Source organism: Hibiscus syriacus, unplaced genomic scaffold (genome assembly GCF_006381635.1).
Source record: "Hibiscus syriacus cultivar Baekdansim isolate YM2019G1 unplaced genomic scaffold, ASM638163v2 tig00110480_pilon, whole genome shotgun sequence".
NCBI classification, from domain to species: Eukaryota; Viridiplantae; Streptophyta; class Magnoliopsida; order Malvales; family Malvaceae; genus Hibiscus; species Hibiscus syriacus.
Window position 1 is genome coordinate 402,948 of NW_024062756.1, and position 72,089 is coordinate 475,036.

General features: G+C 34.9%; 4 protein-coding genes, 1 long non-coding RNA gene and 2 pseudogenes across 10 annotated transcripts; 2 read left to right on the forward strand and 5 right to left on the reverse strand.

Moving 5' to 3' along the window:
• Nucleotides 1-10,748: 10,748 nt before the first annotated feature.
• LOC120128454 (auxin-induced protein 22B-like) lies at nt 10,749-31,767 on the reverse strand. Its single transcript, XM_039146142.1, has 4 exons — nt 31,751-31,767; nt 11,621-11,811; nt 11,233-11,535; nt 10,749-11,145 (listed from the first exon to the last, which is right to left on the reverse strand). Exons 2-4 carry the CDS (start codon nt 11,788-11,790, stop codon nt 11,070-11,072), a joined length of 549 nt encoding a protein of 182 aa, XP_039002073.1. The 5' UTR covers nt 11,791-11,811; nt 31,751-31,767; the 3' UTR covers nt 10,749-11,069.
• On the forward strand, nt 30,439-31,766 carry LOC120128453 (auxin-responsive protein IAA14-like). Of its 4 annotated transcripts, none has more exons than XM_039146141.1 (5): nt 30,439-30,737; nt 30,768-30,815; nt 30,893-31,104; nt 31,191-31,329; nt 31,503-31,644. In XM_039146141.1, the coding sequence occupies exons 1-5, from the start codon at nt 30,541-30,543 to the stop codon at nt 31,600-31,602; spliced, it is 696 nt and encodes a 231-aa protein (XP_039002072.1). In that variant the 5' UTR covers nt 30,439-30,540; the 3' UTR covers nt 31,603-31,644. The 4 variants fall into 4 exon arrangements, with proteins under 4 accessions (XP_039002072.1, XP_039002071.1, XP_039002070.1 ...); XM_039146140.1 differs by having other exon boundaries at nt 30,439-30,732; nt 30,763-30,815; XM_039146139.1 differs by having other exon boundaries at nt 30,439-30,815; nt 31,194-31,329.
• A 1,372-nt stretch (nt 31,768-33,139) lies between the features above and the next one.
• Nucleotides 33,140-34,920, reverse strand: LOC120128455 (sec-independent protein translocase protein TatB-like). Of its 2 annotated transcripts, none has more exons than XM_039146144.1 (6): nt 34,787-34,920; nt 34,510-34,631; nt 34,145-34,283; nt 33,995-34,047; nt 33,704-33,900; nt 33,140-33,281 (listed from the first exon to the last, which is right to left on the reverse strand). In XM_039146144.1, exons 1-5 carry the CDS (start codon nt 34,845-34,847, stop codon nt 33,775-33,777), a joined length of 501 nt encoding a protein of 166 aa, XP_039002075.1. In that variant the 5' UTR covers nt 34,848-34,920; the 3' UTR covers nt 33,140-33,281; nt 33,704-33,774. The 2 variants fall into 2 exon arrangements, with proteins under 2 accessions (XP_039002075.1, XP_039002074.1); XM_039146143.1 differs by having other exon boundaries at nt 33,995-34,053.
• Nucleotides 34,921-37,807: 2,887 nt separating this feature from the next.
• On the forward strand, nt 37,808-38,545 carry LOC120128429. The gene is made up of 5 exons (XR_005516630.1): nt 37,808-37,841; nt 37,938-37,986; nt 38,115-38,177; nt 38,252-38,319; nt 38,425-38,545. It is a non-coding gene; the product is annotated as an uncharacterized LOC120128429 (long non-coding RNA).
• Nucleotides 38,546-38,692: 147 nt separating this feature from the next.
• Nucleotides 38,693-40,733, reverse strand: LOC120128402 (annotated as a pseudogene).
• Nucleotides 40,734-67,000: 26,267 nt separating this feature from the next.
• On the reverse strand, nt 67,001-70,183 carry LOC120128464 (cellulose synthase-like protein G2). Of its 2 annotated transcripts, none has more exons than XM_039146154.1 (8): nt 69,506-70,183; nt 69,329-69,433; nt 68,925-69,056; nt 68,610-68,822; nt 68,420-68,519; nt 68,151-68,332; nt 67,666-68,025; nt 67,001-67,585 (listed from the first exon to the last, which is right to left on the reverse strand). In XM_039146154.1, the coding sequence occupies exons 1-8, from the start codon at nt 70,118-70,120 to the stop codon at nt 67,028-67,030; spliced, it is 2,265 nt and encodes a 754-aa protein (XP_039002085.1). In that variant the 5' UTR covers nt 70,121-70,183; the 3' UTR covers nt 67,001-67,027. The 2 variants fall into 2 exon arrangements, with proteins under 2 accessions (XP_039002085.1, XP_039002086.1); XM_039146155.1 differs by having other exon boundaries at nt 68,151-68,329; nt 69,506-70,181.
• A 1,033-nt stretch (nt 70,184-71,216) lies between these two features.
• LOC120128432 overlaps nt 71,217-72,089 on the reverse strand; it is a 12,587-nt pseudogene continuing 11,714 nt past the window's right edge.

Consider the following 72,089-nt stretch of genomic DNA (forward strand, 5'->3'; position numbering starts at 1 on the left):
TTTTTGAAGCTAAATGAGCTAGGGTATTTATAGTTGAAACTTAAGGACTTAATCTTGTAAATACCCTAAAGCCTAGGGATTAATTGTGATTATCCCATTATCATTTTTCAACAAACATCTACCAAACTTTGAAAAAACTATTTTTCAAAGAAACATTTACCAAACTTTGAAAACCATTTTTTCAAAGTTGGTTACCAAACTTGAAAACCATTTTAATAATTTCAACAATCTCCCACTTGAAGACTGATTTTAATCTGTCTTCACACCTCGATCAATGCAACAGTTTTTCTAGTCTTGTTACTCTAGCATGCCAACTGAAGTTGAACACAACTTCAGTTTGTCTATAGTCACTGTCTTTGTCAACATGTCTGCCGGATTTTGAGCTCCACTGATCTTTTCAAGTTTCAAAATCCCATCTTCCAGAAGAGACCGGATAAAATGATATCGCAATTGTATGTGCTTTGTCCTGGAATGAAACGACGGATTCTTTGCTAGATGTATAGCACTTTGACTGTCACAATACAAGACATTGTTTTCTTGTTTCTTGCATAACTCTTCCAAGAAACTTTGGAGCCAAACCATCTCCTTGCTGGCTTCCGTAACAGCGACATATTCTACTTCAGTTGTGGAGAGAGCAACTATCTTCTGTAGTTGAGAAACCCAACTCATTGCGGTTCCTCCTAGAGTATAGACATACCCTGTAGTGCTCCTTCTGATGTCAACATTTCCGGCTAAGTCAGCATCTACATAGCCTGTCAGTATCGTATCTCCACCTTTGAAACAAAGTGCTTTGTTTGTGGTACCCCGCAGATATCTGAGGATCCATTTGACTGCTTCCCAGTGTACCTTGCCCGGATTATTCATGTACCTGCTAACAGCTTCCACTGCTTGAGCAATATCTGGTCTGGTACAAACCATGGCATACATCAGACTTCCAATCGTTGAGGCGTACGACACCTTCACCATGTGTGCACGTTCTTCCTCCGTCTTTGGTGACTGTTCTTTGGAGAGTCTGAAATGAACACCTAAAGGTGTACTTATTGGTTTAGCATCTTGCATGTAGAACCTGAAGAGTAATTTGTTGATGTACTCAGCCTGTGATAATATCAAAGTCCCTGACTTTGTGTCTCTCTTGATCCTCATCCCAAGAATCTGCTTTGCAACGCCCAGATCCTTCATAGCAAACTGCTTTGACAATTTTTGCTTCAAGTTTATAATCTCTTGAATGTCTGAGCCTGCAACGATCATGTCATCAACGTACAATAATAAAATAATGAAGCTATTATCGAACCTCTTGATGTAGCAACAATGATCTGCTTGGCATCTGATAAAACCACTGCTACTCATGAAACTATCGAACTTCTTGTACCACTGTTTAGGAGCTTGTTTTAAACCATACAAGCTCTTCTTCAACCTGCATACCAGGTTTTTCTTGTCTGCCTCTATGAAGCCTTCTGGCTGCCTCATATAGATTTCTTCCTCCAAATCACCATGAAGGAAAGCTGTCTTTACATCTAACTGCTCAAGATGTAAATTCTCTGCAGCTACAATTTTCAACACCAGTCTGATTGTAGACAGTTTCACGACTGGAGAGAAAATTTCATTGTAATCAATACCTTTTTTTGTTGAAAACCTTTGACAACCAATCTTGCTTTATAGCGTTTGCTCTCATCGTGATCTTCTTTGATCCTGTAAATCCACTTGTTATGGAGCGCTTTCTTGCCTGGTGGTAATTCAGCTAATTCCCACGTCTGATTTGACAAAAGCGAGTCCATCTCATCTTTCATGGAAGACTCCCACTTGACTGAATCCTCCACTTGCATTGCTTCATCATAGCACTCTGGTTCACCATTGTCAGTCAGCAACAAGTAGTGCAAAGAAGGAGAATACCATTGGGTTGGTTTAGGAATTCTGGAGGAGCGTCTTAGTTCCGGTGTGCCTGGTTCTTCTTGAACTGCTTCAGGACTGATCTGAACATCATTTCCAGAAATCTCCTCAAACTCAGCAAATTCCTTTGTTTCAGCTTTGGTATTGGAGCTGCTTGATTCTACAGTTGACCTGTCTTTGTACATCACATTCTCATTGAAAATGACATCTCTGCTTCTAATGATCTTCCGATTTTCATAGTCCCAAAACCGGTAACCAAACTCATCACCGCCATAACCAACAAAGGCACATTTGTTGGACTTAGCATCAAGTTTACTTCTTTCAGCAGAGTCTATGTGTACATAAGAAATACAACCAAACACTCTTAAGTGTGAAAGGTTTATTTCTTTCTTGCTCCAAACTTCCTCTGGTATTCTGTCATCCAAAGGAACTGAGGGCCCACGGTTGATCAGGTAAGTTGCAGTGTTAATAGCTTCATCCCATAGAAATTTGGGCAATCCGGCATGTATCCTCATGCTTCTGGCACGTTCATTCAGAGTTCTGTTCATGCGCTCTGCTACGCCATTCTACTGCGGTGTCATGGGAAATGTTGTCTCCATCTTGATCCCATTGTTTGCGCAAAAATCTCTGAATCTCCTATTTCTATACTCTCCTCCATTATCAGACCTCAACCGCTTGACTTTCATACTATTCTCATTTTCCACCATGGCCTTCCATTTTCTGAATGTATCAAATACTTCTGATTTTTTCTTCAGAAAATAAACCCACACTTTCCTTGTAGAATCATCGATGAAGGTGACATAATATAATGAGCCTGCAAGAGATAGAACTGGAGATGGTCCCCATACATCAGTATGAACTAACTCTAACTTTTCAGCCTTAGGTGTCTTACCAATCTTTGCAAAGCTGACTTTCTTTTGTTTACCAAAGATGCAATCCTCGCATAGTCCGACATCTACATTCTTTAGATCCGGCAGCTTCCCCTTTGACAAAAGTGTCTTTATCCCTTTCTCGCTCATATGGCCAAGCCTTTGGTGCCATAGGCTTGATTTTCCATCAGCATCTGCTACTGCAATGATATTCTCTAAATTTGAGGTTACATAGAGAGTACCAGTCTTCTTACCACGAGCAATGACGAGTGCTCCGTTAGTAATCTTCCATTCACAACCTGAAAAGGTTATAATGTATCCTTCTCCATCAAGCTGTCCTACAGAAATCAAATTTCTTTTGAGACCAGGAATATGTCTCACTCCTATCAGCTTCCAGGTGGTCTGGTTTGGCAGCTTTAGTCGGATGTCTACTTTTCCGACGATCTTCAAGGTTTCATCATCAGCAAGATGAACATTCCCAAAATCACCACTGACATAGTTCTCCATGATTTCTTGGCATGGCGTGGAGTAGAAAGATGCCCCTGAATCCAAAATCCATGATTCAATCGGATTGTTGACGCTTAAAATCATGGCATCACATGTCTCCTCCGTCATGTTGGCAGATTCCTGTGCGCCGGTATTTTTCTTCGGTGCTCGACAATCTCTTTTGAAGTGGTCCTTCTTACCGCAATTATAACAGGTAAAATATTTATTTCATGTTCTTGATTTTCCCCTTCTGGATTTCGATCTGCCACGATTTGAATTTCTTTCTGAAGTTCTCCCTCTGGACTCCGTGTGCAAGGCTGAGGAGGTTGATGCTTCACCCGATTCTCTCCGTCGAATTTCTTCGCTCAGTACCATATCCCAAACATCGTCGAATTTTAATTTGTTGTTTCCCGACGAACTACTGACTGCTGTAACAGTAGCATTCCAACTGTCTGGTAAAGATGATAAGAGAATTAAAGCTCGAACTTCATCATCAAATTCAATTTCCACTGAACTCAACTGGGTTGTGATTGTATTGAGTTCATTTAGGTGTTGTGTCACCGATGCCCCTTCCGTCATCCGCAAATTGAATAATCGCCTCATCAAATGAACTTTGTTTGAGGCCGATGGCTTCTCATACATACTGGAGAGAGCCGTCATAAGACCCGCCGTAGTCTTTTCCTTTGCTATGTTGAAAGTAACATTGCGAGATAACGTCAGTCGAATAACTCCGAGGGCTTGTCTGTCGAGAAGAGCCCAGTCTTCATTCTTCATGCCCTCTGATTGTTTTCCTGAGAGCGGTTGATATAGATTTTTCTGGTATAGAAAATCTTCAATTTGCATCTTCCAAAATCCAAAGTTTGCACCATCGAACTTTTCAATTTTCACCTTCCCTTCGTCTGCAGCCATCTCTCCCACTCGAATCTGGCTTCATTTGGATCGTTTCTGACAATTTTTGCGAACCGCCGTGTATTAGAACACCTCCGTCGGCGAGTATCGCCGACCAGATTTCACTATTCACAAAATTCACTATTCATGTGAATAGTAACCCAAATAGTAACCTCGCAAAAAATTGACAAAATTCACAACCCAAAAGCTCTGATACCAGTTGTTGGGAAATAAACCAAGTACAAGTAATTTCCCTATAACCAGATTAGTGAGAATGCAAAATAAAAGCGGAAAAATAATACCCGAAATTGATAACGGAGTTCAGCCAATTGTGCTTACGTCTCCGGACTGCTGCAGATCTTTTACTAAGAGAGAAAATTTACAAGTGTTTACAAAACACTCACTAATCACAAGAAAACTCTCTAGTATTGGGAGAAAGAAATGATTTTTGGGATCGTTTTGAAGCTAAATGAGCTAGGGTATTTATAGTTGAAACTTAAGGACTTAATCTTGTAAATACCCTAAAGCCTAGGGATTAATTATGATTATCCCATTATCATTTTTCAACAAACATCTACCAAACTTTGAAAAACTATTTTTCAAATAAACATTTACCAAACTTTGAAAACCATTTTCAAAGAAACATTTACCAAACTTTGAAAACCATTTTTTCAAAGTTGGTTACCAAACTTGAAAACCATTTTAATAATTTCAACATGAAGAAGATTTTAACAAAACTCCCTGTCCTGGTTTTTTCTTAACATACCTTATTACTCTTAAGGCTGCCTCCATGTGTGATCTCTTAGGTTGCTGCATAAATTGACTAAGAAGATTTACTGCATATGTAATGTCAGGTCTTGTATATGTCAAGTAAATCAACTTTCCAATAAGCCTTTGGTAAACTAACTTTTCAACCTGATTGTGCTCATCTTCATTAGTCTGCTGCACAACTCTATCATAATCTACAGTAGTCAACTTTAAATTCTGCTCTAGAGGAGTATCAGCAGACTTTGCTTTCTCCAAACCAGTTTCCTTGATTAATTGGAGTGCAAACTTCCTTTGATTCAAAAGTATACCTTCTTTTGACCTCAATACCTCGATTCCCAAAAAATACTTTAGCTCCCCCAAATCTTTCATCTTAAAATGGCTATTCAACATTTGTTTTAATTCAACAATCAACGCATTACTATCACCTATAATAACCAAGTCATCAACATATACCAACAACAAAGCCATTTTACCTTGCTGCTTCTTGATGAACAATGAGTAGTCATATTTGCTTTGAACATAACCAATCAAAACCAATGCTTCTGTTAATTTCAGATTCCACTGCCTGGAGGCTTGCTTAAGACCATATAATGATTTTTGCAGTCTACATACAACCTTCTCCCCCTGACTACAAAAAACCTTCTGGAAGCTGCATATAGACTTCCTCAGAGAGATCTCCTTGCAAAAAAGCATTGAATACATCCATTTGCAACAGTGGCCATTGGAAGATAAAAGCAATAGCTAAAATGGTTCGAATGGTAACCATTTTGACCACAGGAGAAAAAGTATCAACAAAGTCAATTCCCTCATGTTGATTATAACCTTTAGCAACCAAGCGAGCTTTATATCTCTCAACCTCACCTGATGCTTTGTACTTAACTCTATAAACCCACTTACATCCAATAGGAACTTTTCCTGGTGGTAATGGAACAAGAGACCAAGTTCTATTAGACTCCAATGCATGGATTTCCTCTTTCATTGCTTGAACCCAAAGTGGATTTTGAATAGCCTCAGAATAAGATTGAGGCTCGGAAATTTGAGAGATGGAAGACAAGAATACTTGAGTATGAATTGGTAAGTGAGAATAAGAAAGTTCACTGAAATTGGAGGAAGAAGACTGACAAGTGCAAACAAAATTGTTTAACCAAGTAGGAGGTTTTGAAACTCTAGAGGATTTTCTAGAAGGGACAGGTGCACTTATTGAAGCATAAGAGTGATCTGGAATTTGAGAAGAGTGTTCTTCACCAACAGTACCCAACTCAGTAGGATTACTATGAAGGGAGCCAGAATGTGGAGAACTTGGAGTATTTAGAATCAAGAAATCATCATCAGAAACAAATGTATTAGATGGGAACAAAACATGATCAGAACTATAAAAGGAAGAAGAAGATGGATGAAAAGGAAAATGAGTTTCATGAAACTTAACATCTATGCTAATGAATAATTTTTTAGAATCAAGGTTAAACAGTAAGTAACCCTTTTGGGTTGGAGAGTATCCCAAAAAAACAGAAGCAAAAGCTCTAGCATCAAACTTATCATGAGGAGTAAGATTTGTGGCAAAACAGAGGCACCCAAATACCCTAAAATGGTCATAAGAATGAGGTTTATTGTATAGTAATTCAAAAGGAGTTTTCCAAGATAAGACTGAAGATGGCAACCTATTGATAATATAACAGGCAGCTAACACACATTCTCCCCAAAACTTAAAAGGGACTCGTGACTGAAACCGAAGAGCCCGAGCAACTTCTAAAAGATGCCTATGTTTACGTTCTGCAACCTCATTCTGTTGAGGAGTACGTATACAAGAACTCTGATGAATAATTCCCAAGGATTCAAACAAGGGAGAACATTCAGAATTAAAGAATTCACGACCATTATCACTACAAACAACTTTAACCGAAACAGAAAATTGGTTCTGAGCCATTAAGAGAAAGGTTCGAAGACAAGAAATAGAATCATTCTTAAGCTTCAATAAGTACACCCAAGACATCCTAGTGTAGTCATCTACAATAGCCAAGAAAAAACGTTGACCAGCATGAGTAGAAATTCGATAAGGCCCCCACAAATCAATGTGAATTAATGTGAAGGGAGTAGTGGTCCTAGAATTGCTAATTGGAAATGGAAGCCTATACTGTCGAGCTAAAGGACAGATAGAACAGTTTTGAACAGATTCTTGATGCAAATTTGCATTATGAAACATAGGTAATTTTTTTAATTGAGAAGCTGGAACATGTCCTAAACGAGCATGCCAAAGAGTTGTTTTATTTGCATCAACAGATTTACAAGTGTTTAAAAGAATTTCAGAACTAACTAAAGGTTTACATGCATCAGCAGAAACAGAAAAAATAGAATTGGGAGGGAACCTGAGCATGTAAAGACCTCTAAATTCTTTACCAATCACTCTCATCATGCCATTGTAAAGATCCTACAATATGCAAAGATCAGGATAGAAAAGAACAACACATTTCAACTCATGGGCTAACTTTGAAACAGAAATTAGATTGTGAGTAAAGTTAGGCACATGAAGTACATTAGACAGTTGAAGACCATTAGGAAATCTAACAGAACCTATATGTGTGATAACAAGAGATTTTCCATTAGGCAATTGAACATATCTAATTGTGGATGTACAGGGCACATGATCAATCATGCAATTAAAGTCTGATAAAATATGGTCAGTTGCTCCATAATCCAGAATCCATTCAATTGAATCATAAGCAAAAGAACAGAAAGTACCTGCCAAATTCACAGAGGAATTTGAACTAGAACTCGGAGCTGAAGCCTGATTCAGAAGCCCCAAAAGGTGGTGATACTGTTCAATAGTGAAGACTGGTGGTGCTGGATTAATCACCTCACGATCAGAGTGAGCCACCATGGCAGCTTGAGAACCCTTCTTCTTGTTGAACTTGAAGTCATGTGGAAAGCTAATAAGGCGATAGCAATTCTCATTTTTATGGCCCTTCACCTTGTAGTGATCACAGGTTCCATTGAACCTTCGACGGTTGCCAGGAGCATTGGAGTTTCCAGAAGCATTGGAATACAATGCTGTAGTTTCCAGGAGAGGAACGACGCCAGATAGCTGAAGGCGATGGGCTTCTTCTTGACTTATCATCGAGTAGGCACTGTTGACTGAAGGTAAGGGCTGCATCAACAACAGTTGGCTTCGAATAGCAGTATATGAATCGTTCAACCCCATCAAGAATTGGAATAACTTCTGTTGAGCAACATGCCTTAAATTTGACTGAGCACTTGCACAGGCACAGTTCGAAGACGGTACGAGTGCATCATACTCGTCCCATAGAAGCTTCAGTCGCGAGAAATACGTAGAAATGGACAGCTCACCTTGGACCATCGTTGCAATCTCACGATGAAGGAAAAAGATTCGTGAACCGTCGACCTTGTCAAATCGTTCCTTGAGATCAGCCCAGACGAACGCGGCGCTTGAAGCGAAGACGATTCCAGCAGACAACTCCTTGCTCACAGAATTAAGGATCCATGAAAGCACAAGAGCGTTGCATCTATCCCATTGTGCTTGTAAAGGAGGCTGAAAATCGTCGCAGCAACAAATTCCATCGACGAATCCTAATTTGTTTTTGGCGAGGAGAGCGATTCGCATCGATCGACTCCAGATTATGTAGTTATCTGGCCCAGACAGTTGATGTGAGATCAAGATCGTGCCCGGAGTGTCCGAAGGGTGAAGATACAGTGGATGATTGAAATCAACAAGCGTTGATTCTGTCATTGGAACCGTCGTTGAAGGCATCCTGAAAGCGACGAGGCTGTGGAAATGTGAAGGCGGCGATGTTGTAAAACAAGATGGAAAGGAAAAAATGAGCCCAAGTAGAAAACAGGCCCAGCAGAAACGGACTAGCCTGATACCATGTTAAACTTGTAATTTGAGAGAAAATGAAAAAATATCTTATTTTTCCATACATCTATAAGTTTACAATCAGTGCATATATACACAACTATTCAATCTAACCATTTAACTAATTCAAAACCGTTTCTAACTAATCAATAACAGAAAAAACAGATTACAAACTCAACAATTATTTTGTTTAAAAGAAACATATATAGGCTAAGAACATTTTTTTTACAAAGTCCCCAAATATTTCCTTATTACTCGATAAATATTTGTCCAAGATCATGGCTTTGTCCTAATTAATTGAATTGATCTGTGCCGCATAGTTGGTTTTAGTGAGAGAGTTTCTCAACGGAGATTTTATGTATACACTAAATCTCAAACTTAAGACTCACGTAAACGATTTCAAATTACTTATCATTTGAATTAACCTCGGTTGATAAAAACATTATTAGTTAAATTGTTTCGGTAACCACTAACCAGTCACCACTGGAAAATCTAATAATACATACATACTCTTGAGAGAAAAAACATCAAATGGGATTTACTTCTTCCATTTCTAGATTTTGTTATTGAACCCTAGCCGTTTTATTATTTTCATATGTCGCCGATATAAGATAATTTTTTTTACATATTCTTTTGAGACATAAAGGCATTATTAAATTCAAAGCTTACACATGAAGATGTTCACTGTCTTAAAGAGAGGGAGATTTTTAAGCGTTGGAAACCACAAAAAGATTCCGAGTATAAATTATTGCAGTGCTGCTTTCTTTTTGCATGTTCATTTAGGTGGAATTCTCACTGCTTTCGATACAGCTTTTCGAGTCTATTCTCTGGGTGGAGGGAAAGATTTAGAATTTTATTTTGCATTTAGGGGCATGATTAACATATACTGATTGTTTGTGGATGAAATTAAAATGTTCAAAAGTTTAGAGATCAATTTAGAATGAAAATCATAGTTTGAGGATGAAATTAAAATATTCAAAAGTGGATAACAATTTAGAAGGAGATCCATAATTTTGAATTAAATGAGAATATTCAAAAAACTTAGGGACCAATTTAGAACGGGATCATATTTTAGAGATGTAGGGTACAATTAACCCCAAAATAAATAAGAATTTGACCGTCATCAAAAAGTCCTTGTTTAAAGTTCAGCTACTTGCCCTGCAAATAAAGCTGAAATGTTGAGTGAATTTAGTGCAAGTGACTTCTTCTTTTCATATGGGAAAGGATTTAATTTATAACTAAACCCTTTTCTTGATGATTGAATTCTGTAGTTTAATCGATACTCCTTCACAAGTCAAAAGTATACTGTACACACATGCTTTCTTTCTTTTGTAAATGCTTGAATCTCACGCAACTTAAAAATTTTAATAATCCTTTTTTTAACCGGGATGAGTATCTAATAGAGTCCAATTAAAAATTTTAAGTTCGTTGAGTTGATAAATGTTATTTTTTATTTAAATTTTTTAAATTAGATTTATGAAATTTGAATAGAGTTATAATAGTGGTAGAGAAATATGTGGTTTAAATTTGGTTAAAAATTAACTTAGAATAAAGGGAAAATTGAAGAAACGAAAAAAAATATAAAATTGATAGATAAATTAAAAAGAGATGAAATTTATTATTAAAAGAGAGGAATTAAAGTTACAAAGCTATGCACATTGATTTAGGAATATATAGTTAAATTTTGATTAAGATTAATATAGAATGAAATAAAAATTAAAAGAAAAAAACCAGAGATTAAATTTTGAAATAATAAAATTATTTAGTAAGACCACAATAGGTTATTTTAGTTTTGATTTTATTGTCCTAATTTTGTAAATCGGTAATAGAGTAAAACTCAAAATCCGAACTTGAAATTTGAAAGAGAAAAAATAATCGAACCTAGTTAAGATCATGTTCTAGCTGTCTCTTGTTATGCAATAAGGAATATGAGAAGAAATGAAAGAGATGATGAAGATCAAAAGCACAATCAAATTCATTTCTGCAGATTCAACGATTACAACCCATACAAGTTTAATCATACAGAGAAAAACATGTGATCTACAAATACAACTTTGTTTCTTTGCGTATTATATTCCATAACCAAAACTTGGGGACATCCACATCCATTTCTGTTTTTTCCTTGCAAAAAATCTCACTCGATTGATTACCTTAATCCCTTCAAAAACATACCCAGTTCACTGAATCTCTTAGATGAACTATATCTATTGAGCAGACTGATCCGACAACCCAAGCTGATGATCAAACATTTCCCTCTCCGTTAGAGCAATAAAATCTTCTGTTTTGTTGTTCATCTGACAGATTCATACACCACAGCCTAATCCTCTAGCTTCTGAACCTTTCATGATTCTTAGTCTCTTACACGATGTTATAAACATTCTGCAAAACCCAGAAAAACCTCGTAAGTTACATGACACGTCCAAAAGAAATATAAACACACATATATATTTATGTAAAGAGACTTACCCCCATGGAACATCTCCGACAAGCATCCAATCACCATCTTTATCTTCATAAGTAGGCGCGTAATCAGATCCTTTGTAGCCTTCTCTTTCGGAGTATTCGCCTATGTTGAACTTGAACATGTTCTCAACCGCCTTCAACAGCTCCGGGTAACCGGAGTAAACTTTGAGGTCAATCTTTCTCAGATACGGCGCTCCATCCATGCTTAGTTTGATATAAATCCCGCCGCCGTCGGACTCGGTTTTCTTCGGCTGATAGTTGTTCTTTCTGTAAGACCGGATCGGCGGCCACCCAACAATCTGTGCTCTGTACACATGTTGTAAGAATCAATTAGTTCTCAATCTAAACATCAAATCAAATAAGAAACAACATCATGGCAAAGGATACTTACTTTGGAGGAGGAGCTGTTTCGTTTTGATCATCGGATTCGTCATTCGGTCGTTTGTTGTTTCCGACTCTGGAAGAAACTGCTTGTTGTTCCTCGTGTGTTCCTGGCAACCCTAATCTTAACTCGGTTGCTTTGAGGTTTAGATCGTTCTCGTAAGCCACTCTGCCTTCCATTCTTCTTCTTCAGAGATAATTGCCAGGTTTCTGAGATTGAAATAAATGGTGAAAGGGAAGTGTTTTTATAGGGTATGTAGTGAAAAAGGAGGGTTTTTTTTTTAATGAATGGATTAAGGAGAAAGACAAGGGAAGTTGTCGGTAGCAGAAGCAGCAAGATTGAGGCAAGGTGGACCTGAGAATGGTGGACAAAGCTGGGACAATCTCAGCCGCCCATATGGAAGATTTTTCAGCCTTCACTGTCCATGGTCAACGTGCCCACTGTCATTTTTGCATTTATAACCACGGCTAAATCATCTGAAAAACCTTTATCGAAAACAATGTAGCTCATTCAGTAAATTTTTTTTTTGTTGATAATTCTGATTTTATTACTTAAATCAATGTTTAGTTATAGCCAATCCACCAATCTATAATGAAAGAATGAAACACTCTATAAAATGATTGGTTAGACAATACCTCAAGTATTATAAAACATTAAATTAGTACTATCAAGTATATTAATGTTAGTTCCCTTAAGACGGATTCCAACAGCGTCTTTAACATCTTTGAGCAAGCAATCGATCGTTCTACTCCGTCCTTAGAATATTCTTTTATTTCTTTCCTGCCACGGAGAATAGATAAAAGCAGTTCAAGAAAATTTCAAAATGGTGGTAATTAGAGACTTCCCTTTTCATAATGAACATGCCTTTGAAACCAATTCTTCCCATGAGAAGGAATTGGTATTCATCCCATTAAGTTTCAAAATTCAATACCATAGTTCCACTGCCAGAACATTACGAAAAGAGATGGTCCCTCGTCTCGTTTGAGTTACTACAATTAACACAAAGATTGTCAGTGTCAATTCTCATTCGAAGAAGTCGGTCTCTAGTAGGCAATTTGTTCAATAAAGCCATCCAAGCTATCAAGCTAAACTTGGGAATATGTAATGGAAACCAAATAAGTTTGTGTCATGGAACATTCTGCCTTTTGAATCGATTTAAATCCCAAATTTTCTTAACATTCGATGAACCGACAGAAATAATTGGAAGGGCTGCAGCCCTTAATTTTAATATTCAGTACAACTTAGAATAAACTACAAATTTAATATTTCAACTATTACTTTTGTTTTATTTTTGTCAATTAATTATTTTTTAATTTATACCTAACTTTTAATTTTAATTTTATTTTAGTCACATACCATTAAAAAATTAAATATGATGTTGATGTGTCATCATAAAATAATAATGTTATCATTGAAAAAAAAATTATCACGTCAACATTATTAATTTTTTAACGGTTGGTGATCAAAATAAAATCAAAACGTAACGTTAGGTATGCTTTTGAATAAGAATAATAGAGTGACCAAAACATAATAAAGTAATAGTTAAAGTACTAAATATAAAATTTATCCTAAAATTTCATTTTCACTATTGTTGAAGTAATAGTTGAAGTACTCGTCCGTATAAAAATAGTATACAAGAGTTTTAGTTTAATAGAATCTATCCCTCTTTAAAAAAGTTAATTTCATCGTATGTTCAAAATATGATTTTTATTTTAAATTAGTTCATCTAAATTATGAGTCTCATTTTAATTTAAATTTCATCTCGAAACTATGACTTTCATTCTAAATTGGTCCCTAAACTTTTTGAATATTCCAATTTCATCCCAATTTATACATATATACTAATCACATCTCTTGTTAATAGAATCGTTATGTCAAGTTATATTATTATATGTTTGAAAAAACAATATTTAGGTTAAATTATGGTTGAAACTAATGATATATTTGGATGAATTTAGCGATGAAATTGGAATATTCAAAAGTTTGAAGACTAATTTAGAAAGAGGTCATAGTTTAGGGATGAAATTAGAATGCTCAAAAGTATAATGACATAATTAAAATGAGATTCATAATTTAGGGATTAATTTAGAAAGGCGGTCATAGTATGGAGATACAATTAACTCTAATACTTCGTGTTAATCTTTTAATTATATGATTTTATATAATACTTTTCTGTGAACGACATTTTATAAATATTTATAATAAATCTATAAAAACTTTCTATAAAATTTAGAAAAGTAGAAGTGTAGAATGATCAAATTTGAAGCTAAGGGCGCCATTCAAAATGATGGAAAAAAGTTTAAGGATACTAGGATTCGTTAAAGATTGTTTAAATAATTATTTTACTTAATTTTTAAAAGTTATAAAACGGTTGTTATAAAACACTAATTAGTATGTTATAATAAAACATGAATCAAGCAATCTCATAGTTAAAAGGATGCTTTTTATTCTTAGAAGTCTCTAATTCGAACACCATACCTATAAATGTGTTTGAACTTTCATTGTCAAATGATTATTTTAGGTACTAAACTTTTAATAGAATAGTCATTAATTTTATTAAAATGCTATAAAATAGACATTAAATTTTATCAAAATGTTAAAAAATAACCATTAAATTTTATCAAATTATTACAAAATGATCATTAAAACTCTTTGAATTATCATAAAATGATCATTAAATTTATTAAACTTTTATAATTTTTATAACATCATAGTGACTTTTGTAATATTTTGATCAATTTAATGATTATTTTATAATTTTTGTAATTTTAGTGACGAAAATGATCATTTTGTATAGTTTAGTGACCTCTAGAGTATTTAATCCTATAATGAATTATAAAAGTTCGATAAATTTAATGACTATTTTATAATATTTTGATAAAATTTAATGATCATCTTATAGCAGTTTGATAAATTTAATAATTTTTATAACAATTCCAAAAAAAATATCATCTTATTATTTAATTCAGATTTCTAAAAACTTTTCTCTTTCACCATTCAATTTTTTCTTTTTTACTTGGTCGGTAGTGGTACTAGTCTTGGTTTAATTGTCGACCGTTGATATTTTTTTTTCTTATATTGTATCTTTGCATTTTATAACTATAACTTTATGGTATGATTTATTCTGCCTTTTATGGCACGCTTTCAGTATTTTTTTATCAGTCATTTGGTTCTTTTCGTTTAATTTTCTCATGATTGGATTTGAAGTTGCCTCGACTGATTAAGAAGACGCTTATTTGGGTACGATTTGTGTTATGAGATAGTTTTTTTCATGACGTTCAACTCTAATTTGCGATTGTTTGTGGTCTTTCAATAGTTTGATTCATGTTATGATTTGTTTGTCAATGTAGTTAGATCTATTCGTATCTATCTTTTGTTCGACTTTTTTGGATGAGTTTTTAACATTTTCCTTGCATGATCATTATATGATCTCAAGTAGCTAGTTTCGTGTGCCAATGATTTAAGAATTCGTCTAAATCATGTATTTTGTTTAAGTTTATGATTATAAACTTTCATTATAGTTCTAAGCATTTCACCTCTTTTTAAATAAAATTTACTACTTCTATTTGTATAAAAATGAAATTTAGTGACTAAAATATTTATTTGAATATTGTTCAGTGATCTGTGATATATTTTATCCAAACAATATAAAGGGTACAGTTCACCCTAACCCGTGCGCATTAAAAGGCTGTTTGCTCATTATTGTTCTTGTTCTCCCATTGCCATACACATCCCATCCGACTTTCCATATTCATGATCGATATTAATAACATTATATCGTGATATGTTCGTAGCCATAATAAACACGACACAATCAAAAAACACCATGATTGAAAGTAACAAGAGTTAAAATCTCAGTAAAAGTGTTAGTTGAATTGTGATGCTTGAGAACCATTCAACTTTCAGAGACAGTGATGCATATCAAATATTAGGCCAAAGTTATAAATTTTTATAATTTTGCACGGCACTGAAACATGATTTTATAAATCGATGTATAGTTTTATGTTTAAAGATATGAACTTTTAAGGAATTATATTTAAAATATGTAATATATAAAGCTAAATCATTAATAAAAATATAAAAACATCTAAATTATATATAAATTTAACTTTCTTAAAAAGGTATTATCGTACTTAACACTCTTCGATTTATTCTTACATAATTATGTTAAGGAAATGAAGAAGGGTGCGTGTCTGGTTGTAAGATTGTAAACGTGCATAGACGGTGATCGGAATTTATTGTAGAAAGTATTGAAATCAATGTTTGTGGACATCCATTATATACGTGTACAGATGGTGACTGGAATTTTTGCACAAAGTATTGGGATCCATCTTTGTGGATATAAATGCACGTTTCATTTATAAGATTATTCGTTACTATCTAATTTTTTTAATTTAAATTAGAAAAAAAATGTTGAAAAAATAGATAAATGAATACTGTAAAAAAATTAAAGTGAGGTACATGTTATAATAATCCGTAAATTTATCGATAATTGCTGATGATTTTACTTTATTTTCTTTTGATCAGTTTTGAGATCAAAATGTAAGAAACTTAAAATATAGGAATTAAAATAAAAAAAATTAAATTATTATTTTTAGATGAAACAATGAGTTTAAATTATACAAATTCAATTTGGTTGTAAAGAAGGTTTGGAATTAATATATTAAATTTGGGCACACAGCCAAAATCAAACAAAAGAACAACAACATATGATGCAAAACGTGTGCAATTATACAATAGCTTCTTTAATCAAACACGGAACACTTTGATTACATAGGTATCTATTCTTGTTGTCACATACACAACACTTTGCCCCCACCCCCAATTTACAGCTTATCAACTTTTGTTCTAGCCCGTCGGTGCTGCGTTGCCCTGTGCACATTCCTCCTTAATACTTATGTTGTTGTTGTTTTTTTTTTTTTTTGGATAAGTAGAATTTTATTATCCAAGAAGGAAGTACAACAACAAAAGTATCATATGGGAGTATAAACGCTATTTACAACAACAAAAAATGTTAATCTATACCCCAGTAATTACAAAGGTTAATATTAGCTCTATCAATTCTATTAAGATTATTGTCACTAAGTTTGATTCGGACAAAGTCTTTAATAACCCTTAGAACTTGATCAGTCGATCTCGACTCTCCTCTGAAAATTATTCTGTTCCTTTCTCCCAAACTGAATAGATAAAAGTAGTCCATGCTAATTGATGGTTACACGATAATTGATTGATTGATGGTAAGATTCTTTATTTCTATAAGGATAAAAAGGAGAAAATGAGTGAATAATGATTATATATCTCTCTTGGTCTTGATCGAAAAATTTCATAATGACTCTTAGTATGATGTCAGAAGTAGAGTCATAGATGATATTAAAAAATCGTAACTTTTTGAAAGATGTCAAGCATTCGAAGTCTTATTTTCGAAGATATTTTTTCGATGCTTCTATTGTGGAGGAGCACTTTTGAAGTTTCTATTGTAGAAGAATTGATCTTGCAAAAAAGATTTAAAAGAAATATAATATTCATAATTATTAATCTTTTAGTATTCATAATTTTTGTAGAATAAATGAGTATGTAAATTTTAACGATGCGTCATTATCTCACACTTGACCCTTATTAAGAAACTCCATTTTTGTTCTAAAATTGGTGTTTTCACTTTATAGCTGAAAACAAAGGAAACAAAAGGCAGACATTTTTTAATTAAATATGTACCGACATTGGACAAGCTGGTTCGGTTTTAAAGCTAATTTGGAGCAAGAAAAGCGAGTTTCCGAGCTGTAGAATTGAGAAATACGAGTTGGCTGAGAACCAGTGGTCCCCAAACAAGGCCAAGATGCCTAACTGAATGAACCCTTACGCCCTTGTGAAGTGTTGAAAGTATTAAAATGGTTTTCAAGTTTGGTAACCAACTTTGAAAAAATGGTTTTCAAAGTTTGGTAAATGTTTCTTTGAAAAATAGTTTTTCAAAGTTTATGGTAGATGTTTGTTGAAAAATGATAATGGGATAATCACAATTAATCCCTAGGTTTTAGGATATTTACAAGATTAAGTCCTTAAGTTTCAACTATAAATACCCTAGCTCATTTAGCTTCTAAACAATCCCAAAAATCATTTCTTTCTCCCAATACTAGAGAGTTTTCTTGTGAGTAGTGAGTGTTTTGTAAACACCTGTAAATTTTCTCTCTTAGTAAAAGATCTACAGCAGTCCGGAGACGTAAGCACAATTGGCTGAACTCCGTTATCAATTTCGGGTATTATTTTTCCGCTTTTATTTCGTATTCTCACTAATCTGACTATAGGGAAATTACTTGTACTTGGTTTATTTCCCAACAATTGGTATTAGAGCTTTTAGCTTATGAATTTTGTCAATTTTTTGCGAGGTTACTATTCGGGTTACTATTCACGTAAATAGTGAATTTCGTGAATAGTGAAATTCGGTCGGCGATACGAGTTTGTCGACGGAGGTGTTCTAATACACGGCGGTTCGCAAAAATTGTCAAAAACGATCCAAACGAAGCCAGATTCGAGTGGGAGCGATGGCTGCAGACGAATGGAAGGTGAAAATTGAAAAGTTCGATGGTGCGGACTTTGGATTTTGGAAGATGCAAATTGAAGATTTTCTATACCAGAAAAATCTATATCAACCTTTCTCAGGAAAACAACCAGAGGGCATGAAGACTGGGCTCTTCTCGACAGACAAGCCCTCGGAGTTATCCGACTGACGTTATCCCGCAATGTTGCTTTCAACATAGCAAAGGAAAAGACCACGACGGGTCTTATGACGGCTCTCTCCAGTATGTATGAGAAGCCATCGGCCTCAAACAAAGTTCATTTGATGAGGCGATTATTCAATTTGCGGATGACGGAAGGGGCATCGGTGACATAACACCTAAATGAACTCAACACAATCACAACCCAGTTGAGTTCAGTGGAAATTGAATTTGATGATGAAGTTCGAGCTTTAATTCTCTTATCATCTTTACCAGACAGTTGGAATGCTACTGTTACAACAGTCAACAGTTCGTCGGGAAACAGCAAATTAAAATTCGACGATGTTCGGGATCTGGTACTGAGCGAAGAAATTCGACGGAGAGAATCGGGTGAAGCATCAACCTCCTCAGCCTTGCACACGGAGTCCAGAGGGAGAACTTCAGAAAGAAATTCAAATCGTGGCAGATCGAAATCTAGAAGGGGAAAATCAAGAACATGAAATAAAGATTTTACCTGTTATAATTGCGGCAAGAAGGGCCACTTCAAAAGAGATTGTCGAGCACCGAAGAAAAATATCGGCGCACAAGAATCTGCCAACATGACGGAGGAGACAGGTGATGCCATGATTTTAAGCGTCAACAGTCCGATTGAATCATGGATTTTGGATTCAGGGGCATCTTTCCACTCCACGCCATGCCAAGAAATCATGGAGAACTATGTCAGTGGTGATTTTGGGAAGGTTCATCTTGTTGATGATGAAACCTTGAAGATCGTCGGAAAATGAGACATCCGACTAAAGCTGCCAAACCAGACCACCTGGAAGCTGATAGGAGTGAGACATATTCCTGGTCTCAAAAGAAATTTGATTTATGTAGGACAGCTTGATGGAGAAGGATACAGTACAACCTTTTCAGGTTGTGAATGGAAGATTACCAAAGGAGCACTCGTCATTGCTTGTGGTAAGAAGACCGGTACTCTCTATGTAACCTCAAATTTAGAGAATATCATTGCAGTAGCAGATGCTGATGGAAAATCAAACCTATGGCACCAAAGGCTTGGCAATATGAGCGAGAAAGGGATGAAGACACTTTTGTCAAAGGGGAAGCTGTCGGATCTAAAGAATATAGATGTCGGACTATGCGAGGATTGCATCTTTGGCAAACAAAAAAAAGTCAGCTTTGCAAAGATTGGTAAGACACCTAAGGCTGAAAAGTTAGAGTTAGTTCATACTGATGTATAGGGATCATCTCCAGTTCCATCTCTTGCAGGCTCATTATATTATGTCACCTTCATCGATGATTCTACAAGGAATGTGTGGGTTTATTTTCTGGAAAAAAAATCAGAAGTCTTTGATACCTTCAGAAAATGGAAGGCCATGGTGGAAAATGAGACTGGTATGAAAGTCAAGCGGTTGAGGTCTGACAATGGAGGAGAGTACAGAAATAGGAGATTCATAGATTTTTGCGCAAACAATGGGATCAAGATGGAGACAACAGTTCCCATGACACCGCAGCAGAATGGCGTAGCAAAACGTATGAACAGAACTCTGAATGAACGTGCCAGAAGCATGAGGATACATGTTGGATTGCCCAAATTTCTATGGGCTGAAGCTATCAACACTGCAGCTTACTTGATCAACCGTGGGCCCTCAGTTCCTTTGGATGGCAGAATACCAGAGGAAGTTTGGAGCAAGAAAGAAATAAACCTTTCACACTTAAGAGTGTTTGGTTGTATTTCTTATGTACACATAGACTCTGCTGAAAGAAGTAAACTTGATGCTAAGTCCAACAAATGTGCCTTTGTTGGTTACGGCGGTGATGAGTTTGGTTACCGGTTTTGGGATTATGAAAATCGGAAGATCATTAGAAGCAGAGATGTCATTTTCAATGAGAATGTGATGTACAAAGACAGGTCAACTGTAGAATCAAGCAGCTCCAATACCAAAGCTGAAACAAAGGAATTTGCTGAGTTTGAGGAGATTTCTGGAAATGATGTTCAGATCAGTCCTGAAGTAGTTCAAGAAGAACCAGGCACACCGGAACTAAGACGCTCCTCCATAATTCCTAAACCAACCCAACGGTATTCTCCTTCTTTGCACTACTTGTTGCTGACTGACAATGGTGAACCAGAGTGCTATGATGAAGCAATGCAAGTGGAGGATTCAGTCAAGTAGGAGTCTTCCATGAAAGATGATATGGACTCGCTTTTGTCAAATCAGACGTGGGAATTAGCTGAATTACCACCAGGCAAAAAAGCGCTTCACAACAAGTGGATTTACAGGATCAAAGAAGAGCACGATGGGAGCAAACGCTACAAAGCGAGATTGGTTGTCAAAGGTTTTCAGCAAAAAGAAGGTATTGACTACAATGAAATTTTCTCTCCAGTCGTGAAACTGTCTACAATCAGACTGGTGTTGAAAATTGTAGCTGCAGAGAATTTACATCTTGAGCAGTTAGATGTAAAGACAGCTTTCCTTCATGGTGATTTGGAGGAAGAAATCTATATGAGGCAGCCAGAAGGCTTCATAGAGGCAGACAAGAAAAACCTCGTATGCAGGTTGAAAAAGAGCTTGTATGGTTTAAAACAAGCTCCTAGACAGTGGTACAAGAAGTTCGATAGTTTCATGAGTAGCAATGGTTTTACCAGATGCCAAGCAGATCATTGTTGCTATATCAAGAGGTTCGACAATAGCTTCATTATTTTATTGTTGTACGTTGATGACATGCTCGTTGCAGGCTCAAACATGCAAGAGATTATAAACTTGAAGTAAAAATTGTCAAAGCAGTTTGCTATGAAAGATCTGGGCGCTGCAAAGCAGATTCTTGGGATGAGGATCAAGAGAGACACAAAGTCAGGACTTTGATATTATCACAGGCTGAGTACATCAACAAAGTACTCTCCAGGTTCAACATGCAAGATGCTAAACCAGTAAGTACACCTTTAGGTGTTCATTTCAGACTCTCCAAAGAACAGTCACCAAAGACGGAGGAAGAACGTGCACACATGGTGAAGGTGTCGTACGCCTCAGCGATTAGAAGTCTGATGTATGTCATGGTTTGTACCAGACCAGATATTGCTCAAGCAGTGGGAGCTGTTAGCAGGTACATGAATAATCCGGGCAAGGTACACTGGGAAGCAGTCAAATGGATCCTCAAATATCTGTGGGGTACCACAAACAAAGCACTTTGTTTAAAAGGTGGAGATACGATACTGACAGGCTATGTAGATGCTGACTTAGCCGGAAATGTTAATATCAGAAGGAGCACTACAGGGTATGTCTATACTCTAGGAGGAACCGCAGTGAGTTGGGTTTCTCAACTACAGAAGATAGTTGCTCTCTCCACAACTGAAGCAGAATATGTCGCTGTTACGGAAGCTAGCAAGGAGATGGTTTGGCTCCAAAGTTTCTTGGAAGAGTTAGGCAAGAAACAAGAAAACAATGTCTTGTATTGCGACAGTCAAAGTGCTATACATATAGCAAAGAATCCGTCTTTTCATTCCAGGACAAAGCACATACAATTGCGATATCATTTTATCCGGTCTCTTCTGGAAGAAGAGATTTTGAAACTTGAAAAGATCAGTGGAGCTCAAAATCCGGCAGATATGTTGACAAAGACGGTGACTACAGACAAACTGAAGTTGTGTTCAACTTTAGTTGGCATGCTAGAGTAACAAGACTAGAAAAGCAGTTGCATTGATCGAGGTGTGAAGACAGATTAAAATCAGTCTTCAAGTGGGAGATTGTTGAAAGTATTAAAATGGTTTTCAAGTTTGGTAACCAACTTTGAAAAAATGGTTTTCAAAGTTTGGTAAATGTTTATTTGAAAATGGTTTTCAAAGTTTGGTAAATGTTTCTTTGAAAAATAGTTTTTCAAAGTTATGGTAGATGTTTGTTGAAAAATGATAATGGGATAATCACAATTAATCCTTAGGTTTTAGGGTATTTACAAGATTAAGTCCTTAAGTTTCAACTATAAATACCCTAGCTCATTTAGCTTCTAAACAATCCCAAAAATCATTTTTTCTCCCAATACTAGAGAGTTTTCTTGTGAGTAGTGAGTGTTTTGTAAACACCTGTAAATTTTCTCTCTTAGTAAAAGATCTGCAGCAGTCCGGAGACGTAAGCACAATTGGCTGAACTCCGTTATCAATTTCGGGTATTATTTTTCCGCTTTTATTTTGCATTCTCACTAATCTGGTTATAGAAATTACTTGTACTTGGTTTATTTCCCAACATGAAGGGCACTGAAGGGGTACACATGATTAGGGTGGAGGTGCTGGTACCAAATGGCAACTTCCATTTGCGTTCAAATGCGTGGGGAATCGCTTTGCTGGCATTCAAGCCAATCAAGGGTCCACCAATGCTATGATATCTTTCAATTATACATAAGATTTGGTACATTCGCCATAACTTTTTTAACCTTATAAACGGAGTTAAAAATAGTAAATTATGTCAAAAATATAAAATTTTCGAAAGTACTGTATTTTCGACATCCTTCCGATTTATTTCTGTTTATATTAATTAAAGTTTATGTATAAATTTGATATGTATCCCTATATATATATTGTTCATTATAATCTAGGACTGAAGAGCACTTGTGCACGCATGGAGATTGAGTTTTCATAAGGTACATTTGAAAAATGATGATATTAATTAAGGTTGTAAAATGCTAAAATCTTCGTTAATATAATTTTTGGGGGACCAATGATGATCTAAAAATTAAAAAGGAATTTAAAATCTTAATATTTTATTCCAAAAAAAATTTGAGTGTACAACTTTTTTATTTTTTCTATTTTCATTACTAAATTAAACTAAATTTAATTTTTTCTCAAAATAATGAGTGTGTAATTGCTCCCTTAGGGAGTCACATACATCCCCCGTGATGGGAACTGTTGCTTGCTAAATTGCTTTTAATTTGGTTTCTGTTTTAATGAAAATAATTGAAGTCATTTACTAATTACCCTTTAATTTAATAGAATGAGATATTAAAATTATTAAATTAGATTAGAAATTTAAAATTTAATATTATAAATGAAATAAATTATATTAATAAGATCGTTATTATAATAAATCTTCATAGTATTTAATTTAAAGTAATCAATAACTCCAATTAATACCTATAAACAGATCCATCCTACACTTGAAGTTTGAGCCTTTAGAAATTGAACCAAAAGAAGCAATAGTTGGGTCAAATTCATTGGCGGTACAAGTGGACCCGATTGGTCGGATATTCAAACCACAGTGAAGACGAGAACCAGCCAGGAAATTTGACTTTCCAATGGTGACTGAACTGACAAAATAATAGCATGCTGCAGCAAGGAACCAGGAAGAAGATCATCATCGGAATGTAAACGTGTGGTGATCTGATGTAGCTCGATTGGTCAAGTGGGGTTGTCATTTTCACAGTGTCCCCGCACAAGATAGGGCTACAACCCTACAACCGTAGGATAGGGGTCCCCTATTCTGATTCAGGGATCGATTCTTTGTTTGGGCTGACCGTCAACTTCGGGTCTTCGACTGAACATTTTATTGAGAAATAATTGGGCTATTAAAACTTAGTGGCCAATGGACCTTATAAAAGCCTTATAATTAGTATAGTTCAAATCGAATTGGATTTTTGACCTATCTAAGTATTATACTCTTTTACTCGTTAGTCGATTTGATTTGAATTTCAATTCTGTAGTGGAAACTCAATGGTAATAGGTGTCAAAACTACTCCCATGCGGGAATATTTATCAACCCTGCAGAGTGGCAGCCAGCCAGGAGCTAGCTAGCTGAAACACCACGGCATTTATCAGTGACAGAAACAAATTCAAAGTGACTATGAGCCGATAAGATCTGTAAACTACCAATAAACATGTATAAATTAATGTAGACAGTGACTGCAATTTTTAAAGGGAAGGAGCAACGTCGAGTGGTGAAACCAGCACAGCATGCAGATGAGGCTCGAGAGTGTCTAAATGCAGATGGACCCCTCGATTATGGCTTTCCAACGATCGAACACCACTGGTGTAAAGCAACGACGATCCCTTCTGCTGCCTGCGCACGTCTTTAAGAGAGATTGGTTGTATTTCTTGCTTTATTTCAAAGATTCATGCCGTTTTCATGGGTTCCATCCATTGAAAGGCACGCCCCCTGATCAATAATGGATTTTTTTTAATAGTATGTGGTGATTACAATATAGTATATGTTCAGAATCTTTCATAGTTATTAACCGTACATATTGTAAATGTAGTTGTTCGAACTCAAAACTTTAAGAAAAAATAGCATTTCGTTTAATCATTAAGACTACTCAATGGATTCAACAATAATGAATGTTTTTATTTTTATTATTAAATAGATAACTTTTGATCAACAACTTGGATTTGAATTGCATTCACGTACACGTTATCGCAGTTAGAAATGCAAACTTTAACCTTGTATTAATACTGTTATTTAAGTCGAAAAAGTTGATTAAGTTTGATATGAGGTTAAAATCCATCATTGCGTATTTGTTTAGATATTCAATTTAATTCATATTTGTTTTTAATCACTTTAATTTTTAATATTGTATTTCTTTTTTTTTTGTTAAAATGATCTTTTCGGAGATAAAATCGTTAGTTGAGAATAATCTTTATGCTCTTAAATTAAACTTTATTCCACATTTTATTGATTTAAATAATTCTTAACCCTTTATTAATTGTAAATTTAAACAAGTATTTTTAACCCATAATTTTGAGATTTTTGCTGCGTATAATATTTTATTAATAATATGATGATCTAAGTTATGAGTATCGTTGAAAACCTTTCTAATCCTATATAAAATAAAAGGGTACAATACACTCAGATAAAAACTACAATAATCGAAACAACTTACACCTGGAGAAAAGTTTACTCTAATAAACAAACATACAAATGAAGCAGAATAAAGGATAAATCACATTACGCCTCCTCTAACCAAACAGACTACCTCAAAGCTGAGACCAAGCTAGTCAAAAACTAAATTATTTTACTTTACCTTCTCCACTAAATTCATTTTTTTCTAGCTAACTAGGGCCTTGGATTATCATCCAATAAAATAATAATAAATAGAAACTGGGACCCCTTCAACTATAATTGATCTAATGAAATAAAATATTAGATTATTTAAATAAGATCATAATTAAATTTTTTTTATTGTCCTCTAGTTTTTTCAGGGTTTTGTCATGATTAATTCACACTAACTCGTGTTGTATATTTAATTTTGATGAGTGAATCTCCCAACGGAAATCTTCTGCATACACAAGGCATCGGTCAATATTCAAATTTAACGTTGTATATGGAATGTTTTTTTAATAGTCCGCGATTGATTATAATGTAGTATATGCTCAAAAATTTTCTTGATCATTAACGATACATATCCTGCAAACGCAACTGTTTAAATCCAAAATCTTTAAAGAGAATGACATTATATTTTATCACTGAAATCGTTTGATAGACTTTTTTGTAAATGGAATAAATTAAATTAAAAAATCATTTGGTAATAAATTTATGTAGTGCTAATATATATTAATCTATTAATAAATTAAATATAAATAATTATATTAAATTTTTTAACGTAATCTCCTTAAAAGAAAAAGAAAAGCTTGATGATCCCTTGTGTCACCCACTAAACTGATATGATATCCTCTTTGGTTTCAATGAAATAATAAAAAGTACTTAGAGCGGCGCGATAGTATATATTATGTCTTCTGTAATTTTACTCCCTGATTATGATCCCTTAATTTGAGTCAATGACATGCATATTAGGACATAAAATCATTGAGCAAATGCTACTAAAGAAGGGAAATAGATATAGTGTAATAACTTTTTTATATTAAGCCTTTCAATTATAAATCGTTGTATTTTATTATAAAATTATTGATTTACTTTTATGATTTTAATATAGTTTATTTTAACCTATATACTTCTTAAATGGGTAAACTACACCCATGACCACTTAATTATGGATAATTTTAATTTGACCATTGATTTTTCAATTTTATCAATCAGATCACTTAAGTATTTAAATGATGTCAATCAAACTATCTATCATTAACATTTCACGGAGGAGTTAACAAGATAGTTAAAAAATTGATATAATTATACATGTGATCCTCATTACTTACACAGTCGATCAACTTGGTCTTAATTTTAATTTAACTCAATAAATTTGGTCAACATTTGATTGAATGATTAAATTTATTGAATTACATTAAAATTAGGACCAATTTGGTAGAATGTGTAAGCAATGAGGATTAAATGTATAATTATATCAATTCTGTTAACTATCATGTCAGCTCCTTCGTCAAATGTTAACGACAAATGGCTTCATTGACATCATTTAAATACTTAAATGATATTTTTAATAAAATTAAAAAATCAATGGTCATATTAGAATCTCTCATATTTAAGTGATCATGAATGTAGTTTATCCTTTTAGGTTTTGAGATTTTAATCGTAATTTAAAATTTTTAGAGATAATATGACTAAATTACAAAAACTTAAAATGATCAAATTAAAGATTAAGAATTAAATCAACAACTTTCACATAATATAAAGATCAACATTATTATGTGACTTAAACTTTACGACTATTGTTTAGTGATGATCGAAATTTCAAATTTTAAAAAGTGTATAAACTAAAAACGACTAAACAAAATTACAATGACTAAATCCCAACTCACACATTGTATCGAGACTAATAGAAGAATTTGAATTTTTAAAACTGATAACACCTTTATTTATTATAGTAAATTGCACATTTAGTACTTTAACTATCATTTTTATTCAGTTTTGGTCACCAAATTATTATTTTTTAAATCATACCTAACGTTATGTTTTGATTTCATTTTGGTCACCCGCTGTTAAAAAATTAACAGAACTAGTGACGTGGCATTTTAAAAAAAATAATGATGCATGACATTACCTTATGGTGACACGTCAGCATCACAATTAATTTTTTAACTGTAGGAGACTAAATTAAAACCAAAACGTAACGTTACATATAATTTTTAAATAAAAAATAGTTGGGTGACCAAAACAAAATAAAAGTGATAGTTGAAGTACTAAACGTGTAGCTTACCCTATTTATTATAATTGATTGGGATAATATTTGTATAATGTACTTTTAATCATAGCTTAATTATCAAATTGAATGTGGATTTAATCATGGATTAGTGCAAAACCGTGTTAGGCGAGAAATAATGAATAGAAATGGCAGGCTGGTGAGGATATATTCAAAGGAAAGAGTGGCTTAGGGCAGCCCCCTACCATGGCAAGTAGTGTCTCACCCTCCACCAACATTTGGAATAATATTATTGTGGGGGAGATTCTTCTATATTGCATTTTGTAGGACCAAAAATTAATATACTTATCAACATGCTTCGGTTGGTAGGAGGTGTAGGAAAGATAGGGAAGAAAAAAATAATGAAAATTGCGTTATTTATTAATGATCGAGGTTTTACAATCTTACAATCTAAATCTTAATTCAATCGATATCTTTAAAGATTATAAGGTTAAATGGGTTTAAACATGATTATTTCTCGTACTTTTTGTTGATGACGTTAAATAAATGATGATATGATGCTCTAAAATAGATCACATCATCATCTAAAAAAGTAATGAAAATAAGCTCCAACCTTTATTTTTCCTGATTTAACTACATTTTAAGACCATGTTAATTTCAAAGTTAAACAATTGAGCCCCTTTTATAATCTCATCCTAATTCTGTTCTGATTATTGAGGAAATCTATTTATTGATTATATGATAGATGACATATCCAATAACTTTTTCTCAAATAAATCAAAGTATTCCCCCTCGACACATTTAAACATAATTAAAATATGATTAGTACAATGTACTTAATAAAATAAATATATCATTTCTATATTTAAAATTTTGGTGCACTTAATAATTGTATGTGAAGATGATATGACAGAGGTAGGTTAGAAAGAAACTATGGAAATGGGGTTTGGGAGGATATTGACAAGGCAAGGGCACAACTAGGGTTAGGGTTGTTTCCATCTCCAAGGGATGTGACATGTCTCTAAGTCACCACCATTGCCTTCAAGAATGAGTGATGTTGACACTAAATTGATAGGCCAATTTGGTTACACAATATCGTGCATTTGCCACCCTTTTCTCTTGTTTGGATTTAAAGTTAGAGTCAAATTTGAATAACTAAAAAATTAAAATAATAGTATTTTGATCTTTAGTTAGTTAATTTGTTTGTTTTATAATTTAGTCATTGATTTTATTATTTTTTCAATTTTCCTCTCCACTTAAGTTTATCTTTTTGACAAAATTTGAACACATGTTTATCAATCACGTTAGAATATCTATTTAGCTTCGATTCTTATTTTGGACAACAAATCTCATGTATTTATAATTTAGTCTCTCAACTTTGTATCTTATTTAATTTGATCATCCGGTTGTAAAACTTTGTTTATTCTTTATTCTCATCAATTCATTGACTCATTTATACTCCAATTAATATTTTCCCTAAAAATTACTTCTTTAAAATATCATTAAATATATATAATTTTAGAAGGTATTTAATTTATTAAATGACATTATAAATCTTACACATTTTAAAAAGAAAATGATATATATATATATATATATATATATATATGTATAAAAGTATATGGCTAGAGAGAGTATTTTAAATTAGAATCAATCAATATTATAATATTATAAATAATTGTATTTAAATTTAAACAAAAACTGAAAAAAAATATTCGATTAAATCAAACTCAAATATTATAAACTTGATTCTACTAATAAATATCTAATAGAAAATAAATAATAAAATGATATTTATAAACTCGACTAATATAACTACTTTTACTTGATCAAACATTGACATCTGGATAAAATAATTTTGTCAAAAATAACTAAAAAAACTGTATTTTGCTTTTATTAAAAAAAACAAGTTTTTGCACCTATATGTCATTAATTGTCATCCTGTAGGAGGGCAAGTGGCCAAGCGTCAAATCAAGAAAGTTGTCTTTTAGCTGTAACTGATCCAAAATTTGATTTTTCTTTGGCCTTTCTCGGTTGTTTTGATGAGTAATTCATGATAGTAGTATTTAATAAAAGAATAAACATATGCTTAGTATCTCAATTATTATTTTTGTTTCATTTTGGTCACTTTAACTTTTTTGTATTTTAAAATCATACCTTATGTTACGTTTTAGTTTCATTTTGGTCACTCACCATTAAAAAAGTTAGATATGATTTTGAAAAATACCATGTCATGAGTTATGTTAATTTTTTAATGGCGAGTGACCAAAATGAAATTAAAATGTAACGTTAGATATGATTTTACAAAAAATAATAATTAGATGACCATAATAAAATAAAAATGATAGTTAGGGTACTAAACATGTAGCTTACCCTTAATAAAATTGAGTGTCTCATTGCATGGGATGAATTATTGATTCATGTGGGATTCTACATATATGGAAGGTTCTCTCATAATTTATACAATATATCATAATTAATTAAATTGGGTCTTTCATAATTATATGCTTTTCCCAGCAAACTTCAGAGAAAAAGAAGAAGAAAAAATCTTCTTAAATGCACGTGATTAGTTAAACTTTTGTGACTTCTCATTATACCTACAAGATGATAGTGTTCAATTTGAAAAGAGTTATCAAAATAATTAGTGGGTACATGACCGTTCTTTCATAGATTAAGTCTACTATTAAGTTTATTTAAACGTAATTAATCATAAATAATTATATAATCGTTTGATAGAGTGTTTGAATTCTTAATTTAAGAGATCTGAAATCAAATCTTAATAACATAAAAAATCGAAAAATTAAAATAAATTATGATCGAACTGATATTTAAAATATATACGAAGAGAATCCACAAGATGAAACCCTAGAACTCAAAGATTATGTCTATGTTGCATAACAAAGCAACCTAATACGTGGCTATAATCTTGATCCAATGATTGAAAAAAAAAGGGGGTAAGTAATTAATTCCACAAGGAATGTACTACTTTGGTTAAGGATCTAACGTCCCACCTCCCTCCACGTGTTGAAAAACCATGGATGATGATGATGATGTGACATACACATGCATCCATACAAACTTCTCCCCCACAGCCTTTTATATCATTGAGGGTTTCTCTTTTTTCTTACCTCTCTCTCTATTTCTTTAACAAACATACGAATAAGCTGAAGATAGTCACAAAAAATCGCCAACATGCAAGGAACCGAGCGTGGTTTGAACTACAAAGAGACCGAGCTGTGTCTAGGGTTGCCCGGTGGTGGTGGAGGAGGAGGATCCGCCGCAGCTTGTGGTGGTGAAAATGAAGTGGAAAGTTCTCAAAAGACCACAGGGAAAAGAGGGTTCTCCGAGACTGTTGATTTGAAGCTTAATCTTCAATCCAAGGAAGCTGGCATGGATCTGAACCACAACCTAGGGAATGGTTCAGAAGAAACTTCATGCACCAAAGATCCTGCAAAACCACCAGCCAAGTATGTCCAAAAAATAAAAACTACCCACACTTTCTTACATTATCATGTGTTGTTTATATCGTGGTTGGATTTTCTAGGGCACAAGTATTGGGTTGGCCACCAGTTCGATCTTATCGGAAGAACATTATGGCTAACCAGAAGAACAACAGCGAGGAATGTGAGAAAGCTGCCCTTGTCAAGGTTAGCATGGATGGTGCACCATATTTGCGTAAGGTGGATCTGAAGTTGTACAACAGCTACCAAAATTTATGTGATGCCTTGGCCAAGATGTTCAGTTCCTTCACTATGGGTAACTTTACATACATTTGATAACGATAACTATATTTTTCACGTCATGTGTCATTATCTGATTCATTGACGAATTATTTTTTTTAGAAGCGAATTATGGATCTCAAAGTATGATAGACTTTATGCACGATAGCAAGTTGATGGATCTTCTCAACAGTTCTGATTATGTGCCAACCTATGAAGATAAGGATGGCGACTGGATGCTCGTGGGCGATGTCCCATGGGAGTATGTTTTTATACATATACTATATATATATCAGACATAAAAGTACTGTTCCTAGTTATGTGCCTCCATGTTCATGCATGTACTCCTCCTAGCAGTTCACCTCAACTTGGGCCCAATATGTATGTGTACCTATGTTAAGTTGTTGATTAAGGTTTAAACTTTTTTTTTTGCAGGATGTTTGTTGATTCGTGCAAGCGTTTGCGTATAATGAAGGGATCGGAAGCAATCGGGCTTGGTATTGGATCGATGGAGAAATGCAAGAGCAGAGCCTAAAGCAGTAAAGATCCTGGAATTAGAGTAACTGGTCTAGATGGTGTATGTGTATTTTATTTGATATTTTTCATATATGTTTTGGTAATATATAGATATGCAAATATATTTGGGACATTTGTGTAATGAACAAGAAGAAGTAATGAACTTGAACTCCATTGTCTGCCTTTTGTTTACTGCTAATGGAGGGAGAATTTGTTTAATAATTGATCACATGTTTTCTGTCATTGTTTGCTGTCTCTGTGTTTTATTCTTCCCCTTAGTTTTAATGCTAATAGTGTTTTTTTATACACTCTTTCAGTTAATCATAATCTTTTCAACCATATTATAAAGATATTATATACATTGAAATCCATTAATTGATCTAGTGGTAAAAATGTTCATATCATCTCACCTTATGTGAGATTGAATCTCGACATTTACGTGTAATACCTCTTTACTTAATAAAAAAGATATTAAATACACTTAAATTATAATTTTTGAATTGTTATAACAGTAATAGTTTGAACTGAACTGATATTTCAGATAAATTTATTAGAATTATTTTTGAATTTCTTTTATGTATATAATATTTGTGTTGGAATTTATTAAAATTTTAGGAGCCCATGAGAGATTGGGGAACATTGCCATGTGCATGTTGATGGGGCATTTCATTCATTGCCATTAATGCTTTTTTTTATCAAGTATGAGCAGTTTTGGGATAATGAAAAATATAAAATATTTCTTTAATTTAATATTTATATTATCTAGATTTCTCTTTACTTGAAAATCAATGAATATTGAAGGTTTAAATATGCTTAATCTTGTATTCTTTTATATAATGTATCCATCATAATACCAATTAAATTAAATTTGATGATTAAAATATAAAATAAAACTTGTCGAGTGAAGATAAGATTATATAATGAATAGAAGTTTAATGCTATCGCACTTGATAAACAATTTAATTTTTTTAAATTATAAATCTTTAATTAAAATAACCATTGTAATTAGAATTAATTATTACACACGTTGAATTATACACTTAGTTTAACTTTAATGAGAGTAACAACATCATTATAAGTACTAAATTATATAATTAATTTAATTTCAATAAAATAATTACTAAATCAATTATTATAAATGTTGAATTGAACGAAATAGTATTTATTTATTTTTTATTATTTGAGATGGGTTTTGTATAGCCACCTACCAGTCTATTTAGTTGTTAATGGACCGACTTATTGGATCTGGTGATTCATTATTTTATATATAATTTGTGCAAACTGGTCACGTTATAGATGTACAACCGAATCATTGTGGAGGCACCCAAAATCTCTCTTCAATATACTTCTCATTATTTAATTACTTTTAAGAAAAGGGATCTATAGTACGGACAGAACTAAGATTTTATTTCGAAAATACGATTTTTTAGAAAAATATATTAAAAAATTAAAGTGTACATAATTATAAAACTACAAAAGATATAGAATTAGACCATCAATAGAGAATACAAATCGACATGGATGACCATACTGCAAATCGGCATAGATAACCATACTGCTGAGATGAAAGCCAAGACTAGCAATAACTTCTTATTTACTGTATTTGATTTTGAGGCGGAGAAAAGAACTCTTTGGCATTTCGCGCCACCTCGGCCTCCACCACTGCTTCCAACACAAGGTCTGATCCTTTTGCGCTTTCTGCCGACACGATTAACGGACACACTCGTAACATGTACTTAACAAGCATTGGCAATAAGTACTAAAATATTATGTTTCAGACGATTGTGCATGCATATCAACAGTCAGCTGGTGCATATGCTTAATATGCATCAGCAACAAGTTCTAGATTATCATGTTCAAAATGATATTGTATGCATATCAACAGGAAGTTAACAACACGGTTTCGGAACTCTCGACTTTCATCGACATATACACATTCATATACGAAAATGGCCAATAGAGACAATTTACAAGAGTATATAAAATCAGAAATTCTTCAAAGGAGAACATGGCCTATAGAGACCTCAAAACAATATCTAGTAATCCTCAACTTGACGGTGCAGACAAACATAAAAGAAGCAAAAGAACATCTAATAAATGATTCTAAGAAATCTTACGACCTTTTCGTTCTGGAAGAAGTTTAGCACTTTCAGCTGAAACCGGAAAAACAGTGAAATCACCGAATTCGTAATTAAGATTTTCTTCTTTTACACACATCCCACTGAACCAGTTTTAACAGCTTCAGATTCAGAAACCTTGCATAAGCAGTTGCCTGACTATGCAAATCAGTCGAAACCGAGGGCTTTAAATTATAATCCTGAGAAGGATGCAAGTGAAAGAATAATGAACAAATGAAAACATACAAACTCAACAAAAAATAGGGTATAAATAATAGTGATTAGATGCTAAACCTTCTTCAACATATCGGCTGAATTCCTCTCTTCTTCACATTTCTCAGGTGGAATTGTAACTAGAAATGGTCATGGGAGGAAGTTAAGAAAGGCAAAGTAGAACAAGGTAGCAATGCGATCGGATGCATATGATTAAACTAAGACTAATATCATTACTATCAGAAGCAGGCTCTGGAGGATTTTCCATCAGTCTTCTGGTCATAGGACCAGGATTAACAAGAGATAAACTGCGGATTTCATGCCGAATTGCATCCAGCTGTGCCATTGTATCTTGAAGCTCTTTGTAAACCTAAAGACACCAGATTATCATAAGGTGAAAGAAAAAACCTCCCTAAATTCGTCATCATCACAACGATCTCCACGGTCTAAGCGTGTTATAAACAAATCATTCTCTATATGATCTATGTAACAAACTAGATAGTATACAAAATTTTACTTTCAATGGACAATAAAGCACTCCCAAAATTCTTGGCAGGAAGAACAACAGGAACATAACATCTAATTCGTTAATGTACCTGACGAGCTTGAGATTGTTGCATAACATTATCGAAATGGCCACGAGCTAATTGAACATATCCGATTGATCGACCTGCTAACCTTCCAGCTGCTCTAGCAATTCTAGGCAGATCCTTTGGTCCTATAAACGATAATACGGTAAACCCATTTCAGTTTTTGACTTTTAATTTTTCCTTTAAACAAAATGGCAGTATTCCTACAAATCCCATAATCCCAATAACCTAAAAAGAACAAGCAATATAAAAGTAAGCATATTTAGAGGGGAAGAAGGAATACCAACAAGAGCAGCGGTGGCTCCGACCAAAAGAAAGAGCTCTCCGTATGAAATACCAAACATTTCGAGTCACCTCCAAGCAAAATGCATTTCTTTCATTTGGCGCGCGCTGTATTCACAACCGAAGAGCGAAAAGAAAAGAAAAAAAAACAAAAGCACGAAAGGCTAGCTGCAGCAGCCAGCTGGTGATCAAAGTGCCTCGAAACTGATAGTTCTGAACTGGTTTAAGCTTTGAAGTTGCAAGATTTGGTCTCTAATGGGCTGGGTTGTGATTCAAGCATCCATTAGAAACTGCAGCCTGTGTGTTTGTTCAATTGTCCAAATGGAAATTTCTTCTCTACAGGCCATTGGACCAATTAGTGGAGTTCAATTAAAGTTATATTGTCAAGGAATAAAGTTATATAATTAGGTTTGCGCATTGGATTTGAACTCGATGGCTTCCAACCAAATTATATAATTAGAAATTTTGAGAGGGGGACCAAGAATATATTATACTTTTTTGTAGGATGAAAATATAATTTTATCATCGATTTGACCTAAAATTGTATATGTTTCAAAGGGATTTCATTGAGATTTTAACATTTAAAAGGGGGATAGAATGCAATTTCGTCATTTTTAAACTTTAAAATATAAAAGGATTAAAATTGTATCTTTACCATTTAGGGGACCCAAGGCCATCGCCAGCCCCTTCAGCCATATCCAAAACCACCCTAAATTGCATTGAAACTCATGGTCATAATAACGAGTGAACTCTGGGAACATGAACAAGAGAGTGATCGAGTTCTTGAGTCATAGTATTAAATTGTGGTTGCAACGCAACATAACGACAACATCATAATAATTTTCAAGGTCACTATGACTGTAAATAGTATCCGCAACTTAGTAACATGCCAACAGTAACACCAAAGTCGACAAAAACCAGGAGGATTTTAAGCACAAGATGGATGAGAGAACCGGAAGAGAAAAAAATGCTACACTGCCTTGTATTCCATGCTCCCTCCTGGCGCCAACGTTGGTATAGTTTATAATTTTGGCGTTGTTAAAGCACATCATGCTGATAATGTCGTTGAAGAACCTACAATCTTGAGCAAAAGTCCATTTTTCAACAGCATTTGAAATGGACAATACCTAACTTTGTATGTGTATATATTCCAATTCAGTTTATCGACTCTTCTTAACAGATGATAGCTGCCGATGTCGAAAAGTCTACAACTACAACATTGCAAGAATCTCGAATATCGGATTCGACACTGACATCTTCAACTACAATAAAAACTTAGAACTATCATCCAAAGGTACCTCAAAGTCTCATTTATCTAAAATACAAACCAAAAGGTTAAACAAATTTGATTTCCAAACAAAAGTTAACCTCAAATATGTCTTCACACTAACCCCCAGATTGAGCATCCAAGCTTGCAGGAAAGGACTTCACTTCAGAGGAATGAACCTCGAAGAGAGAGTAGCACCAATACCAGGTCTACCGTGCTTAACCGGCTTGTATGAAATGGAGAACTCTGCAAGGTAATGGCTAATCATTTCAGGCTTGATTTCAACCTGATTGAATGTCTTTCCGTTGTAGACACCAATGATGCTACCGATCATTTCGGGCACAATGATCATATTGCGGAGGTGGGTTCTCACCAGGTGGAGCCTCCCTTTTCTGGTTTAAGACGTAAGATGAGTATAATAGTTAAGCTTAAACAGAACAATTAAACACTAAAGACTTCGAATCGGGACAATACCCGATTTACAATGAGAATTCAGCAACATACACAACAAAAGATCAGATGACGTTCATTATACAAAAAATGCAACTTTCTTGAATGTTCTCTTCTTGGGCACTCCGGCTGCCGCCACCTCCGTCTCAACATCCGCCAGTTGGGAAAAAGAATCAATTTTCACCACCGTAAGAACAACGAAGAAGACGGTGAAGAAGAAGAAGACAGACGTAACTAACTTACAATGGTCGAACTGCTTGATTACGGAAGCTGTAGAGTTTGGTTTGTTTGGTGGAGGTGAAACTAGAGACAGTTACTTTTCATATGGTGCTTATGTATAAAGGATGTAACCCTAAAATAAGTGACACTTATCTTACTTGTGTTTGGGCCTAGCTCAACATTTATGTACGATTAATTATTTTCTACATGATACTTAATTGTTCAAAAATATTTTTAATTAAAAAATTGTATGTTAAAACACACTGGAGTCCACGTACTTTTATATATTATAACAATAATAATATTATCAATCTACGTCTTTTTATATATTGTATTAGCAATAATGTTAACATCAAAATTTTAAATTTCAGACTTTAATTTCTAATACAATTTTATACTTTAAATTTTATTCATTTTAATCTCAAAATTTTTTCTCATCAATAAATTTATCTAAAATTCAAAATAATCTTAATTCGATTCAATTTCCCACAAACTTTCCAACTTTAGGATTTAGTCCTAAACTGGTATTCCACATCCTTTATGAATTTTATATTATGCGGTTCAATTTTAGGTTTATTCGATTCGATCCTATTTGTCTACATGAAACTGTTTTATCCAAATCAGACTGAATGGAAGAGGGGAAAAGGACACGTGGCAGTTATTCATTGGACTTTACCTTGTAATTTCGCTTATAAAATTCATGTCCATTTCCCAAATCACAGTCCACAAAGCAACAACTTTCTCTCCTTAACTGAATAACCGACTTTCCCCCCGCCATATTCAACAGAAGAGCGAATCGAGTTGAGTCAATGGAGTCGAGCATTGCAGCTGAACGAGTTGAATCAGAGAGCCCTAAGGCCAAAGAAGAAGCCAAGATCGAGGAGACCATCATCTCCGGCGATGACTTCAACTTCGAGAACAGCAAGAACCCGGTTATCGTTGCTGTAGTTGCCGCCGCCAATCACCATGCCGAGGTTGCTTCCACCATTTCTCCAGCGGAAACTGTCGAGTTAGCCCAAGAGACCAAGAACATGAAGAACAATAAGAAGAAGAAACAAAGAAGGAGGTGCAAGTCTCCAACACCAAGAAGCCTTTCGTCTTCTATCTGAATCGTGCCAAGGTAATAAAAAAGCATTCTTGGTTCCTGAAGTAAACTGCAAATCTCCCTTCTTCAGGGGGTTTGGTCCAATCTGATCCCATGCTTGCTTTGTTGCAGAGGTACATCAATGAGTTCAACGAGGTTGAACTTTGCGGCTTAGGAATGGGTACCAATTTCTTTGATTCTTTACTTTAATCTTATTACCATCACACAGGATCATCAATCTTGTTATGTATGCATGTATCAAAATTGTCTGTCATTGTAATCTTTGCTGATACTTGTTATTTTACCCAGCTATTCCTACTGTTGTCACCATAGCTGAGATTCTGAAGCGAAATGGATTCGCAATCCAGAAAGGTAACAGAACAGTGCTGGTTTAAATACCTTGCTCTGTACCAGTCCCTGATTCCAGTTTTTTCTAAATGCAACAGGAATAACGACATCGACTGTGCTCAGCACCCATGAGGATAGAAAGGGTCGTCAGATCGAGAAAGCTAAAGTTCGTCACTGGTTGATTTTGCATAATTTAGCGTCCTAATTAGCATGTCTTTCTTCGTTTATGAATGACATATATGCCTAACTCTCTGTTTGTGTTTGTCTGAAGATTGAGATAGTGCTGGGAAAAGCTGAGAAATTTGAGGCCATCAATGGAGTTGTAACCCCAATGGAAGCTGATGATTACAAAGCATAAGAAATTAAAGGAAGCGATAGCATTGGAAATTCACTTGTATATACCATCATGGATGATCTGTCTCTGTATTTTTCCTTTCTGTCTCTTTATTTTTCCTTTAATCATGTCTGTAGTCTTCCAGTATCAATCTACTGTACAGTTTACACTGAAAGTTTGAAAGAAAATTTGTATTTTGTGAATATCATCGAGTCAAATTCATACAGAAGCAGGAAACTGATAAAGATTGTAAAATATAATCAACTAGGGCGGGGAAAAAAGCAGCATTTTTTTTCCAGATAACATCTGGAAGGAACTCGAGAGCTGCACGAAATTGTTCATCCTTGATGGCAAGGCGTAGCAGCATTGAAGTAACTCCGTCATCTGCCGAGAAGTTCCTTCTGCGCATTTGCTCCAAACGATTCATCGCTTTTTCAATCTCCTTTTCCCGTAAAAGTCCATTGATAACGACATTATATGAGATGGAATCGAGTAAGCAGCCCTTTTCTTCCATTTCCGTGACCAATTTATCAGCCACCAGTGGCATACGGTTCTTGCACAGGCCGCTGAGCATTATGTTATATGTTACAAAATCAGGAGACAACCCTTTCTCGGAGATTCGATTAAACATTATCCTAGCTTCTTCCAATCTTCCAGCTTTCCACATTCCGTCAATAGGTATGCTAAAAGTCTCAATACTGGGTTTGTGATTGGTACTTTCAAGGGAACGGAAAATATCAAGAGCCTTGTCGATATGGCCATGCTTGCATAACCCATCCAACATGACAATATATATAGATAATAATGGAGATTTTCCAAAAACATGCATCTCGTCGAACATCTTTTGTGCAGTGCTCACTTGTCCTGCTTGAAAAAGCATTCCTATGAATGTGTTGTAAGTAGCAGCAGTGGGCTTAATTCCATTGTCATGCATTTTCTGAAAGAGTTGAAAAGCTTCATCTTCCAACTCTTGCAATAGCCACTAATCATTATATTGTAGCTAAAAGCATCAAGCTCAAGACCTTTATCAACTATCAAACCAAATAGTTTGTCTGCCTGGTCTAACTGACCATTTAAACACAATCCATTCAAGAGTGAATTATAAGTTTGTATGTCTGCCTTTGCCCCCTGTCGAATCATCAAATCGAATATCCTTTGAGCTTCTCCCGTCTTTCCCTCTTTGCACAGAGAATCTATCAAAGTTGTGAAGGTTAATACATCAGGAGAAATCCCCTTTCCAACCATCAGATTGAAAATCTTCATAGCTTCTTCCCACATCCCTACTTGGCAGAAACCATGAATCATAGTGTTATATATGATCAAATCCGGAGTCAGTCCTTGACTAACCATTTTGTCAAAAAAGTTAACAGCTTCTTTCAACCTACAAACGACAAAATCCATTGATCAAAGAACCATAAACAACAGTATCCGGAGTAATTTGTTTCGAAACCATTTCCGAAAACAAGCTAGCTGCCTCATCAACCATCCCATCTTTGCAGAAAGCATCAATAACCAAACTAAATGTCATCAAAGTCCCTTGAAAATTACTCTTTTCCATCTTCCTATGCAATTCAAGAGCCATAGCCGGATGGCCAACGGAACAAAGCCCATTAATCCGAATCCCATATATAACACCATCCCCTTGAAACCCTCTTTCAGACATCTTATCAAAAATCTTAACTGCATCCAAAACCTTACCATCCCCACACATACCCATCAACAAAATACCAACGGTAACCAAATCAGGCTCGAACCCCCTCTTTATAACATGACCAAAAACACAAAACCCAGAACTCATCTGTTTTAACTGACAGCAACAATCCAACAAAATACTTAAAGTATACAAATTCGGCTTAATGCCTTCAGCATTCAACTTCCTATACATCGAAAACACATCCGGATTGCATTTAAGCTTCGAGACAAAACCCAATACGATATTAATCGTTTGAATCAACGGGGAAGGTTGGGTTGCTATTAGCTTGTCAAAATAAGTGAGAGCATCGTTGAGGGCGAGTTTACCTGATTTACATTGATGCCTGACGAAGTACTCGAAGTCTTTGGGGCCCAAAAAGTGAGGGTTTTTTGGGTTTTCGAATCTGGGTTTGTAAGGTATTGGTGAAGAGTGTTGAAGAGGGTCCTTGGTGAACAAAGAGGAGAGGGACCTGAGGGATTTGATTGTTCTTTGAACTGCATGGTTCGAATGAGTTTTGCTCTTTAGCAACATGAGAGAAAGAGTTGTACTTTGTATAACAGAGAGGCAAGGAAGGCGACTTAACTCTAAACTGGAGTTGACAATAATTGGAAGAACAAAACGAACTTCCTTCAAGAAAATGTTGGGACCTTTATGGGTCGGTCGCCGTCTTGAAAATGTTCAAAATTACTTACCCAACTTACATTTTCGTTCTTTAGGATCAACAATTATCCACTATTACTAAGATTATATATTTATTTTAAGTAGTTAAAATTAATATATTAATTAAATATTAAATAAATTATATAAATAATCACTAATATTTTATTAAAAATTTATCTCGTCTCTACTAATGTTTTAAAAATAACAAATTGGTAATCAATTATCGTTAACAATTGTTATTAGACGTAGCACAATGCTAATATGGTTAAACCAATAATTTAACACCATTTTGCCACATAGGACGATACATGCCAATTGCTTGACTCTCCAAAATTCGACTGACGTTTAAAAAAAAGTTTATCTTTAGATTCTTCTCTCATTTCCAGCTAAATTGACTATTGTTCGTCAAAGAAAAAAGTTCGATCATACAGAGACGATATCCGTTGTGGAGGTAGGTGACAAAAAAAGAGACTAATAAAGACGATGCAATTATCATAATAATTGGTCTGAACATATACAGAATAAACAAGAAAGGGATATATCTTTAAATGAGTTTATAATGGACGATTCCTTCTCTTTTATATTGAATTTTGTGAGATAAGTCTCTCATATGCGCTGTTACTGTTGTTCAATTAGTTTGGTTTTGCATCTTCGGGATTCATCACACCATCATTATCTGACGGTGTGTGTGACCGTCTTGTGTGATAAAATAGTGTTAAATCATCAGTTAACACCCTAAAGATTTTTAACGACAAATAATCTATTTATTATAAATTGATAATTAATGTCTAAACTATTATTAATTTATACAGTTTAACCTAAAACATTTTCATCCTCTGTAGGATTCATCTTCATACTCTCCGACTTTAGCTTCTCTTATTGCTCCTTCAAACTCCTCATTGCCAAACATTTCATCGGTAAGTCTTTTCCCTTCCTAAACCACACATGTTCTTTAAACATCCAAAGCTTACACAATTCAAAACACTAGATCCACTCATACTCCATCAAATCATTCCTTATTCAAAACTCTAAACTCTCTTATTTTTCTTTCAAACGATATTAAACGGTAGAGCAACTCAAATAATATTTTTAAGGGGGAGAAACGATTTATAAAGTACATTTTAATTTTATATCAAAGATTCTTTAGATTCGAAAATTTCAGAAAATAAAAGCAGTAAAGCACATGCTATTCACCATTGCCATAGTAATCAAGATCTGACAGAAAAAAAAACTAAAATCACTTAAATTAGCTACGGTTATCGTTTCCATGGCCTGAAAACCCAGTTTTCTTCAAGAAACAGGAGACGATCCTAAGCATCTGTTTAGACAGAGTAACATGGTGGATTATACCAAGAAAATCTGTTGCAAAAGTTGAACAGAATCAAGAGAATCTGTCGACCGTGATTACTCTGTCCAAGCAGATGAACCGGACCTGAAATACAAATTCTTCAATGCCCATAGAATTGAAAAAGAAAACCAACAAAATATGAAGCAAAATTTTGGAGGAGAAGAACGAAGAGAAACGTCTAAAGTTTAGGGTAGGTGTAGGAGGTTTACGTGTTGCTTGTATTTATATATGAAATGAAAAGCTGGTGGGGAGAAACCCTATCTTTTGAAATAAATGATCTGACGGATGAAAATCCTTTCCCCCTTTTGGTGAGATAAGGTTTATGCTGTTCCTGACCCTTGGATTATTGTAACTTTATCCCTAGATTTCAATTTGGGTTGGTCTTAATTTCGGCTGTAAGACCAACCCAAATTTAATTTTGTTAGATTAATCATAATCTTTTTTTAAAAAAAAAAATTAGGTTTGTCTAACTAACGTTTTTAAAATTTATATAATTTAATATTTAATCTTTATTACTTATATCTTAATTTTGATTGTAATAAATTTAAGGGTAAATTATACGGAAGACCGCCTAACTATAGTCTATTTTCACTTTGATCACCAATGTTTCAATTTAACCAATCAGATCATCCAAATATTTAAATGTTTCAATCAAGTCACTGTCCGTTAACTTTTAACAAATGAGGTGACGTGATAGTTAAAAAACTTTATATAATTGCATATTTGGTTATTAATATTTATACATTTAATCAATTTGGTCATAATTTAATTTAATTAAAATGAAGTTTATTTCCAATTAGATAGTTACACTTTTAAAAGTGAGAAAATGAAAGGGTGATTAATGCTCCCAATAGGAATCAGTCATGAGTCTTCAAGGTAAAATGCACACGCTTGAACCACTTAGATAACCAACTGATTTGGTTTTAATTTACAAAATATTATATATATCGTATTTCAGTTAAAATTAGAAGAAAATAAAAGAATTGAATATGAAAATTGGAAGAAATAATTGCATATTTGAATATAATTTTTTATTAACTATAATTTATAATAGTTTATATATTTTTATTTTTGTTAATGGAAGAAGTAATTTTATTTTTATTTATTAACTATAATTTACAAAAAAAATACGTATTTTAAATTTTTGTTAATGAAAGAATTAGTTCTTAATTTTTATTTCTTAATTATAATTTAAAATATTTTATATATTTTTAATTTTTGTTATTGGACAAAATAATTCTTAATTTTATTTATTAATTATAATTTAATAATTATATATTATATTAAATTGTAGTTAATGGAATAAATTATTTCTTTCATTAACAAACATTAAAAATATTATAAATTATAGTTAATAAATAAAAATAAAGAATTATTTTTCCATTAAAAAAATAAAAAAAAATTGTAAATTTTATTCAAATATGTGATTGAATTTAATGGTTAAAGTAATTTCTTCCTTGTTTCGAATCCCCAGCTTGTGTTTTCAATTTTTTTCTCTCTTTAACTGAAATAAGATATATAAAATATGTTGTAAATCAAAACCAAATGAGTTGATTTTCTCAGTGGTTCAGGCATTTGCATGTTACCTGAAAAACCTAAGTTTGATTCCTGTTGGGTGCAAAATTAGTCTCCCTTTCATTTTCTCACTTAATAATGTTGTGAAATGTGTCCTACCTTATTGGAGGAAATATAAATTAGATTAAATAAATAATTATGAAAATATTCTCCAACCAAGTACTGACATGTGTCACCATCTAATTAAAAATAAAATTTATTTTAATTAAATTAAATTATGACCAAATTGATAAAATGTATAAATATTAAGGATCAAATATGTAATTATACCAAAATTTTTAACTGCTATGTCACCTCCTCTGTTAAAAGTTAACGGACAGTGGTTTGATTGAAGTATTTAAATAGTTAGGTGATCTGATTGATTAAATTGAAACATTGATGCTCAAAGTGAAAAATAACCATAGTTAGGTGATCACCCGTATAGTTTACCCTAAATTTAATTAATTAATAAGATGATGACACATACTAATCCTATAAATCATATTAATAAATTTACATAATTATGTATTTATTCCTCATCTGTTATATATTATATCAATTGAGTCCTAAATTTAATTTTTTTAATTAGATGACGGCATATGTCACAATCCTAATAGAAAAATAAAGAAAGTAAGAAAAGAAAAAAAAGGAGTTAAACTTGGATAATTTGTAGGGAATGAACACAATTAATCATTAACTTGTAATTGATTTATGATTAACAACAATATAAATTTTATATAGTAGTTAATAAAAGAAAAATAAAGAAAATATAAATTATAAGGGATCTTTATTTTGAATAGTTCGAGATAATTACAAAGTAATATTTATTTAATTTTTTTAATATATTAACAACATATATAACTTGTAGACGTAATTACTCTAATAAAAAATATTTAAAAAATAATCTTTCCTTTTTGTAACTTTTATAACCAAAACCATTTGACGATTCATGATAATGAGGAAACTTAAACTTGGGCTAAATGAAATAAAAAATAACACATGATTCAAACTATAATTATTGTTTTAAATTAGTCTTTAAATCTTTAAATGTTCCATTTTCATCCGTAAACTATAATTATCATTCTAAATTAATCCTCAAACTTTTGAATATTTTAGTTCCATCCCCAAATATGATCTTCATTTTAAATTAGTCCATAAAATTGTTAAACATTTCAATTCTATCCATAAACTATAACTATAATTCTAAATCAGTCCTTAATCTTTTGAACATTTCAATATTATCCCGAAATAGGATCTTCATTCTAAATTGGTCCCCAAACTTTTTAAATATTTCAATTTCATCCAAAATTAATCGTATATGCTAATCATATCCCTTATTAATAAAATCGTTAGGCCAAGTTATATAGTTATAAGTTTGAAAAAAATAAATTTAGGTTAAACTATGGTTGAAACTAATTACATATTTGGATGAAATTGAGGATGAAATTGGAAGATTCAAAAGTTTGGAGACCAATTTAGAATGAAAGTCATAGTTTGGGATTGAAATTGAAATTCTCAAAAGTCCTCAAACTTTTGAACGTTTAAAATTTATCCCAAAATATGATCTTCATTCTAAATTGATCCCCAAACTTTTTAAACATTTCAATTTCATCCAAAATTATGAGTATATACTAATCATATCTCTTGTTAATAAAATCGTTAGGCCAAGTTATATTGTTATAAGTTTGAAAAAAATTAAAATTTAGGTTAAACTATGGTTGAAACTAATTACATATTTGGATGAAATTGTAAGATTCAAAATTTGGAGACCAATTTAGAATGAAGATCATAGTTTAGGAATGAAATTGAAATGATCAAAAGTGAAAGAGCTCATTTAAAATGAAGATCAGAAGCTGCGGACATAGCAATTAACTTATTTTTTCATTATATTCACCTTTAGGAAGTTGATGTAATTCTGGCCATAGCAATTCTCTCCTAAGGAACAAAAAGTAGAAAAAGAAAAAGAACAAAAGATTTACAGGAAAGCTAACAGAGCACAATATCTAAGTATTGTCCTAAGAAAAGTAAAAGTATTATAGTCAAGACAAATATATGATTTTATGTCTACAGATAAATTTTTAAAAATTTTAAAAGATAAAAATATATTTTTATTAAAAATAAATTAAAATATTAAAATATATAATAATTTAAAATATTTAAAAAATATTATTCTCATCCACCCCTCCATCGATCTTTGATTACAACGCTTTAGAATCAAAAAAATAAATAAAGAAGAAACCTAATTGCAGTGAAATAGGATTACATTGCATGCAGTGAATCATGTTTCAAGATGATTACCCAATAAGGGTGCTACTACCAACACGTAACATAATGGCCTAGGAACTTTCTTCAAACAGATATAGAGTCTGAATCATATACAGGCTAGGAGAATCATCACAATCAATAGTATTTGTTACTTTTGCAGGCAAGCAAGAGAAAATGGGCTAAATTACTCACACCGTTTGCTTTTAATTTTATATTTCTGACATCGTTTGACTAATATTTTCAGTAGTAACATCATTTTTGCTGAGTTGGTAAAGGCGCGTCCCCGGAGACGTATTTTACCCGTGTTTTTCACTGAGTTGGATGCCACGTGTGAAAGGCGCGTCCCCGGGGGACGTGCCTTTGCCAACTCAGCAGACACGTATTTTGTTTTATAATAAATAGTTTATTTTTATTATTATTATAAATTAATAATATATTACGTAAAATGTTTCGATTATAATGTAAGAATTATCAAGTTTCGATTATTTTTGATTTTGATTATCGATCTATTAATTTTATCAGTTAATTATTTAAATGTTATCAATCTAGTCATCTCATATCAATATTTAACGAAAATATTGATGCATAAGTTAATAAATTAGTATAATTACATATTTAATCTTCAAGACATACATATTTTATAAAATTAGTCTTATTGAAAATTTAATTTAATAAATTTAATCCTCCAATCAGAACATGAAATGTGTCATCGTATACATAAATTTTTTAATAACTTTTAATTTGTTTAATTTAATATTTTTCTCTACTTAGAATGTGGAATTATTATTATATTTTAAAAAAATTATAACTAATAATATTAATTATTATATTAAATAAATATATTAAATATATTTATGTATTTAAAAGTTAAAAAAAATTATTTAGGTGTACATACATTGACAAATTATATAAATGCAATAACATTAAATTATTAGAAACAAAAACATTCATTTAAATACAATATTAATTACATAAGAGTTAACGGTTATATGATGATAACAGAGCTGAACATTTTTTTCTATTGTGCCCGATGTTTCTACAATGCCCACATCGTTTTTGTTCTGTTGACTTCTCCCGAATATCCATATCACAATGTATTCTAGTAGATTTTGGACGACCTGAGTCCCTCAATAGCAATGGATCTGGTACAATTGTAAGCCAAGTTTGAATCTCATTTGGGTCTCTTTCGTTTCCTATGGGCGGAAACTCAAATTCATATACCTTGAATACTTGTGAAAGTTGGTATACGGGATCAACATAATTTTTGTAGTCCAAATGCGAATGTGAGCAAGCAGCAATGACATGAGAGCATGGATATTTGAGTGCTTGAAAGAAACCACAATCGCACCACCTCTCTTGCAGATTAACTCTGAAAGAGTTAGCTTCAATCCCTTGCAGCAGACGTGGCATTTCGGTTACACGAAACATTCACGGGTGCGAGAAAATTTGTAACTAACATCCCATTTGATGCAGCCACTTTTTTCTATAAATCAACTACTAGTCTTGGGTGGTAAATATGTCCGTTTTGCATCCAAGTAAGAGCTTGTCCACCGAGCTTTGCAAAGAGTTGACCCAAACGAAAATAAGTCGTTTTAACCAACGCCGTGATTGGTAAATGACGCCCCCTTTAAGGTTGAATTTATTGCTTCAGCCAAGTTTGTTGTCATATGACCATAGCGATACCCCCCGTCATATGCATTTGTCCACATTTCTTTGCTGATGTCCATAATGTACTTGCACCCCTTCTTATTTTTGCCAAACAGCTTTTGTAGCATCGACTCAAACCTTTGAGGTAAGAGTTCGTAACCTAAGCCATTAGGAATATGTAATAGTTAATATGAAGTATAAATAAGTAATAAGAAATTGATAGAAAAATTGGGAAAAAGTAACATACCCATCCGCACGACTAACTGACGTTCATCGTTCTTCTTGTATTTTCCGTAATAGTTTGCAGCAATATGACGGACACAATAACGATGTTGAACATGTGGAGGTCTATACATTGTACCCAAAGAGTCCATTGCTGCTTTTATCCCGGCTCCTCGGTCTGAAATAATGCATAGACGTTCCCTGGTGACAACATGTAAACGTAAATTTTTAAGGAAAAAAGCCCAAGACTCAGTGTCTTCTCCTTGAACGAGGGCAAACGCAACAGGAAGAATATTGCGGTTTCCATCTTGGACCACAACCAATAATAAAACTTGCTTGTATTTCCCATACAAGAAAGTACCATCAATTTGGACAATTGGTTTACAGTACTTGACTGCATTAATACACTGAGGGTAAGTCCAAAAGACTCGGTAAAATTGGCAGCGATCGCGAACCATTCGATCATTCACGTAATGATGTTGAGTTTCGAACTCAACAATTGTCTCGGGATTAAGTCTTTGCACAACATGAAACCAACTGGGCAGCTCGTTGTAAGAGGAATCCCATTCGCCATGAAGTTTGCAAATGGCATTCTGTTTTGCCAACCACGCTTTTTTATATGAGACAGTGTACCCATATTGTGACTGTATAGCAGAAATCAACACTGCAACAGCTATATGAGAGCTTTGCTTCACAATGGGCATGATTGCTTGACAAATAATGTTGGAGTCCAAGTTGGGATGATCCTGGTTTAGACCTGTTGCACAACATGTATGAGGACCGTTGTATCTGGTTAGTTCCCATAAGTTGTTCTTCCTATTCCTCTTTGATACACGGACCATCCATTGACATCCGTTGTGACGTTGGACGCAGTAGCAGACATATTTCTCCGTGTTAGATCGATCAACTCAGGACTGAACTGAGTTACGAATATTGTAACTCTTTATTGCCATCATTGCTTCCTCCTTCGATGCGAACTCCATTCCAATATGTAAATTACCGTCATTGACTGATGATTGAAGTCCATAGTTGCCAACATCAGGAAGATCTGGAAATTCAGGCTCATACATTGCATCATAATCAGCCTCATACATATGTGCAGGAAGTTCGGCTGGTGTTGTATTTATCGGAACGTCATCCTCGTCATCATCAGAATGTACGTTAAACTGTGGTGAGTCAGGTTCAACGAATAATCCCGTTTCAGCACCATCTGCACCTGGCTCCCGAAGAGGTTCTTCTGGTGGAGATGAGGGTTCCTCCGATAATCCAATGTTGAGGTCAAATAAGTTCCCGCTTGCGTGTCATCCTCTTGAACTTGAGGTCATTGTATCATGTGGGATGTGAATATACTGTCGTCTCGTTGGCATTTCTATATGTAAGTCGAAAACATTGGCAGATGAATGTCTGCCCCTTGAAGTAGAAGAGATGTTGCCATATGGATTATTGGTGAAGCCACGTGGGTTGAGATCATAAGCAGTTGCAGATGAATGCCTTCCTATTGAACTTGATGGCATGGTATATGGCGTTGGATCCGCCATTAATGATGTGAAATCATTACGGATCAGTTGTGTCGGGCTATCAACTTGATCAGTTTGATATGCAATGCCAAAGTGAGAGGAATATGAGAGACCACGAGTTGCACGAACCTCAATAAAAGTGGCATACATTTCAATAAGAGATTGTGAACTCCCCATATGAGCATCAACCATCATAGAAACATCATCATCGTTTGAAAGCTGAAATGATGTATACGTGAGCGGAAAAAGTTCAGTAGGAAATCTGTACTAAAGTGAAGATAGTCTTCTCTGGCCTGCTACACGAATCTTTAACGAATTTTTTGTGATTAACTCCTCAATTGTGATGTTTCTCTTCAAGGTTAAGGGGATATAATGATCTGACTCAAAAACAACCCCCTCTTCAGCTTCCTTAATTTCTCCATCATACAAAACAACAGCAGAAAGACGACTCATTTTCAGAGAATTTGAGAATTTAGAGTTTGGGAATTTGAGAATTTGAAAGATTGTGAACTGAAGTTTGTTTTGAAAGTTTATAATACGTTGCATATAATAGTGTCTATAATCGGTTCACTATTCACATGAAGGCGCGTTCCCGGGGGCGCGCCTTCCATTATTTCGTCAGAGAATATGTTATCATTGCCCTATTATGTCACTCATGTCCCTCGGGGACACTAGATATCAGTACCTATTATTCACTATTCACATGAAGGCGCGTTCCCGGGGGCGCACCTTCCATTATTTCGTCAGAGAATATGTTATCATTGCCCTATTATGTCACTCATGTTCCTCGGGGACACTAGATATATCAGTACCTATTATTTCACTATTCACATGAAGGCGCGTTCCCGGGGGCGCGCCTTCCATTATTTCGTCAGAGAATATGTTATCATTGCCCTATTATGTCACTCATGTCCCTCGGGGACACTAGATATATCAGTACCTATTATTTCACTATTCACATGAAGGCGCGTTCCCGGGGGCGCGCCTTCCATTATTTCGTCAGAGAATATGTTATCATTGCCCTATTATGTCACTCATGTCCCTCGGGGACACTAGATATATCAGTACCTATTATTTCACTATTCACATGAAGGCGCGTTCCCGGGGGCGCGCCTTTTATTATTTCATCAGAGAATATGTTATCATTGCCCTATTATGTCACTCATGTCCCTCAGGGACACTAGATATATCAGTAAATCAGGTAAATTATAACCAAAATTTAACTTCTTTTGAAAGTTCAACAAGTTAATAATAACTTAAATTAAAACGTTATGTGAAGTTTGAATAAATTAGATAAAATGTTATGGATAAATTGAATAAATGTGAAGTGATAAGTTGATTGTGACATTGAAATTGTATGGAATGAGCATTGAAATGTGACATTGAATAAATTGCCAATTCACCCCCCTCTTGGCTGATTCCGTCGATCGATGAACTCAACATAAGTTGATTTTAATGTATACGTTTTAATATATACGTTAATGATAAAATCATATGTATGGATAAATTTAATTTCAATTTAAGTATTGTGAACTATAATTGGAATATAACTTTTAATTTCGAATACAATTGGAATATTAAGTTGAAATTTAATGTTAAATTTCGAATACTATAATTTATATTTTAAATTTAAATTTGAATAATATTATTTTTATTTTTATTTTAAATTTTGAATAATATAATTTGTATTTTAAAAACATTTATCAAACATTTAATGTTAAATGTGAATAAAACATAACATTAAAAAATATGTATGTAACAACCATGAAACATTTAAATAACATAACCAAATTACATAAAATTATGAAAGATAATTATTTAAATAACATTAAATATAACTGGATCACCGATGTCGTCTTCTCGAATGAGTTCCACATGGCGGTGGTTGCCTATTTCGTGGAGGATTTCTTCGTGGAACTTGTTTTTCAGTCTCCTCATCTTCACTATCATCATCAGCAGCATTTTCTTCATTTGGTGTAGATGACGCTGAAGGGGCTGAAGGGCCTGTATAAAATAACGACCCTGGAGGAGTGCTAGTAACAATCCCACCGCTCCCCGGGAACTGTGGAAACTGTGGAAACATTGGCATCGATGTATGTGATCCAGATGGAGATTGAGGTGTCTGCGGAGAAGCACCACCAGCCAAATAAGATGCATATGAACCATATGCTGGATCATTAAACATAGTCGTATATGCACCTCCATATGGTATAAAACCCTGCGGGCTAGGCATGTAACCTGGCGGGCTAGGCATGTAACCTGGCGGGCTAGGAATGTAACCCTGCGGGCTTGGAATGTAACCCTGCGGAGATGGCATATAAACTTGTGGGCTTGGCATATGAAGTGGAGGGCTGGGCATGTACCCCTGCGGCATCGACGAATAAGGATGTTGTGGTGGGACTGATGCAGAACCGGTAGCGCCTTCTCTCCGTCCACGCGTCGGGGGACGATGATATTGAGACGGTTGACGTCTTTCTCGGCGCCTAGGAATGTTAACCCCTCGTGCTTCCGCCGAAAGTAGAAACGGCTTCCCATTTTCATTAAACCAGTCCATATAGTTATCCGTAACCATATGACCAGTTTCAGCGTAATATTGTCGAGGGGCCAACAGTGTATATCGGTTCTCCCAAAGCGCAATCCAATCTCTGTGTCTCACCACCCAGTTAACATCTTTCTTTCCCCGTCTATCTATGTTATGCACGTCGTCTAAATTCCTAGGAGCTCCAGGAATATATTGCGTACAACCATACTGACGGAGCACGCGGTCAACTGGATGCCACTCAATAATAGCATAACATATAAGAGGTATAACCGATATCCATACCTCTAATGACCCACTAAGGTGGGGTGTGATGCAAGCTTTCACTTCATCGCTCGCATAAGGTATCCACTGAAACTGAAATATAAATATACAATTCAAATAAATAAAATATTCTAATTATATCTAACATTTTAAATTAAAATATTAATAATTAAACAAATTTAAAAACATACCTCAGACCCAGCTTTCATATCAATAAGTAAACGAATTTCCTCTAACCCAGTAGGTATACTTTTATGGTCCTTTCTTTTCATCGACCACCTATGAAATATAATATAAACTAAATATCACCCTATTTAATTGAAAATATTTAAATCAAAATTTAGTTCGAAAATTACCTCAACAATAAGGGGAATACGTATGGTTCATTCACGATCGGGCATAAGAAAGGCATGCGGAACCACGCCCATGATTGTAGAAGCAGAAGACATCCACCGATAGCAGTTTTCTTATAATTCGTCGCCCGACACATTTCTCTAAAGAGAAATGCCAAAACTGCAGCACCCCAACTATATCTTCCAGCTTCATCAAAATCGATCAGATGTCGCAACCACATACAATGCACCTGGTTGCGAGATTTGTCGGGCATTAATATTCCTCCAATTATTCGTAGAATATATGCCCGAGCACATGCCTTTGCTTGATACTCTGAAGCATTTTCATTTAAAACCTCAAAATTAGCTTTCAACCAAGATAAAGCTATTCTACCTCCATTAAACTCTGGCGGAGCAGCTCCAAGATAATCAATGCACATTGATTGCCAATCACCATCCGCCATACCACACATCATATTTCCGTCGACGGGAAGCCCCAGATGCATAGAGACATCCTCCAATGTAATTGTTGCCTCTCCACATGGAAGGTGAAAAGTGTGTGTCTCGGGCCTCCACCTCTCAATCAATGCAGAAATTAGGACAGGTTCGAGTTTGCAACCGCCTATAATTGTTGCAATATACCCGAACCCAGCAGAAGCCAAATATGGCAAAATACGTTCTGGTGTCGGTATACGTGGATTTTTAATAAAAGTTTCTAAAATACGATCAGCATCCTAAATAATATATATAAAAAATAAAAATTAATATAAATTCATAATAACTTTAAAATAAAAATAAATTTAAATATTAACATTAATTATAAAAAATATTACCATATCGCTAAAATGTCTGGAGATATGATCAATATCCAATCGCAACAGCATTTCATTTTCCATTATAACTGTAGACAAACAATATAATTAGCAAAAAAAAATAATTCTAAATAATAATAATCATATAAATATTATTTTAATAAAAAAATAATATTTACATAAATATATTAATATAAAAAATAATAACTATTTAAAAAAATACTAACATAAAAATAAATTTCTTACCACTAATAACAAATTTAAAACTCAAATAGTTGGAGAATTTGAGTTATATAAGAGAGGAGAAGATGATTTTGGTGTGAAGAATGAGGGAGGGTTGAGGGAGTTTATATAGGGGAGGAGGAGGGGTAGTTAGGAAAAACGGATGGGGGCATTTATGACATTTAATGGAAGGCGCGTCCCCGGGGATGCGCTTTCCACACGTGTCTGCTGATATGGCAAAGGCGCGTCCCCGGGGACGCGCCTTTCACACGTGGCATCCAACTCAGCGAAAACACGGGTAAAACACGTCCCCGGGGGACGCGCCTTTACCAACTCAACAGAAAGGATGCTACTTTTAGAAATATTAGTCAAATAGTGTCAGAAAGATAAAATTAAAAGCAAACGGTGTCAGTTATGTAATTTAGTCTAGAAAAATGTGGCAGTGGCCCACTTGATGAGAGATTGCCTTTTTGCAAGCCAGCTGTTTAAAGATCCATGCTTAGGCAAGTAACAAGTTAGTGCACCAAGGAACCATCCCATCCATTCATGTTAGTCTTACCTTCATCACTTCACCAAAGAGATGGTCTCTTTATTTTTATCTGTTTTTGCTTGAAGCATTTAAGTTTTCCTTTCTTGAGCCTTGTGTCTCTAGGTGGGTTGTCAGATTTCCAAGGCTGCTTTTATGATGGCGGCAAACTTTGTTTTCCCATGCGAAACAAACCAGTACTGGGCTCACAAATGTAAGTACAGGTTACTGGCTTGTGCTATAAAATGAGACCGTAGTTGCACTGCAAGTGCAAGCGCAAATTAATCAAACTAATGGCCTACGTATTTGGCAATGCCATTACAGATGCAACCATGGTTTTCAGAACCAGATCAGTTAACGAACCAATTATGCTATCGGTTCATTGATTCAACCGATCAAATCGATTTTATCGGTCGGAAGAATCGGACGACGTCATAATTATTTTAAAAAATTAAATAAAAATACCAAAAATATTTAATAAAAAAATAATTTTTTATATCACAAGTCATATTCAAAGCAAGTCATAACATATATAAGTTAAAAACTATAAAATCAAGTGAAACAAAATGATTCAAATTAACTATAACATAATATTTAAGGTAAAACATATTAAATAATAAATATAATTATAAAACTATAATTAAAAAATAAATTTGAGGCTAAAAAAATCATAACAAAATGATATTGGTTGGTTTAATTTTTTTTAAAAACAATCTCACATGGGTAAGAAAGATAGAAGAGCATCCCAAAAGTCTAAAGAGTAAAAATATGAGAACAAAACAATCCCACATGGCTAAGAAACATAGAAGAGCATCTCAACTAACTTCTATAAATAATAGAGGTAATTTGACATTCAAAATTATGAAGCCTTTTGGTGAGCATTGAGTGAACTATTCTTTTACTTCAATCAAACTCGAATTTTAGGCTTCAATCGAGCTTCTAAATTTTTTTTTAGTTCAAGCATTTTCGAGTTCAAGTTTCAATATTATATTTCGAGTTCGAGTTTAACTTGATAATTTTTAGCTCGCGAGTTTGAGTCGAGTTGAGCTTACTTTTAAAGTTTTCAAGTTCGAATCGAACTCAGCAATACTCGAGTTCGACTTGGCTCGTTTAACAAACGACGTCGTTTGGTTTAATTTAAAAAGAAAACAAAATTGGCGGTTTTTTCCCTGTTTTTAGTCGATCCGGTTTGAATGGTTCAGCCGTTCCGATCGGTTCACTACTAACGATTCAACCGGTGTAGATTGAACCAGACTAGGCAGCGGTTCCCGGTTGAACCGGCCGGTCCGGTCCGATTTTCAAAACACTGGATGCAACTCTACGGGCAGTGCCTGTAACCTCCTAGACCCGGTCTATGCGTTTCGACTAAGTCTAGTGGATCACATTCATGATTCTTAAAGATATTTTTTCGAAACCGTTATTCTATTAACGAAAAATCATATTTATAAATTACATTTATGAAATTATAATAAATTATACTATATAAAAACATCAACTCATAATTAGTAGAAAAATAACAATTTAATGAAAACATGTCTTTAAAAATCCAAATTACAATAAACCAATATAAATTAGCAAAATGAGTACTCATTATAAAATCCAATACTTTTTAAAATAAGGCCCATGTTACCATAATAGAGTCAACTTAAAAGATAAAACATTACAATACGATATACTTCAAGAGATGTGTTGATCCTCCAAGTGCTTGATCCGAGTATCTAGCCTACAATATCTAAAAGGGGAAAATATTTTCGAAAAGTGAGCTAGGCTCAGTGTGTCCCAATAGTACAATAAAATCATAGTATGTACAGTAAATGAGTAATAGTTCAGAAATTCATCATTAAACCATAATGAAGTTTAACTTTTGAAACTCGTAATTTAAAACCCTTCTCCTGTACACCATCCGCAATTCCCCATAACTATGTCCATAGGGCTTACGTTAAGCACACAACATAAAGGAAGTCAACCTAAATATAGGCTTTGGGCCTGTATCCTTAAGTCTGTAAGTGTGTAGGGCTTACCCTAAGCACACAACAAAGGGAGTCAACCTAAAGAAGCATCTTGAGGCCCGTGAGTCTACCCAAGAGTCATATTAGGTCCATAAGGTTTACCAACTTGATCAAAGCTGTACCTCCGTAATGCAATCCAACCCAAAATCAGTATTTCAAAAATACTATTTATGCAGTAAGCATAATTTCCATAATTTCATAATCAATATTATCATATACCAATGAAAACCAATCATATATCAGTCATATTCCATAAACCATCACCAGTAAATAGGTGGATTAATAAAACATTAAATCATAGCTTTCAATGTATCATATTTCAAAACATATTAAACAATCAAGTAGTACACAGGGAACACACCTCGACAATAGGTTCAAATAGTAGATCTAGTGTTTGTTGGTCTCGCCACACTCTGCTACTGTTTTCGAACCTAATCCATAATAACACTATATTACTAATGGGTAACAAAATTACTTTCTTAAATCATAAAATTTACGGGTTTTACGGGTGAATACTGGCACACGCGGCTTAACTGATCTAGAGGAGCTGGGTCGAGCTGTCGAACGGTCAGGAGAGTCTATTGTACCTTCAAACATTAATAATTTATCAGTCTCAAGTCTTACTCAACCATTCAAAGCTTAAACTCTTTAGTACATAAGCATTTTTCGGGTTTTACTATCAATTTGGAAGCTTTCGAGTCTGAATTTGACCAAACGAAGAGCGGAATCGGAATCAGGGCGTCGAAAAACATGAAGTATGACTTTTCAAAAATTCAAATTATTGGTCAAGATCAAAGTCAACGGGTTTGACTGATGATTTGGAGGCCTTACGGTTCGAAATTGGCAAAACAGACTTCGGAAACAGATTCGACACATCAAAAAATGTCATAATAGGTATACTCGAACAAAATTAAAAGTCGTTTAATGGATGTTTAAAGCCGATCAAAGTTATAGTCAAAGGGTTCAATAGTCCACATTCAAAAATTACAAAAATTTCACATTTATTAAAAATAATTACCAAAATATCACTGTTTTACAAACAATTCCCAAAATGTCATCATTTTAAAAATAATTACCAGAATGTCACTATTTTAAAAAAAACACAAAATGTCACTTTTTTAAAAAAATAATTCCCAAAATGTCACATTTTTCAAAAATAATTCTCAAAATGTCACCTTTTTCAAAATAATTCCCAAAATATCACATTTTTCAAAATAATTCCCAAATATCACTTTTTTCAAAATAATTCCCAAAATGTCACTAGGTCGGGTCGGGTCAGGCCGATCATCCCGGTTCAGACCGGTCAAGCCGGTCACAACATTACCCAGCCGTTCGTATCTTTCCACACGCGCATGGGCGGCGTGTGAGACCTCCTCCGGTCTCCAAAAATTCCTGCAAAAATTATTTTAAGCGATTTTGAGTCACTTACCAACCTCGGTTCAAATTTTTGAACGGTGAAGAGCTCGATCGAAACTTTAACCGCTTCACCTCCCTTACGCGCCGCCGCCTACAGAGATAAGGAGGACACCGTCGGACTCAGAACGTCACAAGGAACACGATGGTGCGGGAGGTGTCGAAAACCGATCAACGATCGTAGATGAATTTAAGATTTTCTCGGCGGTGGTGCTAAAAACACGTCGAGACTTTGACTCAAAATTCACGTCGTTTGGCAGTGTTTTGCTAAAATTGGTTTAATGGGTTTTGTTCACCGGTTGAAGATGAACACGACGGTGGTTTCAATTTTAAGATTGGAAGTCGGAAAGCGTCGAAATCGGGCTTGAAAATGAGGGTGCGGAAGAGTAAAATTTAAGCAATTGTTTCTTGTATGAAACCAAAAAAACACGTTGCACATATTTATGTTTGAAAGCTGGCGACACTCCTTGGCTAAATTCAGGGATTGGTCCCTGAATTTCTTTTACTTCTAAAATAGCCTACAAGTTTTCATAAATTTTAATTTAGTCACCAAATTTCACCGATTTAAACATTTTGTTTTCTTCAAATTTTCCGGGTTGTTACAATTCTCCCCCTCTACAAGAAATTTCGTCATCGAAATTTACCTCATGAGAATAGTTGAGGAAACTGAGCTTCCATTGACTCCAATGTTTCCCAAGTAGCTTCAGAGGGGCCTCGATTACTCCATTGAACTTTTACTATTGGAATACGCCTATTTCGAAGAACTCGCTCATCAATTTCTAAGATCTGAATGGGCTCCTCCTCATATGACAAATTAGGCCTCAGCTCTACCTCCTCAACCTGAATAATGTGACTTGGATCTGGACGGTGTCGCCTCAACATTGATACATGAAAGACATCATGAATACGACTGAGCTCATTAGGCAACTCAAGCTTATATGCAACAGGTCCTACCTTCTTCAAAATACGAAATGGTCTAATAAATCTTGGACTCAATTTACCCTTACGCCCGAATCTCAGTACTTTCTTCCACGAAGATACCTTCAAAAATACAAGATCTCCAACCTCAAACTGAATATATTTCCTCATTTGATCTGCATAAGACTTCTGTCTGTCTTTCAAATTCCTCTTTCATACGGTTACGAATCAATTTGATTGTGTCCTCCATCTCATGTATTAACTCAGGTCCCAACGTCTTCCTTTCACGCAACTCAGTCCAACAAATCGGGGAGTGACATTTACGCCCATAGAGTGCTTCATAGGGTGCCATACGAATGCTGGTCTGATAACTGTTATTGTAAGCAAATTCAGCCAACGGCAAAAAGTTCTTCCAGCTGCCATGAAAATCAATTACGCAAACCCTCAATATATCCTCCAGAATCTGAATCACTCTCTCAGATTGACCATCATTTGTGGATGAAATGATATACTATAATCCAATCTTGTTCCCAAAGTTGTATGTAGCGCCTTCCAAAATCTCGAAGTAAATCTCGGATCTCGATCAGAAATAATAGACAATGGAACACCATGCAATCTGACAATCTCCGAAATATACAATCTCGCCAGCTTGTCCAAAGTATAATTTACCCGTACATGAATGAAGTGAGCTGACTTTGTAAGTCTGACAACAATCACCCAAATTGAATCCTTTTTCGAAGGAGTCATAGGTAAGCCAGTAACAAAATCCATAGTAATACGCTCCAATTTCCATTCAGGAATCTTGATAGGCTGTAACAAACCTGATGGATGTTGATGTTCTGCTTTAACTTGCTGACAAGTCAAACACTTAGCCACAAAATCCGAGATGTCCTTCTTCATGCCGACCTAATGATACATCTCTCTCAAATTCCTGTACATCTTATCTCCACTGGGGTGCATAGCATATGGACTACTCTGAGCCTCATTAAGAATAATCTGCTTCAACTCAGAATCATCAGGTACACAATATTAAACCTTAAAACATAAAACTTCATCCTGATCAAGGGCGTAATCTGAGCTTATCCCCTGCTCTATTTGCTCAAAGATGGATAGCAATGAGATATCAAAGGGCTGCTTAACTTTAGTTTTATCAACCAAAGTCGGCTTAACTTGTAATTCTGCTAACAAAGTGCCATCGTCATATAATTTCATCCTGGCCATTAAAGACCTCAACTCCGATACCGTCTTTCGACTCAAAGCATCCGCCACAATGTTAGCTTTACCAGGGTGATAATCAATCACATAATCATAATTCTTTAGAAGCTCTAGCCAGCGCCATTGTCTCAAATTAAACTCCTTCTGGGTCAGAAGATACTTTAAGCTCTTATGATTAGTGAAAATGTAACACTTCTCTCCATAAAGATAATGTCTCCAAATCTTCAAGGCAAAAATCACTGCTGCTAACTCGAAATCATGAGTAGGATAATTACACTCATGCGGTCGTAGTTGACGTGACGCATAAGCCACTACCTTAGCCTCCTGCATTAGAACACAACCAAGTCCTGAATGTGAAACATCACTATACTGTAAAATCTTTCCCGGACTCTGGTTGAATCAACACCGGTGCTTGAGTCAAAACCTCCTTTAATTTCTCAAAGCTCTCCTGTTGTGCCTCGCCCCAATCAAACGGCATGTTCTTCCTTAACAACTTTGTCAAAGGAGCAGTAATGATCGAGAAGTCCTTGAAAAAACGTCGATAATATCCAGCCAAGCCCAAGAAACTGCGGATCTCAGAGACATTCTTGGGTCGTTTCCAATTCACAATAGCCTCGATCTTGCTTGGATCGACCTGAATACCTCGAGAAGAAATAATGTGCCCCAAAAACGACACTTCTAGAAGCCAAAACTCACACTTGCTTAGTTTGGCATATAATCGATGCTTTCTAAAGGTCCGCAGAACAATCTTCAAATGCTCTTCATGCTCTGTTTCCGTCCGAGAATAAACCAGAATATCATCAATAAAGACAACCACAAATTGATCCAAATATGGTTAGAACACACGATTCATCAAATCCAAGAAAGCTGCGGGAGCGTTCGTCAAACCAAAAGGCATTACTAAGAATTCATAATGACCATATCTAGTGCGAATGGTCATTTTTGCAATATCGGACCCCTTAACTTTCAATTGGTAATACCCCGAACGAAGATCAATCTTAGAGAATACAGTAGCTCTTCACAACTGATCAAATAAGTCGTCAATCCTGGGTAATGGGTACTTATTCTTGACCGTCATCTTGTTCAACTTCCGATAGTCAATACATAGCCTTAGCGACCCATCCTTCTTTTTCACAAACAAAACTGGAGCTCCCCAGGGTGAGGTACTATGCCGAATAAATCATCGATCAAATAATTCTTGCAATTGGATCTTAAACTCCTCAAGTTCCTTTGGAGCCATGCGATAAGGTGCCATAGAAATAGATGAAGATCCCAGATAAGTCTCAATCTCGAACTCTACCTCTCTATCAGGAGGTTACCCAGGCAACTCCTCCGGAAAAACATCAGGAAACTCGCTAACTGTACGAATCTCCTCGATCGTGGACAATGAACCTTTAGTGTTCAGAATACAGGCAATAAAAGTCTCATACCCCTTCCTGATCATACGATCAATTTTCGTAGCTGAAACAATATTGGAGAGATAGCCACGCCGTTCACCAATTAACACAATAGTCTGACCATCTGAAGTCTTCAGAGTAGCTCACTTATATTCGCAATCTAGATTTACCTTGTGTTTATTCAACCAATCCATCCCAATAATTAGATCAAACTCCTCTAAAGAAAGCTCCATAAGATCAGCGAGAAAAATTTCTCCCTGAACCTCTAGAGGACAACGCTAAAATACTTTATTCACTAATACTGCCTGTCCTACTGGACTCGTAACCGTAATAGTATTATCAGTGTTCTCGATCGGAATCTGAAGATTTTGAGATACTGAACTCGATACATATGAGTGGGTGGAGCCATTTTCCAGTAATGCAAAGTATGGAATATAATATATATAGTAAATGTACATGCAATAACCTCCAGCTCATCTCTGTCATCCCGACGTCTAGTGGCATAAACCAACGCTGGCTATCTAGCCTCAGAAACTATTGGCTCTCTATTCTGCTGAGGTCGGGCTCTACTATATGCTTTGGATGCTGATTCGGAAGGTCTTCCCTGACTACGACCTCTAGCTGGAGTCTGAACTGATGCCTGGGAACGCGCAAGAGTCTGGTTAGTTGTCCTCTCAAATGAAACTAACTGTGGGTAATCCCTCCGGAAATGACCACTGGATCCACACTGGTAACAAAGTCCCATCTTCTTACGACATTCTCCTCTGTGTCGACTACCACAATACTCACATAGGGGCCCATAATAAAACGACAAAGAACCACCTCGACTGACAACTGAAGGTGAAGATACTGCAGGCCTAGAACTGGTATTGCTTCTCAAAGGACCTGAAGTACGAGTCTTCTTTCCAGGACGTGCAGAGAACTCGTTCGAGCTAGAAAATTTCCCAGGCCGTTCTCGATCAACACGATATCTTACTGGAGCTAAGGTCTCTACCTCCTCAGCATCCTTCGCTCTGCCCACCAGCACATAAAAAATCTCATCTTCATGGGTAACAACCTGCCTACGTAGCTCATATCTGAGTCCGAGAGCAAATTTACGACATTGATCTCTCTCAGTAGGTACCATACTGAATCCATACTTTAACAGCTTCAAGAACTCAATCTCATACTCAGAAACGGTCATGTCTACCTGTACCAGGTCCTAGAACTGCTGTCGTCTCTAAGCTAAATAACGCTCTCCCAAAAAACGGCTCCTAAAGCGTTCCTTAAAGAAATCCCAAGTCAAACGATCAGCCGAAACACTACTGACTCCCACCAGGTGTGGGCATTGCCATCTAACATCGGTACTGCACCCAGATATCTCTTAGTTGGATCTAAACCCAACTGATCCATGCGTCTTTCTATATCCTGGAGCCAATCTTTTGCTTCAGTAAGAGGTCCACCAATCTGTCCTCCAAAAGTTCTGACTCCATTGGCAATAAGAGTCTGAGAAATAGGCACCTCGGATCCAACACCAGCAGCTCTGACCGCTCCCTGAATCAGCTGTAGAAATTGTCTACCAAAATTCTCATCAGGTGTAACTCTGGTAGAATCAGGCTCAATATCAGTCGCTCATATGATCGGTGTAGTCATGCCAATACCAACGGCATGAGGCAAATTCATCGGGGTCGCAGGAGCATGATCACTTGTCGGAGGTGGGGGATCTACTCGAATCTCATCGATTGGGTTTACAAATCTAGCCATTCGACCTCGTCCACGGCTAGTTCAACGTCCAAGTCTAGCACTCATTTTGGTAGATATCTAGTTTACTATATAAGGTAAAACTTAAGGTTAGATAAGCACTTGGAGTATCTAACACAATTAAAATCGTAAAAACTTTGAGACATGGCCTTAGCAACTTATTTTGTAAAATATTTCAAAACCGTATTTTCAATTTGGACTCATACACAACCCGAGGTTTAAAAACCAAAAGCTCTGATACCAATTAATTGTAACCCCATAGACCCAGCCTATGCATTTCGACTAAGTCTAGTGGATCACATTCATGATTCTTAAAGACATTTTTCTGAAACCGTTATTCTATCAACGAAAAATCATACTTATAAATGACATTTATGAAATTATAATAAATTATACTATATAAAAAAATCAACTCATAATAATGAGAAAAATAACAATTTAATTAAAACATGTCTTTAAAAATCCAAATTACAATAAACCAATATAAATTAGCAAAAGGAGTACTCATTATAAAATCCAATACTTTTTAAAATAAGGCCCATGTTACCATAATAGAGTCAACTTAAAAGATAAAACATTACAATACGATATACTTCAAGAGATATGTTGATCCTCTAAGTGCTTGATCCGAGTATCTAACCTACAGTATCTAAAAGGGAAAAATATTTTCGAAAAATGAGCTAGGCTCAGTGTGTCCCAATAGTACAATAAAATCATAGTAGGTACAGTAAATAAGTAATAGTTCAGAAATTCATCATCAAACCATAATGAAGTTTAACTTTTGAAACTCGTAATTTAAAACCCTTCTCCTGTACACCATCCGCAAATCCCCAGAATTGCATCCATAGGGCTTACCTTAAGCACACAGCAAAAAGGAAGCCAACCTAAAGTTAGGCTTTGGGGCCTGTATCCTTAAGTCCGTAAGTCCGTAGGGCTTACCCTAAGCACACAGCAAAAGAAGCCAACCTAATGAAGCATCTTGAGGCCGTGAGCCTACCCAAGAGTCACATTAGGTCTATAAGGTTTACCAGCTTGATCAAAGTTGTATCTCCGTAATGCAATCCAACCCAAAATCAGTATTTCAAAAATACTATTTATGCAGTAAGCATAATTTCCATAATTTCATAATCAATATTATCATATACCAATGAAAACCAATCATATATCAGTCATATTCCATAAACCATCACCAGTAAATAGGTGGATTAATAAAACATTAAACCATAGCTTTCAATGTACCATATTTCAAAACATATAAAACAATCAAGTAGTACACATGGAACACACCTCGACAATAGGTTCAAATAGTAGATCTAGTGATTATTGGCCTCGTCACACTCTGCTACTGTTTTCGAACCTAATCCATAAAACACTATATTACTAATGGGTAACAAAATTACTTTCTGAAATCATAAAATTTATGGGTCTTACGGGTGAATGCTGGCACACGCAGCTTAACTGATATAGAGGAGCTGGGTCGAGCTGTCGAACGGTCAGGAGAGTCTCTTATACCTTCAAACCTTAATAATTTATCAGTCCCAAGTCTTACTCAACCATTCAAAGCTTAAACTATTTAGTACATAAGCATTTTTTGGGTTTGACTATCAATTTAGAAGCTTTGAGTTTGAATTTGACCAAACGGAGTGCGGAATCATAATCAGGACGTCGAAAAAATAAAGTGTGACTTTTCAAAAATTCAAATTATTGGTCAAAATCAAAGTCAACAGTTTTGACTAATGATTTGGAGGCCTTACGGTTCGAATTTAGCAAAACATACTTCGGAAACGGATTCGGCACGTCGAAAAATGTCAGAATAGGTATACTCGAACAAAATCAAATGTCGTTTAATAATCGTTTAAAGCCGGTCAAAGTTATGGTCAAATGGGTTCAATAGTCCACATTCGAAAATTACAAAAATATCACATTTATTAAAAATAAATACCAAAATATCACCGTTTTATAAATAATTAACAGAATGTCATCTTTTATAAAAAATTCCCAAAATGTCATTTTTTTTTAAAATAATTCTCAAAATGTCACTTTTTTTTTCAAAATAATTTCCAAGATATCACTGGGTCGGGTCAGGTCAGACCGGTAAACCCGGTTCAGGCTGGTTTGGACCGGTCAAGCCGGTCATAACATCACCCAGCCGTTCGCATCTTTCCTCACGCGCAGGGACGACGCGTGGGGGCGCGTGAGACCTCCTCCGGTCTCCAAAAATTCCTGCAAAAATTTTCATAAATTATTTTAAGCGATTTTAAGTCACTTACCAACATCGGTTCAAATTTTTGAACGGTGAAGAGCTCGATTTCAACTTAATCGGAACTTTGACCGCTTCACCTCCCTCAAGCGCAGCAGCCTACGGAGATAAGGAGGACACCGTCGGACTCGGAACGTCACAAGGAACATGATGGTGCGGGAGGTGTCGAAAACGAATCAACGATCGGAGATGAATTTAAGATTTTCTCGGTGATGGTGCTAAAAAAACGTCGAGACTTTGACTCAAAATTCATGTCGTTTGGCAGCGTTTCGCTAAAATTGGTTTACTGGGTTTTGTTCACGGGTTGAAGATGAACACGACGGTAGTTTCAATTTTACGATTGGAAGTCGGAAAACGTCGGAATCAACTTGAAAATGAGGGTACGGAAGAGTAAAATTTAAGCAATTGTTTCTGGTATGAAACCAAAAAAACACGTACATGTTTATGTTTAAAAGCTGCCGACATTCCTTGGTTAAATTCAGGATTGGTCACTGAATTTCTTTTACTTCTAAAATGACATATAAGTTTTCATAAATTTTAATTTAGTCACTAAATTTCACCGATTTAAACTTCTTTTTTTTCTTCAATTTTTTCGGGTTGTTACAGAACAGAGTTCCAGGGTCGGAAAATAACACTCCAAGACAAAGCTCGTGCGGCTTTCATGTTGAAACATTCAGACGACAAAGATGCAATGGTCCGGCAATAAGTTGAGAAACTCCAGGATAATGCAATTGGCGGCGGAGCAGCTACTACGATTTGCATGATTTACAACGCCACCGGCGACGCGTTAAGACTGGAAACTTACCGCAATTGGTCCGGCCATGTCGGATCCATCCCTTACCCTCCATTCATTCAAAATGGACAGTGGGTTGTGTTTGTGCACATAGGAGCTAAAACCTCGGCCGGAGCTGTTGTTTATCGAGGCAAAAACGAGGACGGGAAAAACCACGACTGGATGCAAGCCTGGACCAATAATACGAATTATAATAACGTATATATGTGTGTTGGTAATTTGTTTTATCTACTTTTGTGAGTTTTTATCTTGACCCGATATTTACAGGCTTTTTCAGAAGTTCGTGACGTTGGACACTGGAAATTTACCGGTGGTGATGATACTTGGGTATTGTCTATGAGAAAATGAACAAGTCCAACTTGATGAACATTGAAGCCTATGGAGGAGGCTACTCCATCGTCGTCATTGGCAATGCTCCTAACTCGGTCTTTGAGGCTGTTCTCACCCATCCCAAATTATGCTAGGAAACTAAGGCTTGATTCAATCAAGCTTGTTCCTTTTTTTTTTCTTCATATATTCGTATTTGATTCGTGTTCATTTAAACTTTTTAATATTATGGTCATATATGTTTATTGATTTTTGAAGTTGTACGTGGCAGGTTGTTTATTGTACAAGAACATGTTATTTTAATGTTAAGAATGCTTGTGTTTATTTATATGTTCAAAAATGACGATATTATGCTGCTAGTATTTTAGAGCTTTACGTTTCACACTTTAAATCCTAAAGTTCAGTTTGTATTCAAATTAGTTTATGCCTCTATTGATACTTGAAATGTAAAAAAAATATAAAAAAATGAGAACCGAGAAAATGAGTTTATAAATAAGTCTGTTTGTGAACATAAATGAATGAAACACATATTTAATTATGTTTGTTAATTTATTATATAACATAAATTTTTATTCATATTTTTTAATTTAATAAATAAAGCTTAAGTAAAGTTTTTTGAACAGTTAATCAAATGTTATGTTCATTTACAACTTTAAATGAAAATAATATCATGTGATTAAAGTTTGAACTGTATTTTGATTTTATATTATTTTTTGCATGCTTTTATTTAAATTTTAATCAGAAGTAATTTAAATTATCCCAAAATCTGGATCTGAATTTAATTCCAACAATTCGATCAATAGATTCCATCATATTCGAACCACTATAAAATGACTCCAATATAAATATTCATTGTTATTGTTAAGTTCAGAACAAACTATTACTGATCAAAGATCCCAATAACAAGAAAATCAAACAAAACACAAAAGATAGCACACTGACGTGTAAAGGAATGCGACCCTTATCCCTCCTTATAACCATCCCCTCAATTACTACATAATTCATGACAATTATGTAAACCGACAGCAAAACTTGTCCCAACATTTTCTTCCAATCACCTCCCATGAACAACATCCTCCAAATCCCACCAGCAACGGATGCCAAATTCACTAACATTATCGTAACCAACGGTACGATGAAAATGGTTGATGCCCGGAAATCGAATTTACCTTCCCGGTATAGCTCGATTTGATCATCGTCGGCGACTTTGTTGGTGGTCATAAAACTGGCTTTCCTCAGGCCGAGTTTTTTCAGTATGGCATCTAGGCTTCCGTATAAGTGGCATGTGACGGATTTTATCATCCATATCCGTTGTTCGTTGATCCATTTCCGAATCGGCCTCCCGGACTTGAGGACCTCGTGTAGATGCTTAGATAGGGATGATAAGAAAATGAGCAAGAATACACTGAAATACGGATCGGAAACCTGTAATATGAATATATGTTGTCATAAACACGATATGAATACATAAATATGTTGAAATTTATATGATATGAATTGTTTACCTCAGGATACAAAGGGACGCCATTGAGGAGATAAAGAGGAGGGATGGTGGCAAAGCACCAAAGAGGTAGGCAATAAAGAAGAGGGAACAATGAAAGCTCGGCATAGCCCATCGAATGAAGGAACGATGTCCTCGGTGGTCCGTACAAGAGTGGACTAAACCTCGAGATTGCAACATCAACCAACCCTGCCCCCCATCTTATTCCTTGAGTCAATAATTCATTCACATTCGTCGTTGAAGTTCCCAAGAATTGTGGCCTTCTCGTCGACGATGGAGCGACATAGGCCGATGTCCAGCCATTGCATTGCATAACGAATCCGGTGAGGTAATCTTCCGCTACTGCATCGTATAGAAAACCTACCTGCAACATACAAAATTTTACCTTATGTCATTGTTATAAGAATTTTACCTATTTTTTGGATTCGAATCCCTAACTTATTGAATGCAATGTCATAAAGGTAGCTGCATGAAATATTATGTACTTGCCTCTTTACCCCATTTTGTGTGATTTTCATAGGAACAAGAAGCTAAAACTTTAGCCTCTTTAAGCAACATGTTTGAAACTTCATCACCATTTAAATTAGGCTTATTGTAGTCTCGTTGGATCGATTTGATGAACTCGTTGGACGGGCCGAAGGAATCCTTAAGTTCTCGAAGCTCAATATCTGCTTGTTTTGCACAATAATAAGAACCTTGAACACCAATCGTAAAATAAATATGAATAATATCGAGAAAAAAATGAATCGGTCCCATACCCTTTTGAATAGAATGGCAACATAAAGCCTCCCTTTTAATATAGAAATTTGTACCAGAAAGTACTGGTCCTTTCAGTCCATCCAAACCAGGCCATGCAATCTGCAATAACTCATTCAACATTTCAATTCCATATCCATCATTCAATTTTTCGACTTCCATATATATATATACACACACATACATACATACCGTGTATGCCGATCGAACTTCGCTGTCGTAGATATCATTTTCGCTTATGTTGTGGAATGCCTGCGGGAACTGCACAAATGCAAGAGAAGGAGACATCTGAGGATCAAAGTGGAAGCACATTGCTTGCCTAGCTGAGGTTGGATCATTGCAGTACATGTCGCAGTCAAGCATCAGAATGTATGGGGAGTTGCTCAACACCGCGGAGACCCGAAGCTGCATGTTAAGAAACAAGTCATTCGTACGCAGATTCGAACAATTGTATATGTGTGTATATATATATGTGTGTGTGTGTGTGAGAGAGAGAGAGAGTTATACAAGGGTATTGACGGCTCCGGCCTTGAAGTGGTGTAAGTGAGGAGTCCTTTTTTCACGAGAAACATAGACAAGGAGAGGTATCTCTGTTATTTCACCTTCCTGCAACCCCTCTTTGGAATCTTCTTGTATTACCTGCAAAAATCGAAAGAGTTGAATCTGCACGTAAACTGAAAGAGTTGATTCTGCACGTAAACTGAGCTGTTTCGTCATTCGTCTAATCATCTTTATTATAAGATAACATGATTGAGGTGCAAATACCAAATTGCAACCACAAATCATCTGAATCGCTATCATTTTCATACTTTTCTTAAAAGTCATACAATGTTCGATCATTAATCTCAAGCATGCCAACGTCACAGTATATATATATATATATATATTGTACACGTGGACCATATACGTACCTCAATGCAAGATGGGTGATTGCTTGCACTGCGAACGTCTTTGTCTTTGAGTTTACATTCTTCTCCAGCTCTCCTCACGCGTTCCTTGAACAACTCATACTGTTCCTGCAATATTATATCTGCTGTTAATATTTGATTACAATAACATCTGTTACACTTACATCCACAACAACAAACCTTAGTTTTTTGCTTTTCTTCTATGAAGTCCGAGTTTTTTGATTCGGGATGGTGATCGTTGGTTCTCGAAAAATAAACGTCGGGGCACCGAGTTTCGATATCAAACCTCCTGCAAAACGGAAGCCAAAACTTTGCAAATCTCCAGGCTTCCCTCATAGCATGTAACGTTATAGCATAACCACCATCATCAGAAAGATAAACACTAAGCTTATCCGGTGGATAATCGAGCGCCATAGCAGATAACAAAGTGTTCATCACACCGATCGTCGGCTCCTTATTCGGATCCGTGGTGCAAATGAAGACGTCAATGGGCGGAAGCTTTTCGTCACTCGGCAACCTCTCCGGGAACACTGTGCGGTACACAGGGTTCCAATCGTAAGCACGTCCGAGGAACCATATGAAAGAAAGAAGCAATTCGGAGGCGAAAACGAAAACCAATGGTACAGCGGGTGCAGCTCTGGTTTTGGGGTCTTGGAAGAAGAAGGATACCCTGTAGTGTATGAGGAAAGCTATGGCGATTGAATGGAGGACTGCATGTGACCGATTGATGATCGTTGTGAGCTTGTTGCCATGGCAGATATGGAGTGGGAGAGAGCTTGAGCTTGAGCTTGCCATGGGTGTTCAATGGTGCTGTGTTTTAGTTCGAGAAGGGAGAAATCTGATTGATTTATAGGTGAATTGAAGTGAGATTTGCGTGAGGAGGAAGGTAAAGAAACAGGGGAGCAACGAAGAAATTTCTTACAAAACATGAAGTGACACATGGTGGCGTCTAAGTTCACTGCATGTGGGCATGAAGAGATAGGATTTTTTAGGATTTCCTCGAAATTCTTCAGGGACCTTTTACCTAAATATCATCGAATAAATTTTTACTTTTTTCCCCAAAATAGGTTAAAGTACACAAATGGTCCCCCAATTATAGGGTTCTACTTTGTCGAGTCCTCTAACTATTAAAAATCATAAGAGGATCACCTAACTATTCATATGTTCCAAATTCGTCATTTAAAAAAAAAAAATTGGCGATTGTCTGAGTTGGACATTAACCTTAGAAAATGGTCACCTGACTATTTTGAAGTTAAAATAAATAATTTGAGAAATAACTTAGAATGATAGGGTGAAATAATTTAAGAAATTAAGAAAAATTTAATCCTTAATATTATACATTTGGTCCTTAATATTTACCATCTTATTAGAAGATTAAATTTATTGAATTAAATTAAAATTAAGACTAAATTGATAGAATATGTAAATATTAAGGATTAAATAGTTAGATGATTTAATTGACAAAATTTTAAAATCAGTAATCAAAGTAAAAAGGGCCAATAGTTAAATGGTTATACGAATAATTTGCCCTATATGTTTTGGTATAAAGGAGAAGTAGATGATCTATAATCTTAAAATGTCTTCGTCGCTAATTCCAGTAAGCAATAGGGGAATTAAGATTCTAGGTGGCTTTTCCAGCATCATTAAATCCTCTGTTTGATTATACATCAAGTTTACAAGGTCGTTGAGTGATTATCAACAATCTCACCGTTTAAGGTTTCATGCATGATAAAATAAAAAAATTGACTCATGTAGAGGCAAAGCATCAAATTTCTTTAAATATAAATACCAACAGAAAATCTATGGAAATGGATCCAAGTTCACAGAATACAAATATTCTGATAATCAATATAAAAAAAAATATTATACATTTACATTGCTACAGTGGCAAAAGATTAACGTTACTTGCAAGTCTTGATTCTAGGTTAGATTCTAAGTTCAACCTTGGACAACTCCTGTCCTTACATTCTAAAAGTCAACTCATAATGAACTTTTGGTTAGCATATTTCGGTTTGAATGTGAAGCAGTCACCAGAATCGTTGAATGAAGCCGATCCGACGGAAGACGTCCGAGACAATTTCATTGGAGCCAATCTTCCGAAAGACAGTAACAGAGCTACAAACACTTGCAAGAATTCTGAAAAAAAAAAACAACAAACGAAGAGAAAAAGAGAACTTGTGAGATGTTATAACAAAGTAACTCATTTTCTGGGAATAGGAGAATTGTAAGTTTTAAGAGTGACTTAACAGACATCTTAAAGAAGAAAATGACCTCAAATTTGTAATAAGATCAAGGCAATCATGCATTAACCATTCACTGGATTGTTAATAGCACTTTCAGAATCATCTTAAAAGTTTCCAGCTTTTAGAAATCCATGCAGCAGAAGCACAAACATTAGAGATCATACCAAAATTGCATATCAGCTACAAGATTCAAACTTCATCAGAAAAACAATTAAGCACATTGTGACTAAGTCACTAATTACTACGCAACAAAGTGGTTGATACTTACCTCTAAGCCTAATCCACAGCAGCTTTACCCTTCTTCTTCTGCTCCACCATATACTCCTGAACCCTCTCAGCTTTCTTCCTCATGCCCTCAATCATATCCTCTGTAGCCTCAGTTATCTGCTTCGGCAGATGAACCGCCAAGTAATCAAACCACTCCCTTAATGTTATCTTCTCCAAATCCACCTCTACTCTTTCATCACAACTGTCCCTAACTTTATTCTTCATTTCATCACAGCTCTCCTTAACATCAATTC

Bases quoted from the DNA above. Each gene is read 5' to 3' on its own strand.
- LOC120128454 (XM_039146142.1), bottom strand. From the start codon at position 11,790: ATGGAAGGCAGAGTGGCTTACGAGAACGATCTAAACCTCAAAGCAACC. The intron at 11,536-11,620 runs GTAAGTATCCTT...ACATGTGTACAG, and splicing joins GAAACAGCTCCTCCTCCAAA to AGCACAGATTGTTGGGTGGC. The intron at 11,146-11,232 runs GTAAGTCTCTTT...TGGGTTTTGCAG, and splicing joins GTCGGAGATGTTCCATGGGG to AATGTTTATAACATCGTGTA.
- LOC120128453 (XM_039146138.1), top strand. From the start codon at position 30,541: ATGCAAGGAACCGAGCGTGGTTTGAACTACAAAGAGACCGAGCTGTGT. The intron at 30,816-30,892 runs GTATGTCCAAAA...TGGATTTTCTAG, and splicing joins CCTGCAAAACCACCAGCCAA to GGCACAAGTATTGGGTTGGC. The intron at 31,330-31,502 runs GTATGTTTTTAT...TTTTTTTTGCAG, and splicing joins GTGGGCGATGTCCCATGGGA to GATGTTTGTTGATTCGTGCA.
- LOC120128455 (XM_039146143.1), bottom strand. From the start codon at position 34,847: ATGTTTGGTATTTCATACGGAGAGCTCTTTCTTTTGGTCGGAGCCACC. The intron at 34,054-34,144 runs ATATTAGTCTTA...GACCATTTCTAG, and splicing joins GCCTGCTTCTGATAGTAATG to TTACAATTCCACCTGAGAAA. The intron at 33,901-33,994 runs GTTTAGCATCTA...CATCCTTCTCAG, and splicing joins CAGCCGATATGTTGAAGAAG to GATTATAATTTAAAGCCCTC.
- LOC120128464 (XM_039146154.1), bottom strand. From the start codon at position 70,120: ATGGCAAGCTCAAGCTCAAGCTCTCTCCCACTCCATATCTGCCATGGC. The intron at 69,434-69,505 runs GTTTGTTGTTGT...ATAATATTGCAG, and splicing joins AAGAAAAGCAAAAAACTAAG to GAACAGTATGAGTTGTTCAA. The intron at 68,823-68,924 runs GTATAACTCTCT...CTTAACATGCAG, and splicing joins CCGGAGCCGTCAATACCCTT to CTTCGGGTCTCCGCGGTGTT.